The 72,089-nt window shown below is 25.4% G+C and overlaps 1 protein-coding gene across 1 annotated transcript; it reads left to right on the top strand.

Moving 5' to 3' along the window:
• Nucleotides 1-4,858: 4,858 nt before the first annotated feature.
• LOC129609692 (dopamine receptor 1) lies at nt 4,859-54,860 on the top strand. The gene is made up of 6 exons (XM_055521795.1): nt 4,859-5,156; nt 16,909-17,059; nt 35,187-35,366; nt 52,081-52,210; nt 52,350-52,598; nt 54,329-54,860. The coding sequence occupies exons 1-6, from the start codon at nt 5,079-5,081 to the stop codon at nt 54,858-54,860; spliced, it is 1,320 nt and encodes a 439-aa protein (XP_055377770.1). The 5' UTR covers nt 4,859-5,078.
• Nucleotides 54,861-72,089: the final 17,229 nt, after the last annotated feature.

The raw sequence follows: 72,089 nt of genomic DNA on the forward strand, positions 1-72,089 counted from the left end.
ACTTCAAAACTCTGGTCTAACCGGCTGACCGGCTGAAAAATTATAAGACACGAACTTAATTTATATTGCAGCTAAAACTTAAAATTTTAGAAATTTGTAATAATTGTTACATATTTTAAAAATACTACTTCTAGACTACAAGTAACTTACTCAATTTTTTCTCAAAAAAATCTCAATGTTTCTTATAAACTCTTACAATGCTGTCGTACAAGTTGGCAGTAGTTTTGACTCATTTCATATTTTTTAAAGTGCTTATTTTTGGCTTTTTAAGGTATTTTTCACATAGAGTTTGGCAAGTTTTGAGATAAGATAAGTCAGACGATAAAATCATATTATATGAAAATGACAAAATATACTACTTTGACAATTTAAATTTCAAATTCGTTCTTTAATGTAAACGTAGTACTCTACAAAATTTACGCCGCTGCATTTAAAGAAAAATGATAAATGTTACAGAGTCGGTTTAACGTCGATTTAAGAACTGATTGTTTTAACAATCTGGAGCTAAAGGATCTGAGTAAAGCTAATAGGTCTTTTGAAAGGTGATGATTCTTTAGCAAAAATCGTTTCTATAAAATATAACGCCATACTTTATTAAATGTTTTCAATTCCCTTCTATTTAATGATAATTATAATATATTTTTTGTATGTTCCATTCCAAATGTCTTCTTGTTAACTCCCCAAGGAATTGAATCAGAACTCATATCTGTTTTATTTGTTTCATAAACACTTTATATTTTTGCAAAACTGCGAAAGTGAGAGAGCTGTATCAAATTTGTATTTTTGCGATAATGTAAGGATAATAAATTATAATTTTGCTTGTCATAAATTACAGTTCTGACTTAATTTTACAAGATTTTATTAATTTTTCTATTAGTACTTCAGTCCATTTTGATGTTTTTGTATTTTTAACTGTAATTTTTATTTCAAAATCAAATATGAGTGTTTATTTATCTATTGTAATCGCATAAATACAGCGATAAAATATTCAATTTTCCAAAATTTTCCGACTACAGGTTTCATAATATGCTGTAGTAATATAAAACAACGCATTTAAATCAGAATACCTACAAGAAACATAAACAATATTTGGAAATTTCGTGCAATTGCCACTGTCGCAGTAATGTTAACTGCTCACTTAACTCACTTGAATACATAAATAAAATTTTTTTTTATACCAAGGTTGTTTAATTTTTCTTGTAACCTTCCACATTTGCAAAATTTGTAAAAATATCACCCCACAAAACAAATATTTCAAATGTAGTGAAATTCCAAAAAGCCAATTTGATTTTTTTGTTTCTCCTTCCTTTTTTTTTTTATTTGTAAATTATTGTATCAAGTATCTAAATAAAAAAAGCTATGCCATACCTATACATTTCTAAGACAACGACCTCAGCACTACAACACAAAGTCTTTTCAGCAAAACAATTTCCTACATGCATATACGAGTATAGGTAGTTTCATTTCCTCAAATACACCATCCTTAAATTAGCCATATTCTAAGGCAAATAAAAATAAGAAACAAACAAAAAGCGAATGAAAAATTACTTAATCCAACGATGAATACTTTTTTTTTAATCTTTGGCTTTGTACTACGTTGCATGTAATAAGGGAGGTATTGTAATGAAACCACTTTTACCAGGTTACCGAATTCATTTCTCTGTGATGGAGAAACGAAATGTAATTGGGTCGGTTTACCGCTCTATCCATTTGATAATATAATGGAACAGTATTTTTTCGAAGGTGCCCCCAAAGCAACTTTGTTTTTTCATAAGATTTATTCCTCACTGTTACTTGTTAGAACAGTAAACTGGGAAGCTTTTTGTAAAATCAGGATCTGGAAATTGAGCTGTGAATAGGAGAATAAGGGAATAGTTAAGGAAATTTCTTGAAGTTTTTGAATTTATTGATTTCTGTTTAATAACGGCAGCAGCTAACAAACTATATAAGGAAAATTGTGTTCTAGAAAGCTATCCTCTATAAGTTTACAATTCCTATGCTTTATAATTTCTAAATGATCAAGAATAAACTAAATTCATTTTTTAATCTGTTATGTGACAGGCCACAGCAGTTTTCTTTTCTATTATGCCTTTAAAAATACATTGAAAATGTTATAAATGTTGCCTGTAAAAGATATCGAGCCGCATATAATATATGTAACTTAATGAATTAATTTTATATTTATGAAATAATTATTTAATATTAAATAAAGCAATATGTAATTCATTACTTACAAATATATTGTGCGTATTCTTAGTATCACATAAAATAGAGAAGACTTAAATTTTACTTAAGAACTAAACCAATGTATATATTTCGCCTTATAATGTAATTACATTTATTCATGTTATGTTATATGAATACTTATATACTTTATGTCAGACATATGCTACCTTTAAATGATTCCAAAATGAATAAACGGATTTCAAGGATCTTAGTTCTTCAGAACATATTTAATTTTTTATATATCAAAAAATTGCATACATTTAGGATGAAAAAAAAAATAATTCAAGAAAATAATGGTGGAATTTAGAGATTTAAGCAAGTGAATTAAGATGAATATAAGAAATTTTTGATACCATAAAATTTATCATTAGATTTTTGCTTTTATAGAAATTTGGAAAAGCTTGCAGTTGCGGAAATGTAACTCAGCAAAAATTGATTGGTTTTGAGATTAATTTGAAATAAAATTAAAATTTTATTTCTAACTATATACCTACATCACCATTTAAACCACTGAAACAGATTTTATGAGGTTTTCAAAAATATTCATGGAACGTACAAAATAAATACGGGGACTGTAGGTTCCACACATTGTGCTTTATATCATAAATAGTTGCTCACATATTTAAACTTATAACGTAGCTATATTTAACATTAAAATAAATATTACAAATAAACACACAAATAATAGAATACTAAAATATTTTGGATTCATAAAAAAAAAAAAACCTCATCGTACAGTTGAAAACGAAAGTTCATATTTATGAAAGGAAAATACTGCGTAACCACATTTTTATACACAAATATATAATTTTGAGTAGGTTTATTCTTACATATGTAAAAGAGATATCTTCTAGTTTGTTAAATAATTTTCTGTTTTACTTTTTAAAAAATTAATTTCCTTCAATATAAGGCAAATAAAAAGAAGAATTTTATGAGCATGTAATGAAAGTTTTATGAACTTAATAAAAGCATTGAAATAAATTCTCTATATACTTTTACTAAATACCCGATTAAAGGATTTCTTTTTAAGGGAAATTTCTCTTTTTAAAAGAGGATACCAAAAAAAAAAGTTAAAATTTTGCGTAACATGTAAATCTTCTAGTTTTTTTTTAAGTACATTAAAAAAAAAACTATGTATTTGTAAAAGGGCTCACATTTCTTTTGAACTAGAATGGGTATTATATCAAGTAACTTATACTTTGAAAGTCATATATAAGATGAAAAGATGTATTTCTTGAAATTAAATAGAGCGTATGTGTATGAGGAGATTTAAGTAATAATCTAAATAAAATTGTATGTAAGATTTGCGGCTCTTCTTTTTGGTTTTAATATTGAGAAAATTTGATATTTGTATCAATATGTTGTTGAACTTGAAATAATTTAAACATTTTTATGTTAGTGGCTTTAATTTATTTTGTATTGGCTTTGTACTTGTAAGTCAAAATATACTCAAGAAAAGACAGCTGTTAAATTAAGATTGCAATTACATTACATTTTGAATTAGAATTCTTAGAAAATTATCAATGTGCGGCGATCTTGTCAATCATATGCAAATAAAGCAACTTTTGTCATCTGATATGTTATGATTTATAAACAAAACTCTGCTTTTTTTTACCTGTTTTCCATTTTTCTACTTGATTTAATAAGTCATTTTTAACAATTAAATTTTGTAAATGCAGTAAAACATAAATAAATGCAAAAAAATAATTTGCGTTAGCAACAAAAACTGGATTTCATGACGCTAGCATCAAAAAGTAATTGAATTTAAGATCTTTGCAAATTCTGTGTAAATTACGTTCTGGGAAAAGTGCTAAACTGTACATCTTAAACAGTATAATTTTTATTAAGAAAATTAATCTAGTAAGAGAACTTTGCTATTAAAATCTCTTTCTTGAAAAATCTCTTATAAAAGTAAGAAAAATCCTTGAATAGTAAGTAATAGTTCGAATTCATTATCAAATACTAGTATATTGTGTAATCGATTTTGAAATACAGTCCTGTAAATTTTATTTTGCTTATTAGGCAAAATATTTGCAATAAAAATAATAACTAAATTTTGTAGGACCTCACCTTTTTCATTGTCAAATGAGCATGGCTACAATAATAGACAATCAGACCAGGATTGCTTAATGGATGTAGTGTTGTGTTGCAATTTACGAGTTAATTAAGAGCAATATTTTAATTAATTTTTAAAAATTACTGTACCAAATAACACGACAACATAACTCCAATAAGAATTTGAGCATGCCTGCATAATATTCTGCTTTGAATAATACACAATAGCATTTTATCTTATTAATAAGTTTAAGTTGTGCCCTATTGATAAATATTTAAATTTTTGTAATACCCAGAATAATTGGAGAGGCTTACTTCTATTCTACCGGTTAAATAAATTGGCATTAACCATAAAACTATGCCAAACATTGTTTTTTTGTTTGTCATGCAAAAGTATTTAAAAAAAACCAATTGGAAAAATATGACAATTATATTGTGAATAGCAAAAGCCGCCTTTGTGGTAAAGTTTATTACAAAAAAAAAAAGATTAAAAACAAAATTAAAAATGATGACACAAGTGGATTATGTGACAACAATAAATAATTGATTTACAAAAAAAAAAATAAAGTTCAATATGAGTTAAAATCAAATTTAACTGTGATTTTAAAAAGGTATGAGAAAAAAATTCAAATTTATGCTTCAAATATGAACAAAAAATTTAAATAACAAAATAAAAAATTTTAATAAAAAAAAATAACAAGAGTCGAATTGGTAGAATGTAAAAAAAAAATTCAAATGTAAATAGTTTTTAATCATAGAAAATAGTATAATAGATTTTGAAATAAACAATTAGCAATATGACTAACAGTGCTCAAATAGATCCAGAAATAGATATTAGACTTTTAACGACGTGGTATGATACAACTGATGCCAGCGTAAGTATACTTTTTTAATTTTTAATTGTGATGTTCTTAAATAATTAAGTACTAAAATTCATTTGTAAAATTCTAACAGCTTCGCCTAAAAAATCATGAGCATATATATCGAACATTGCATTTTAATATGTTATAAGTACGCTCACCAAATGCTGGGAATTAAATCTATAACAAATGGAGATTGTGGAAGATTTGAAAATAGAGGCATCCCTTGTTAAAATTTTATAATTCTGCGATGCTTGCTTTACAATAGATGTTGTTGAAACATGAAAACATCCAATGTATTCTTAAATTCTTTAAAAATCTTCTATATTAAGTGAAACAAAATTCAAACATGACGGTTGCAATTATGATTAGAATTTTAAATTTGCTTAAAACATTTCTGAAAGTCTAGTCTACTGTACCCCATTCGTGGTACAGTATCCCCAAATTCCCCAAAATTTTGTGGATAACTTATTCTGAAAAGAAATTAATATTGATTCATTGAACAGCTTCTAATGAACTATAGCTTCCATAAAAACTTATGCTTTTAAAAATTTTAGGCCATTTGGTTTGTAGACTACCATTAAATAGAAGACCCAAGTAAAACTGGAAAAAAATTTCTTTCGTTTCAACAGTTGCAGAATATAGTTATGTCACCTATATAACATATACGAGTTGAGCTTTAAAATTTTTGTTTGCGAACCTTGAATCCATTTAATTTTAATTCAAGAAAAGTGGGTCTAAGAAAAATTAACATTGATACGATATAGTTCTATATATCAATGTTTCTTTTTTTACAAATTTAGAAAACACATCCTAAATTGAAACCTCTCAAGAAACAAGATGTTCTGCAACTCCTTGGCTGCGACAAAATTCTCATGAATTAGTTTTCAGTGAGGTCTTCTTTAATTTTTAACATATTTTTAAAAGATAGTATGTCTCAGTAATTTCAACTTATTTGTATATTGGAATTTGAACGGTAGTAAAAGAAACTAAAGTGTACTATATTGCAGTATAGCACCATACGAATTACATTATAGAACCATACGAATTGAAGTATAATGACGGATGTGTTGTTAGCAAGCACATAAAAATTCTGGCATGAAATTCCGATTTGTCTTAGGCTGCAATTAAAAATAAATTTAAAATTTAGTTTTGCTTTACAAAATTTTAATTTCATTTAGTTGCCAAAAAGCATTATAATTACTAAAGTTTCTTCCGGATTATAACTTGGTTAGTCCTTGATGATCCAATTATGTTAATGCAATGAATTTTTATTGAAAATTAAAATCTTTTAAAGAATATTCTGAAAATATACGAGTATAAGAGGATGCAATATGCATTTATGTATATTGAAATTTTTAATCGATTCACTCACAAGTACTTAATTTCGGTAGTCATAATACTAATCAGGTTTCATTATATTTTATATACATATACCTCATACATCATATACCTAAATTTTATATGTATATATCCATAACCACATACATTAAATTTATCTATGCCGAATTATGTACTTGTATATGGCAAAATTACAATAAATTTTAAAAATAATAATAAATATTTTATAATTATGACATTTAACAATTTTCAATTTACCAACAATCATATATATATATATATATAAATATGTGTACATGTATCTTTGTTTGTACACGTACAACATAAAATACAATTGTTTTAAAATTAATTGATCTTAGTTTAAATTTATTATTATACAGGGTGTTATTTTCGTAATGACACAATAAATGTGATTAAAGATAAGCTGTTCTGTTCTTAAAGAATATAAAAATATTTCTTATTTACATTCTCATTGTTATTGTAAGTTTTTGGAGTTATACTAGACCTGCATACTAAAAATTTCATAAATGAGCAAAGAGTAAAGTATTTTGATTTAATATCCTTAATTTAATAAATCTCAAATCGAAAATTATTTTACCCATAAAATTTCAACACCTCCAAACAATAAGACTGAAAACCTAATACAAAGACCACACTTGCATTTTGAAAATGATCTAATTATTACATTTTTGATCAGACACTTGGGAGTCTGGCAGAATAGAGTTGAACAAAGTTTGTTTTAAAATTGAATTGAAATTATTTTATTAATTTTTTACAAGGCAGTCTAATCGCACCTAGGCCGATGCTATTTTCTTACATTTAATTTTTCATATAAACAACCAATCCGTTGTCAAATATAGATGTCAGAGATGTTAATCAAATGTTTCTAGTCTATTTATCAAATTAAAACACTATTTTAGATTGTTTGTTCTTTTACATTTGGCTGTGTGAATAGATTATTTAAAAATTTAATTATCAGTTACAAAAAACAATGAAAATAAATTTCAATTTTTGACTGAATTTTTTTTATTTTATTTTCAATTGAATGCTTTTTGTTTGTATTTTTTTTTTTTGTATTTGATAAAACAATTTTAATTATTTATGTGTCTGCAATTGAATAATGCAATTGTGGTTTTTATAAAAACAAAATCTATGCAAATAAATTGTGAATATGTTTCCTTTAGGGGTGTATAATGTTCCAAATAACTTTTATGACAATAATTGAAATTCGTTGAAATAAGTTTGAAATTGGAATTGGGTTTGAGATTGGAATTTTGCTATACGGGACTGAGAATTAAAAACTAAACTATTGGACATTTATTTTCATTCTAATAGTACAAAGAGTCTACCGGAACAGACCCGTCTAATCAGGTCTCCTACTCGTTCTTTTATTAAGAAAGATTTAACTAGAATTGTAATATAGGCTTGTATTATGGTATGCCTGGCCTATTGTGCGTTTGAAGATTTCTATGCTTGGATTATAACATACTCTTGAAAAGAACACGCTCTATCTCTTTTTTTTCTAATTCACAATGTTTATTTATTCATTATGACATATTGTGTCTACAGTAAACCCTTTGTATGAACTGCAGACTACAGTAGACATAGTTACATGAAGATAAGAAGTGAAGAAAATCCAATAGATGACGTATTAAAGCTTGAAAGTTGAAAAAGTGTTAAAAAAAAATTCTTCTTTTCTAAAGTTTCTTCTAAAGATAGTCGTATAAAAAGATTCTGGTTCCGATATTTCGTGGTGTTAATTATTCAAGAATAATTTCTTCATGATTCTTTCTCCGTGAGCTCATGCATATATTAACTGTTTTTGACATGATAATTACTTTGCTATTACTTTCAGTCAAATTTATTTTATATCCGTTTCTTTTTGATGCATAGAAAAATCCAAAAATGATTATTGATATTTATTTGAAGGCTAACATATTTCAGGCCTAAGAGAGACTGACATAATTCAGGCCAAGGAGAGTTAAAGTTAGAGAGAGCCCTTTATAACTTTACGGTTATCTCCAATATATTAAATTTTTCCTAAATTTTTTAATAAAAAAACTTCAAATTCAGTCTTTATGAAATTTTTCAGGGCGAACACATTTTTAGTATTTTAACAATGTAGCTTTTATATTTGTTAGCATAAGTGCGGTTCTACTGTATATCGCGTGTGCGATAGATATATGTTTGGGAGGTGTTGTAAAGAGTTCAAATAAAAACCTAGCTTATTATGTCAACCACAAAAACCTAACTCTATTATTGATATTGTTTTTAATGACACTTTGTTAAATAATTTTTTAGTAGTAGTAGGTTTGGATTTTATTGTGTTGCAATAATTTGTTTAAAAAATTTTCGCTAAAAATACTGAGTTAATGCACATTTTCATTTGAAAATTGAATCCAATTATTTCGCATATGTGACTTCATTCTGACTATGAAACTAAAATATTATTTTTAATTTTTAAATTTTTATTAACATTTATAGTCCATATATATTTTGTGATTACCTAATTATTTTTGTTATTAAATATATTAAGCACTTCTATTGCATATGTAAACTTTTGATGTTATACACCTTTGGGTCCACGTTGTAAACGAAAAACATGTAATTTCCATTTGCTCGTAAAATACTTTGACTATACATGGAGCTTGTGTAATTAAATTTAAAATTTTATTTTACTAAAGCAGTGTGAAAATAATGCTGCCATATAAAAATATTAAAGAGGAGTTGATCCTTATTAACTTCATTATACTTAAAACTTCATCCGTAATATTAATTGAATAATTTTTTTCAATATTTTTTATTTTATCTTATATTTTATAAAAAGTTTATATCACTGTAAAAATTCGAAATTATAAAAATTTGTGTATGTATGTGTTTGTGTATTTTTATTAACTTTTTACTTTGAAGGTAATTTATTCAATTAACCTTGTCAAAAACAAAGATTTTATTATTATTTTTTTTTTTTGTTTTTTTTTTCGTTGAAAATAGAAAGGATAAACAAATACGAAATCAAAGTTTTTTCCATGATTTGAAAATTTTCCTTTTTTTTTTCCATGGTACGGGACATCAATGTAATCCTTTACTTTTTGTTTAAGTAAAAATTTTCTCTTTGGATCAACTCAATTAAATAATTTTTTAATATAGAAAACCTTAGTAAAATGGTTTTGAATATCAATTACATTATGATGTGAGCTTAAAGAACAAAGTAAGTTAGGGTTTTAATGGTTTTAACTTAAACTGCATCTAGACGTTTTTTTAGGAGTAATTTCTTTTGTATAATTTATCTGGTATAAAAAACCTCAAAGAAATAATCTTTTAGATATAGAAATTAAGTGTAATTGGTTCATTAAATATGGTGGCCTCATATTATACAAAAGAAAAAGAAAAGCATATAATATGGAAAAAGGATATGAGCTGAGATAAACCCACATAATAACAATTTTATGAAACTTGATATGTCAGAAAAATTAAGAAAGAAGTCAGCTCTATTCGATGAAAATTTGAATTTAGTGTTCTATAAGACTATTTTTATACCCTGCATTTTCATGAATGCTATATAAACTTTGGTATGGAGTTTGTAATCATCTAAAGGAGTAAAGGAGTGTTAAGCGCAAAATCCTGCGTTGATCGAACAGATAGATGGACGACATATCCGTCCATCCATCTGTTCGATTACGCTATAATTCAAAAACGAATAGAGTAAATACAACTAAACTTTCGCAAATTACTTCTTTTCTTTCAAAGACAGCTGCTATTGAAATTGAACTAGTTCGAGCAACGGGTTCGGGTTAGCTGCAATTCAACACAAAGAGGTATTTTCTTAAATATTTCAACAATTAATAGAGATAATATTATGACTAAATTTTGTGAGCGTGTGTCGAATTACATTTTACATATATTCTATAAGTTTTAATGGATTGGCTGCACGAATTCGGGTAGCTACTATATAATTATTCAGAAAAATTATAAAATGAGCTACATGAAATTTGTCAGTTGTGTGTTCAAGCATATAGTCCGAGCATATTCGCGAAGTTTTTATGGAATGGCTTGATATGTTTCGGTAGCTGCTATTCAAGCTTATATTAAATATTTCAAAAACAAGTTTTTATATACTAAGATTTTTAAGGTGAAGGGTGTGCATTTCAGTCGATTTATTTGTTATTACAGTAAAATGTGTTAATAGAATACTATTTTCTATTAGTTAGATTGACAATCAAACATTATTGAGCGACATCTATACTATATAATTCGATAGCTTACTTTGAAAAAATCACCTTTATCTATAATGCAAATGAAATATTGTTATACGTTTGTGATTAAGGTAATTAATAATCTGGGAAACTGGTTCTTTGGAGTATAAGGTCAAACTATTATTGGTTCATTGTAATCTTCTTAATTATCAAGAAATATGTGTGTGCAAAATCATATTTGCAGTTTAAATATTCGTAAGAGAAATATTCTATTTCAATCTGCAACAAATTTCTTTTATAATAACATATACTCAAACAATTACGCTGCTAAGGTGTTATAAGATTTAATTTTTGGTTTTCCCTATAATTTCAAATAGGTAAGTTCCCTATAGGAAACAATAAATATTTAATTATGGTATTCAACCAACTAATATTAAATCCAATAGAAAGACAGATAAAAAATAATGGTTTGTTATCTTCGAATAATTTCGTTAGTTACGAATTTTCCTATTTTGCCAATTCAAAATTCATCTTATTACATTTTCTTACAACAGTTTTTCTAATATTCTCGTTAATTATTGAATTGATAAAACTAATATCAAATTTCCATTCATAGCCTTACAAAATTTCAACATCTATACTATCTTACACATTAAACGATTTCTTAAGGCAAAATTTATCTCAAATACAATTTGAACTTTTCAAAACGGCTAATAATTTAATAAAAAATTATCTTTAATTGCTTTCACTTTATTTACATATGTTTTTTTTTTTTTTAAATAATTTCTTCAGAATTTAAAAGAATGAATTTTTATCTTTAAAAGCCATTAAAATATCAAAATTCTCTTCTCTACTTTTTCTTAGATTCCAAAACTTCTTTATTTCTTCTATATTCTTTTCTATACTAAGTCAAACAAATAAACAAGTACCAAAAAATATTTTAATTCTAATCTTGGGTAAAAAAATCACTTCTTGTAATTACTTAAAAGCTTTCTTATATTCCAAAAAAAACAATTTAATTACAAGCTATTACTTTAGACAGAAAAAAAAAAAATAAAAAAACTCCTATAAAAACCAAGTAGGGTGAAAGTTTTTAAATCAAAACAATTTAAAATATAACCGAGTTGTTGAAAATTTACTGCGGGGTCCGGCCAGTAACAAAAAATTAAATAAAAAAAAATAAAAATATCGCGTTAATATTTTGGAACCGTGAAAATCGTAACATAAAATTGAAAAGTTTTTTAAGATTCATTCTGATTATAATATCAAGTGACATTTCATCAAGTGACTGTCGTTCACCCCTTTCATTTTTCAATTTAAATTATTTTGTTTTTATGTTTTTGTTTGGGACTTTTGGCAAAAATAAAGAAAACAAAACCACAATCGCATAGTATTTTGTTGTAAAAGAAATTTTAAGTATCCTTTAAAATGGGCATAAGATAACAAAAACATTCAAATATCCTGAAGGAGAGAGATACAAGATATTAAAATATATTATTTAATATTGTAATGAAAGCCTTCCTTTTAAGCAATGACTGTGGCAAATTTAAAAAGGATTTTCTATAAAAAGGTTTTGGTTAATTTTCATCATAATTTATGCTTTTTGTTTTCCTTTTATATTTCTATTATCTTTTTTCCATTTCAAAAATAGAAAATTTTCACTTAAGTATTGAGAAAGTTTTGGAAAAAAAAAAAAAGTTTTCTTGATAGGAAAGATTTACCCTTAAGATATCATTATTTTAAAATAGAGAAAACAAAAACAAAAATCATATAGAAAAAATAAAATGAAAGTTTTTTAAAAATACAAATAAGTAGTAACGGTATATTTTATTATTAATAAACTCGTTTAAAAGTTATCGTTTTTCCTACACGCACTCCAAAAGAAAAATACAATAATAATAAAAGGGAAAGAATTCTTTTGGGGCAAAAACTTTTTCTAAACTATACTCTTAAATTTTCTGCACAATCTACTTTCGCTTTAAAATATTGATTTTTTTCATTCCTTTTTATACGGAATAAGTTTAAAGCTGTTGTGTACGTAGGTAGGTAGGTAGGTACGAAGTTTAAAAAAATTTTTTTGAGAATTTTAAATGAAAATAAAAAGAGAAAAATTTCAATTTCTTTCAGCCTGGAACCTATATGGATTCTGTGTGTTCTGATTATAATGAGTCCTTTTATAGGTTAAAACTTTTCAAAAGAAAAAAAAAAATCAAAAAGAATAAAATCATCAAAAAAAATAAACAATATCCTTTTAACTATAATGCTTTAAGGTATATATGTAAAGAATATGTGTGTATAAATGTGTTCTATATGATTCTTGTGTGCTATGGTAGAAAGGCAAAAGTTTTCTTTAAGATTTGAATCTTTTTCATATGTCTTGTTTTTTTTAAATTCCGTTTTTTTATAGCACTTTTCCAAAAAAATTAAAAAAAAAATGCTTATTAGTTTCACTTTGTTCGTCCGGACGTCCATCGACCCGTTTAGAAAACTTTTACAATCTTGAAGATAGAAAGCTGAAATTAAATATGTACATAGATTGCTACTAGAAACTTATTAATATGGTAGAAAATTTTTACCTATTTACCTCATTCTAAAAGTTATAGCCTGTCAAAGGCCTTAAAATACAAATTTTTGAATACTATTTTTAAAGGAACTATATTCATTTTTGAAATTTTGTTAACACAGAAAAGTAGAGTTGGGGTTTTTCTACCACGATACAATATTAAATAATTGAAAAAGCAAAATGGCTGCTAATAATTAACAGTTATCTAAAACACGTTTTTTTTTCGAATTTTTGATATCGTTATTCTTCCATACCGTAAATTGTAATAGTCTAAAATTTTAGCACAGCTTTTATATATTAGAAAATTGATTGTTTCATTATAAATTTTTTTCCACCTCCGGCCCTTCCCATATTTTCACCTCATGAAATTTAGAAAATTTGAATTTTTGGCGCCTTATATTACCAGGACAGCAAACTTTTTCCAAATTTCTATAAATGCAGAAAGTTTGCTGCTGCCATGCCATTAAAAAATATAATTATTTTTAATTGACGCAATAACCCTTAAAACTTCTTTCAATTTTTTTCTCAGAAATTGCATGCTCATCGCAAATGTATGCAATTTTTGATATATTTCAACATATGAATGAAATTAATTCTAATAGTGTAGCACATATAGCTAAATTGTTTTTAAAAGCAGTATCTTGTCTTGTTAAAAGGAAAAGTGCTTCTTTACAAACCATTGATTTGATACAACTTTTTTTTTTCTTTAAATTCCGTTTCCTTTTTTTTTTTTATTTGTCTCTTACCATTAAAACTAAAAATAAAAAGCGGCATGAACATATTTTTACATTAAGTACATTATATATTAAAAAGATCAGATTATATTCAAAAATACACCTAAAGGAAAACCAAAGAAGTCGTTTGAGATTAAAAACAATTCCATATTGTACTAAAATTGTTATCATTTCTCTCTTATGCAATTTAAATCATTAATCAGAATTTGTAAATGTATGTGATTGCAAAAACGCCACTACCCACATAGATAGTTAATCTTTAATATTTTGCCACGCTATATGATTCAAACTAGAAGGACAATTGGTTATTGATGTGTAGTGTACAATAAATAGGCATGATGTGAATTCGATGCAAAAGTAATTATATCATAAAACGTGTATTAAAATGTTGGGGTAAATTGTACAGATTTTCTATTATTCGTCGCCATTTAGACATGTTTTGTGACATTATTGTTGAAAATACAGAAATTTAAAATGTGCTTTGTTTGACTATTTTATGCAATATTAATTTGCATGACATCTGATGCTTGGCCTAAGCAGCTCATCTGACATAAAATGTTTATTAAATTTATCGTGCCAGTATGCCAACTTCAAATTTAAAATTAAAAAACACTTTCGTCATGATTCCCTTCAGAAACACTTAAAGAAGCATAACATTTAAAAATGAAGAAAAATATGGACTAAGAAAAACTTAGAGCACATTTCTTTTATAATTGCGACATACATAAACTATCAAAAGAGAAATAAAAAAAAAATTTAAAAAGAAAATAAATTAATCTAATTTTAGATTAAAAGAACCTTTTCCAGTTTTTCTTTTTCAGTTGTACCAGATTTAAATCACTTTTGAAATAAAAATATTTATTTGCAACATAATATGGGCATGTGTGCAAGATATGAATGTATGTATGTACAGAAATTCAATAATTTATATGTTTACATTTTACACTTACATTTACATATTACCTGTAAAATAATTACAGGTGGGATTGTGTGATATACACGCAGTAACAGTGAGGATTATTGCTGAAAACAGATTTTTTCGATTTAAGAATAAGAAAAATCAAAAAACTGAAATTTATAGGGATGTAGTTGTAACTATATTCTTAAAACGCTAATTCAATGAATACGCCAAGAAAAATGAACTTAATTTAAATGAAAGAACTTTGAAGTTAATTATATATATACATATAGGTGAGGCAAAGGTCTAAACATAAAATGTTTATTTTAAAATGGAAAGATACGCCAAAAAAAAATTTAATCATTAAATTTTTATATCAAAAGTACGCAAAGGTTAAATGTCATAAACTTTATAAGTAGTGTGACTTCATATTGCCATGTTAGGATAGGCTTTCATTTAAAAGGTCTTGAACGCGATAATAATTATCTTTATACAAATAGTAAATGTGTGCAAAATGTGGTTGGAGAAGAAAAATAGTTTACAAAAAAGCACATTTGCTTTGAACAATACAAGTGGTTATACACAAGATATGTGACCTAGGGTTTTTGACAAAAACAAATATTTTGCTTAATTCCAATTATACTTGTATCTTCTCATTGTATACCACAAGCAGGAAAATACAAAGTATATACTAGTCTATATAGTTTCTAAGATATATGATGGCAAAATTATTTTTCTAGTTACATAACATCTATTATGAGGACTTGTACAAATATAACAAAATTACGTAAAATTATAGGTTCAAATTATTAACAAACTTGCTTAAGCAAAATTGAGTAACTTTGTGCATTACAGTTCCTAAATTATTACTAAATTATTTTTGCTCCATGCAGAATACATAGGATTTTTGCCGTAACTACCATAAATAATTTGTGTGAATTCGCATTTTTGAGTGATCACCGAGACAGACAGACAAACTCAAATCGAATAATAAAACTTAATAATTATAAGCGCTATTTGAATATTTGATAAACTCAACTGAACAGTATGGGACCGTAAAATAAGTATTTGCAAAAATTGTAAATAATCTATAACCAATAAATTCTTCAAACAATTAATATTTCAGAAATTATTATACACAAAACTTATCATAAATCCTACATTTCGTTTCTTAAGTGTAAAAATAAAGAGGAAAGACAATAATTCTTCCTTGTCAGTTAATTTTCAGAAATACCTTAAAAAGTAAATTCATTTTCTTTCTGTTATCATTATTTCATTTATCATGATTTCAATAAAGAACAATAGTTAAAAAATAATGTAACAATTTCTATTGTTATAAAAATCGAAATATTATTTTTCAGTTCAGTGCAACAAAACAATTGTGTATAAAATAAAACAAAATCCTATGAATTCCTTTTGAAAATTTACAAATTTCTGCTATTGATTACTCAATTGATTCCATAGTACTGTAAATGAAATATAAAACAATATGAATTATTTGTAATATTGTTCATTTATAAAACCAATAAATACGCTAATTGATTTTTAATTCATAAAGATTAAGCTCATTGTATTTTCATCACCGAATATTTTCAAAAGGTGTAATAAATTTCTGATTCCATTTTTAACATATGCATACTTAAAATTCTTGGAAAATTTTTCTTAATTTGAAATTTTAATCTTAGAAGAAAAAAAATGGTTTTGCTATTGTATTAGAAATTAAAAATTTTCATTTAAGAATCGTTACCGATGCGTTGAGTAAAATAAATATTCTTTTATTTTATTTGTGCTTATCCTTGCATTTATTCCTATATATCGTAAAAGAATTCTTATTCTTCTAACTCTCTAAAATGTTTTATGAAAACGAAACGACAAAAAATCATTCTCTTGTGATAATTTAAGGATATCGTTAAAATTGCATTTTGCACCTAAAAATATGCAATTTTTTAAAATTATTGTTTATTTGAAATTTATTAATTTTAAATACAGAATATAAAAGAAATTAAAAAATTATTAATTAAATTTAATTAAATTTCAGGTTACATCATATTATAATGAGACATCTTGGCCAATTTTTAGAGATTCAAGTTTAGAGGATGATGGTGGCGGGGTAGATGACAGTAATAATATTGGTTTCGAATATGAGGATGAACCTATACCAGTATCGCTTTCATCGATCTTAATTGTCGGTATGAAATAATAATTTTTATTATAAAATATTACAAAAAAAAAAAAATTTTTAACCACATTATAAATTTTCGTGTTATACAATTTAAAATTCTTACATTTCATAATTAATTCATTTTATTAATAATTCGAAATAAAACATTACGGACGTAATATACTGTAGAATTGTGCAAAAAAAAAAAATAACAGGATTCATGAATAATTTCTCATTTAATTAATGAATATTATTCACTTAAAAAAAGGGAAAATTTTCAAAAAAAATATAAGCAAACAAAAAATATGAGTAAATAAAATATGAAAAAAAGAGTCCTTTATAAATTGTTAAGGTTTGCATTCAATGTAATTAACTTGAAGGTTATAATTTTTTGGTTTCGAATAAAATTTTTAATGAATATTAAATAAAATATTTAATTATATAATATTATTATTATTATATATGTATAAGAAATTGTATTTGTTTTATTAATTTTTAACAATATTTTCGTGGAAAATTTTAAAACAAGATCTTGTTATTTTCAATTTATTTAAAATTTTATTTTATAAATAAATTACACAAAATATTTGTATTTCTTTTATTTTATATCAATAATATTTATATTAATTTATTGTACATAATATAATTAATATTTGTACACATTATTATTCAAAATGAAAACAAATTGTTTGGAGTTTAATATTAAATGAATTTTTTGTTTTCCGAAAAGAAAAAAATTTATCACCTCAACATATATGCGTATATATATACATATATATATTTTCACACATTAATACTCATATTTTCCTATATTATGTTTATTTATTTTTTTATTCAATTTTTACCCAAAAGGATTAAAGCATATATCCATACTTAATAATGTTTGTTAAAGTAAACACCTTCAATTCAATTTAAAATTCGTAGAATTGTGTTTCAATGTATAACTGAATGATTTGATTCTTAAATTAACTGATGAAAATATTTATTCAGAATATGCAATATTTATTTTGTATTTAATTTTTATATTTTTATAAGAATTAATTGAATTGAAAATGTTCTGATTGTTTACAATCTTTAAGATAATTTTGAATTTTTTTCAATAGAAACCATACAGCATTTACAATATTGTATAACAAAATTCATAATAAATTTTAACCATACTAAAGATATAACAGTTATTTGCATAATATGTGTACAATAATATAACATGTAGGAATACAAAGAACATTTCTTAAATGGTTTGTTTTTTCTTAATCTGAAAATTTAATTTTAATATAAGCTTTTCATGAAACCAAAAATTGATTTGTACGAGTATACCAAAAAATTAAACAACAACGTGCAAAAATTAAGTTGCGCTTTGTAAATTTATTAACTATTGTTATCGATCTACCTAAATATTGAAACGAATTTACTACATTTTAAATATAATAAATGTGGGTGGCGTACCTTGATTTTAATAGATGTTATACAAATACTTTATTTTGATAGAAAATGTTCTTACTATATAGAAAAAAAAACAAGAATAGTTGGGGTTCGTGTCAATTTTGTTTTGTAAATATATAAAGTGCTTATAAAAAGTGACTTAGTTTCAACAATAGTTTGTGTTACACTTAAGCAGATTTGGATATTTTTTTAGAATCTCGTATGATTACATCATTTTCGCAATCGTCTCCACCTGTAATTTCTTCTTTTTAAAGCTGAATATAATGGCTGAATAATAAAATAATTATGGCAATTGTGAAAAAAATCACAAATATTATGAAAGTATTGAATTCCTGAATGCTTAATTTTAACAAGGAGTTTTCATGATTTGCCGAAAGAGCGACGTTCTAAGCTTCTTTTTTTACAAAATAACATATAAACTGTGTATAAGTGGCATTTTGTACAGTAAAAACAAAAAGTGCAGCTATTTATTCCAAAATATGTAACAGATTAAACCCATGATTTGTATAATAAAACCCTTTATAAAAGAATTAAATTCAGAGCAGAGACGTCTTACGAAATGCAGTGCCCGATGATTGTTATTTTTATTTAAATGAACGATTATACTTTGGCGTTTTATTTCTTATATCAAAAGAGGAAATATACTACAAAAAATGAGAATTTTGCGCCTCTGGGGATTTAATATCTGCTGAATTATGAAATCAAGTTACAAAATTCGATTCTGAACTATGTACTCAAAATTGAAAATTATTAATATTTTTTTAAAAATAAAACCTTTTTGGCCATTAAACATATTTAGAATTAGAACATAGATTCGAACAAATCCTCGCTCTTCTTAAATGGTATAGAAATTTTATAAAAAGACACATAAACTCACATACGGACGACTGTCAGGCATATAGTTATCTTTTCCCTTTCTGGTAGATTTGCAATATAATTTCAAAATTTGTTAGAAACAAAATATAACAACAACATATTTTTCTTATATCTAGTTTCTTGTATTCAAGATTTTGCATAATAAAGAGAGATAACTTAAAATTGATATTTTCACCTGGATCCCAGGCATATTCGTGCTATTTGTATAATTTTCCAATTAAATTTTTTTTTGTATATAACTTGTAATTTAAATATCTATACGTTTTTAATGAAAGAATTATCGTTGATCTGGCATACTTTTAGATATTCCGATTATTTAATTAAAATTATTTCTTAAAATTAAAAAAAAAAAATATTTAATATTCAATTGAAAAAAAAATAGTTTTAGAATATTACCGCAATAAAATTTAAATTTTTATTCTAAATCTTATGATAGTAGATTATCTTTTAACTCAAATTATTAGTGACAATTCTATATGAACACCAACGTGAACCATTTTTTTAATTTGACCATTGTGTTTGAGCATTACTCAATGTTCTGACTGAGAATGCCATTAAAGCAAACAGGAATATAATAAAAATTTAATAGAGAAATTGAAAAATGGGGGTGAAATATTAAAACATGGGCATGGTTAAATCTTCCAGAAATAGGGTAAAATTGATGTCAAAGGGCAGCCAGAAATTCTAAAATAATATTGACCTCTATGACGTTTGAATAGACCATCATAATATTCTTGTTATATATTTCCAAGAAGCTTCTTACAATTTACTGCTTTGACAGTACTTATAAAAACAATTTGCTTCATAAAATATTAACTGTAATACCAATATTATGTTCTTGAAAAATCTGTGTAAGAATCCCAATAAATTTCATCAGAAGTTTAGTAGCTCCCAATATACATTACATACATATTTACAATATTTGCATATACATATAGTAATAACATATTAGTATATTTATAAAAGTATCATACACAATTTCAATACCAGTAAGAATACGAAATTGTGTTTGTAATTTTAATATATGCCGAGATTTCAAACAAAGATCAAATTTTATCAGTCAACTCCATTTGAAGAATTTTCATCCATAAAGTTATTGATACATTTTCAGTTATAGTTTTCATTTTTCATTTGAACTTAATCCTCAAGCATAAAACCACAAGAGAGAATAATATCAAATTACGTATAACACATACAAATCTACTTTAATCGTAAAAGAAGCTGAAATTTTTTAATAAAAATACAAGACTGTTATATTTTGTACACTATGATTACGAGTATAATTTTATTATTATTTCAATTGTATATTAACAATTTTAAAAATAAAAGAAAAATATAATAAGGGCTTGATTTCCTGATATTTTTTTTTTCTCTCGATATTTTTCTAGAAAATTTTCTTTCTCTATTTTTTTTTTTCTGTATGTAAGTAGGTTATTATTATCGCAATTTCGATCTACTTTTCCTTTTGTAATATTCTATATTTTGTTTTGTTGTTTTCTCTCATTTTATGTCATTTATATATCCTGTGTGGGTAGTGGTATTAATCGGGACTTCTTTTGTTCATTTTAACAATGAAATCGCATCAAAAATCTGAAATCAATATTTTCTTATAAAAAATTTTTTTTTTTCAATAAGAATATTTTACGAGTTTCAAGTTTCAATTTACTTTTATTTTTGTTTCCACATACATATACATATGTCTGTATGTATAAATAATCTATATAATACAAAAGGAAAGAAAACGTTTAAAAGAAAGGGACAATTTCCGGTAAGAATCTTACAAATTGTTTCAGTTACCTTGAATTTGTTTGTTCCATGTGTACATTATCGCATTATTTTTATTAAAAATGAAGTAATAAAAATAATAAAAGATTTCTTATAATAACACAAAAAAAGAAAATATTTTTTTTATTTATATTTTATTATAAAATTATCATTTTGAACAATTCCTTAAAAATCATCCTTGATTATATGTACATATGTATGTATGGACGTGTTGGAATAAAATATAAACAACATTATAGATAATTATAAGGATATTTTTAACTTTTATTACATACATACATTCAGTATTCTGTTATAACAATAAAATTTATTGTTTTTCAATAATAAAATTTATTATTGGAAATGTTAAGAATTCTTTATAAGAACATTATAAAAATTGAAAATTAAAAATTCTATTGTTAAAATTATTGTATATTACCAGACATCGTTTAAGGCTTTTCTATAGATTTTCAATATTAAATTCAATGACATTACAATTATTATTTTTTAATTCATTATTTTGGGATTTTAACAAAATTTTCTATTCTATTTATAAAAAAAGTTTTAAAGTATCCAAAGGAAATCAATTAAATTATTGATAAAAAGCATTAGTTCGAATCGGATATTTCTAATTTTACTTCAACAATTTTGATTCAGTTTATTTCTGAAAATATAATTGGTTTAGTAGAAAATGAAGGCAAAAATTATGGTCAAGAATTTTTGATATACAAAAATATTAATATTTGTTTATCAAAATAGAGGAATTTAAACGGTTTTCAAGGAATCTGTAAAAACTTTTAGCATATTCCAAAATATTTAGCTTGTTTGAATTTGATAATCATAAGCACAAGTTTCATATAACGTACACTATATACATGAATGGATTCAGTGAGAAACTAATTTCTCTATTTAGAAATTGGAAACTATTTCATATCTTTCTCAAAGTGTTAGAGAGAGATAGAGACAGTAAAAGAGAGAAAGAGAGATAGAAACAGTAAAAGAGAGATAGAAACAGATTAAATGTTGTTTCATTCAGAATTTGTTGCTTCATAAACACACTACACTGTATTCTTCTTCACATACACGCGACACCTATTTAGATGAAACAAAAGTCATTCTCATATAAATGACAAATTAATTAGAAAAGAACAAAATAATAAAAAACAAATTTTACTTTTGAAAATTTTGCAAGGCAGCATTTTCATTTTTTCACACGAATTTTCCATTTAATTAAAACAATACATACAAACAAATATAAATTTTTTTTTTTAAATATAATCGTCGTTGTTCCAGACAACTACAATAGTGAAAACAAAAATACTTTTTTTAAACCACTGAGAAATCGAGGAAATTTTGCTTTCTTTTCTATTTTGAGATTAATCGGACAATGTAATGTGAAGAATCTTGTAGTAGCTCGAACATGGTTTCGGTTCATCTCAAACAACTTTGACGAAAATTTATTTGAGTGAGATGTAAGGAATAACGTCGAATAATGTTGTCCCTCCGTTGTTCCAAAGCAGAGTTTTGATTCTCCCTCAAGTAGAACGCAAATTTTGTCAATAATTGCGAGCATTGACTGTCCACAAAAAAGGCGGTCTGTACTAATGCGATCATTTCTGTGCCAACTCATCCAATCCAATCGTTAACGCTTATATGGGACCCAATGTATCCTGGCTCGTACATAAGCGTTATTTTGTTTGATGATACCAATTCTATCAGAACAAGTTCACAGCTCCAAACCAGGTACACTTCAAAAATCAAGACGTATAGCAGATAATGATTAAACTTGAAATTTAATTTATTTATAAATTAATTTTAATTTAACTTCAACTGCATAGAAATAGACTTTGTAGACTAGTATATTTCTTCAGTCTCAAATCGGAACTGAGTTTGTAAACAATTCTTGATACTGATTTGGTATTTATGATACTGAAAACTTTTTCCGTTATTTTGAATTAATATCTGAGGTTTTTAAGAAAAGCTTGCTCGAAAAATTTAACATATTCCAGGTAAATCTCAATTATTGTCTAACTATGTATTATGTTGCAACAACTCAAAGATATTACCAAACTATTTTAATTAATCAAAAATTGAAACATGTTCGAAGAACAATGTCATATGAGAAACCAAAACAGTTTTTCATTCAGAAAACTTTTACAAATTTGTTAAAAATTTCAAATAGATTCCAAAAATTTATATCAGTTTTTAATGCCATGTTAAATCGATTTGGGTGGATCAAGTTCAAGACAAAACAAACGCGATAATCAAATTTTAACGAAATCTAGTGTAAGCCGTAAACAATTTTATATTGCTATAGAGAAGCATCAAATCCAACTACCCGGTAGTTGTTTAACAAGACTGATCATAATCAAGGACATTTTTTTTTTTTGACGGCTTCTGCAATTTTTTGCATACATTTTATTACTTTAGCACGGCAAGCAAGTTTACGACTTCATATTTGTACTAAGAACAAATAAAGTGAAATGATTTTGTATTCTACCTCGCAATGTCTGTGTATCCATCCATATTTAAAATAAATTTTATTAAATTTTTTATGAAATTCCATTTTTGATTTCTTCGATTGAGAGTTACTCAACTTTTTGTTACGTATGTAACTTTTAAGGTTAAAATCTATACCAGATAAATATTCACAAATAAATTCTTGTTTTTTTTATTTTGTATTATGTTACTGTGATAGTAAGTAGCTAGCATACTCGTATATGAATGAAATATTCGTTTAAAAGAAAATCTTTTTCACTACATAAAATGAAATAGACTTTTAAACAAGTTTATAATATACGCCACACTGATTCTTTAGACAGCATAAAATTCTCAATGTATTATATTAGTGCTAAACTTTCAATCCTTATAAATTTACAAAAGCAATCTAAGTGTAAGTTCCCGAAATCCCAAAAAAAACATATAAGATATGTGTACAATGTGTAAAAGTATCAAATTTATTTAACATACATGTCATTTAAGAAAACTTCCTATACTCGTACTAGGTATTCCTGAAAGAGCTAAGAACAAAAAAAAAAAAACAAAAGTTTTATATTTTTTTTCATCGGAAGTTGTGTTTTTTGTTTTGCGATTTTGTATGCTTTTTGTTTTTATATATACGAAAAGAAAATGGGAAAAGAAAAAGGAATTTTTTTTTTTAACCCGACCTTATGTTTTTCTCTAATAAAAAACAAGATGACAACACGCCTTGAGCACTCTAAGTTTTACATCTAATCCTATTAATGCCGTTTGTTTTCTTTCATATTTTATATATGAATGTGTATGTAGTTTACATCCTTACGTGTGTCGATAAGACAAAAACAAAAAAAAAATATATATAGAGTAAGAAAAACAAATTGTGACATAAGCCAATAAACAGGGATTGTTTTCATTCCCAAAATTTCATCTTTTGATTTTTTTATTTGTTTCTTTCTGTTTCTGGATTTTACATGTGTTTTTGTCAGTCGTTTTATTTTTTGACACAATTATACCCATGATAATTTATAAACACATATATACGAGTACAAGAAGATTAAATTATTGATTAAAATTTAATATTAATATCGAAACGCTTTACATTGAAACCTTAAGTCACTTTGAATATACCATGTATATAAGACACAAAGAATTTTAAATATTAGTTTTCAAATACCAAAAAAACTAAATATAAAATAAAAACCCCTATGAAAGTGTTAATTGTATAGATATATCTCAGTTATCAAACATGAGATGATCTTAACAAATAGCACAGTTTGTTTAAATCTATAAACAGAATAATCTACTAGCCGGCCCTTGTGATTTAAATTTAGTTTTTCAGATGGAAGACAAGGTTTGAAAATTTAGAACAACTAGAGTAGTTTACTAAGCGTCTAAATGAACTTTCTAAGAGAAATACAAGGTATTAAAATTTTTAAAGATTTTCGAATTCCCTACATGATAAGCAAATGATTAGAAAAAAATAATTAGAAATCATAATGTTTTCTTAGACACCAAGTAATTACCAGATTACCCATTGGTAATTTTTGTTATTTTTTTTTTGTAAAACAGAGTGCCACGCATTTTTGTCATAAATCTTAAGACTTTTAGACGGAAAAGCAGTCCTCTACAGTGGAGAATCTTAAATAAACTATTTTTGAAAAAATGTCCCTTTGTCTATTTGTGTATATACTCTTGTATCTGAATTTCGATTGAAGTGATTTGGATGAAAAATTATATCTTTTAGTATACTTAAGAACAAATAAAATCAAATTACTAAAATATCTTGAAAGTAAGGTTTTAACAGTGTTCAATTGTGAGTATATATCCACGACTATTTGAGACAGTATACAAACTATATTAAAAATATCAAAAAATATGAGTAAAGTGTACATCAGTTCTTGAGTTCATTTCCATAAGTTCTATCTATACAAAAACAAAAACATATTATACTTCTATATTTCATTTTCGAATTTCGAACATGTGTCAAAATAAGTGATTTTTATTTACCAAATAATTTCAAATATTTAAAATTAATTAAATCATAATTCATATACATATGTATGTACCTAATAAGAACTAATTAAACAATTTAATAAACAGGTCTTTAGCATTCTGTGTTTGCTCCCACATTCACACAAAATGAAACTAATATTATTGCAAAAAATACCAAAACAAAGTCAATGACAAACATTTTTACATTACAAAAAAAAAAAAAAAATTTCTAATTTTTGTGTTAACATAACATGAAAGTCTTTGATAGAATCAAATCAAGAAAATATTAAAAATATAAGGATAATTAATTCTCTTATTAAATCCTTTTATGCATTCGAACATTCACTTACATATACAAATGATTTACATATGACACCATACAAACAATATTGCCTATTACAGCAGGTTTCAAAAAATCTTTTCTAAAAATTTATTTTCCTACAATCATTTAAAACTTTGGTTATGGTTATGAAAATGGAAATTTTTGTTTTTTTAGAAAATATTTTGTACTTTTCAAAAAATTTTTTGAATAAAAATTCTTATTAGTTTCACTCTGTTCGTCCATCTGTCTGGCCGGAACCATTAGTGAAATCAAAAGTAGTTTTAAAATTTAATAAACGCAGAAAAGTAGTGACTGCCTTCTTCTGCTGCGGCATATCATAGTTGACTTTAAAAAAAAAATAAATGGCTGTTAAAATTTACCGTTATCTAAAATCTGCTTTTTTCAAATTTTGGGTATAATTTTTCTTCATGACCTTCTAGATAACGTTCCAAGTTATCGCCTCTCGAAATTTGTAAAATTTCAATTGTTGGCCTCTTATATTTCCGAAAGTGCAAACTTTTCCGAGTTTCTATAAATGCAGAAAGCCAGCGGTAAATGCCACCTCACTAAAAAATATTATTATTTTTCTTAACTCATAGAATTAAATCTTGAATTTGAGCATTATGTGAACACCTTTTTAATTTTTTTTTTAATTTATGAATTGCATACATTGCTTATCCTAAGTGTATGCAATCTTTAAAATATATTTGTGTATGAATGAAAGTAATTTTAATATTGTATTAGCTTAATAGATTGTTTTTAAAGGTAGTATTTGTTGTATTGAAAAGTGCTATATTAAAAACCATTAGTTTGATTCAACTTTATGTATGATAACTTGAAATTTTCTTATTTTACGTACATACATACATACATTTTTATATATGAAAAGGAATATTGTAGAAATAATTACAAAACCAGATATGGAACCACAATATTTTTGCGGTTTTCTTTTATAAATATGTTTCCTATTCTTTTATAGAAAATACCACATAAGTACTTGTACAATAACACAATATGATGTCTCTATATACACTTACTTATTTTTCTCAAATTTCTATTTATTTACAAATGTATGTACGTAAAACCCAAATCTAATTTTATATTAAAAATCTATGAACAAATTTGTATAAAGAAGAAAAAATAGTTTTATTTTTTTTTTTTTAATTTGATAATAACAAAACGGTGTTGCCGTTAAACCACAATTACAAAAGATTTTTCATTATTAAAATTTTTATAAATTAAAATTATTAAATATAATTGGATTAAGTGTTCAACCACAATTTCTTCCTCTATATTATGATTAAAACGCTAACATTTTAGATTATACTAAAATTTCTTGAAAAATATAAAGGCCGGGAGCGTTTGCAAATTAACGAAACTATTCGTTGAACAATTCGTCTTTATTTTATTTTTCTATTTCATTTATAACAATATTTACAAAATTCTGTGACCACTTCTGTAACAAGTCCTATTATTTTGAAAATTAATAAAAATTTTCAATATTTTTGGACATAATATGAATTGTTTACGTGTCACACTTAATTCTTATAAGGTTACGTGAAAGAGGTAAAAAAAATAAAAATTAAAATAGTAAAATCTCGTCGGTTTCGTCTCATTAAAAATAAATAATATTTTTTGTCATTGAATGCGAATCTTCTAAATCATTTTTCTTTTGTATTCTTCCGACAATATTTAATGTAGTTTGTAGGTGTTCTGTACATTTCAGGTGCCGACGAATGGTTGTAAAAAATTTAATCCCAAAAATAATTTATTTATTTATTTCTCTGGAGAGCAAGGTCTGCTCGTATAGAGTACACACCTTTAGACATAAAGTAAATATCACAATTATAAAAAGCAATGTTACTAACGTGAAGTTTCGTGTCCTAGTAGCTTCTGTGAGACTGGTGAACACCATCTTACTTGGAATTTACTTCTTGCTGTCCCACTTGTTTTATAAATATTTCAGATGTTCTAAAAAGAATACTAACTAATGACATCAGATGATCAATCAGATTTTGTACGTCAATAAATGACATATCATCATAATAGGATGCACGATTTAGTCCTTGTGCAAAAGGAGAAATTAATCAAAGGTTAATTTTAAAATTTTATGTTAAAGGTACATTTTCACATTCAAAGGCAGTTTTTGAAATTTGAAGAATCTCACATGCTTTTTATAATATTAATATTGAAACTGTGTAATTTCTATTTTTACATTTTAAAAACTGTTCCCAAAGTTTATTTGTTACTTCTTTAAGGGCTTACACATTGTTAAAATTTCTTTACATGTTTTTATTTACCTTATACCTTCTATTTACATGACGTATACTTAGTAAATACAATGTATGACTCTTTTGTTAAGTAGTATACTTATACACTTGTATGGGAAAGAAATGACATGACTTTTTGATGAATTATTTGGGATCCTTATAAAAGGAGAATGTACTTGAATCAAATTCATGAAAATTAAAAATTTATATTTTTTAAGAAAAGTGTATTATGAGAATGCCAACTTTAATTTTTATTTTTCTATTTTGAGAGAAAACTCGACTCTTTGTAATATTTTTTTTTAATTTTACTTTAACAGTAAATAAAAATAAAAAAATGAATTTTTTAGTTTCGTCCTCAAGGGTCCATTTTTTAAATGAAAATATTTTTTAAAATTAAAATATAAAAAACTTTTTTTCTTAATTTTAATAACTTTGATTGATTTTAGTTTTGTATGTTACAGCATATGTGTGTAGGAACCTCATTGTGTTAAAGTTTTCTTTTACAATTCATTTATTATAAAGTTTGAATGCAATTCATTGTATGATTTAAGGGAATAGGTTGGAAACAAAAATTTTTAGTTGATTGTAGAAAGTGTATTTAAAATTTTTGTCTGAACCTACAACAAAATTATTATTATAGGAAAGAAAGATTTTGTATTTTTTGTATTAGAGAAATTTTGAATGAAAAAGTTTTTAATTTTTAATTTTCATTAAAAACACCATTAATCTAATCTGTTGAACATTGAATGTGTTGAATTGTTCCACAAATTTTTCAACACCTACATAATATCGGTTTATTGTATATATGAGCATACTAAAATTAGCAATAAAATCAGATAAATAATATTTTAAAATTTACTTTTTGTATTATGCTTCAACTAAAAATAGGTCCAGTTAATTCAGATTACATTAATAATGAAAATTTGTTTTAAGAAGTAAATTTTGCTCCTAACACACAACAAAAGAAGGGAAAAATAATATTTTTTTCTGGATTGGCAACATTGAAATCATTTTTGAGTATTTCTTATTTGTACAAATCATTTTTTAGTAATAACTACATTGTTTCCATACTAAATTTCACGAAAATAAATCAATAATTGAGAAAAATGAAAATTTAAAATATTTACAGATTTTTAATTTAATTTTCATAATGGTCTGTATCAAAAAAAAAGTATTCAATTTTCACAATTTTTTTTTCTGTAAGGAATCTCAAATATATTGCACCGAAATTATGTACAATGAATTGAATTTTTCTCAATATTCTATTATACGGATATGAAGTTTCATACAGGGTAACCTGTAACGTGGTATTATCTCTAAATTTACGGACAATTTTATGAAAAAAAACTCGTTCATGTGGGATGGGAATGAAAATATTTGGTTTTGATAAAATGGCTATAAATGGCTATAACTTTCATAATTATTAAACGATTTAAATATATATATATATACGATAAAAAGTCGAAAAACTGTTCTTTAATTACGAAATAGTGTGTCATTTGAGGCATTACTTAAAAAATTATTGAGGAAACAAGTCAAAAAAAATTAATTACCAAAAAATTTACCCTATTCAATTTTATCCTGTCACAATTTGAAAGATTTTCAGTTAGTCTTCAAATTACCTCTTAATAATTCTTTTTCGACAATGCTTCGTTTCCGAGATAATTCGATTGTAGACTGTGCTCTTTTCAGAAAACTCGGTTAAAAATTATGGAATATTTGTTTTCAAATCGGTTTCCCTCAGGAACAATTCTTTTTACAAAATTATCCCACCTTTCTGTCTCCGAGAAATTACACAGTGTTATAGGTTCACCCTGTATGTTTATAAATTCTTTTAAAATATAAAGATGCTCCTGATCTCTGTTATTATTTATACGTATTTCAATTTTAAAATTTTGTAATAAAATATTCTATAACGTATTTCTATTGCACAAAAATAGTAATTTCCTGCTATACAAACAGAGTAGTCATAATGAAACTCGATTCAATAATTTTTTTAAAATTATGTACTTTTTGTAAATTTCTAAAGAAAATCCTAAACATATTTTTAAAATTTAATTATATTTTCCAAAGTTCAATGTATATATGTAGATTGTTAGTTTTTGCTTATATCCTTGGATAGATTCCGTTTTTAGCACTTTTCCAAAAAATTTTTGAAAAAAAGTGCTTATTAGTTTCACTCTGTCCGTCCGTCCCTCCGTCCGTCCGTCTGTCCGTGTGTCTGTTTACAAAACTTCTACACCCTTGAAGATAGAAAGCTGAAATTTTGTATGTATATAGATCTTTACTAGAAACTTATTTCCGTAGAACAAAATTTTTACCTATCTCCTCCCCTCTAGAAGTTATACCCAAGTTATACCCCCAAAACCCTAAAAATGGCCTTTTTTTAACTATTTTTTGCAATGAAACCAAAAGCATTTTTGAAATTTTGCAAACGCATAAAGGCAGCGGCTTGCTTCCCCTAGCGCGCGGTATACTATAGTTAAACTTTAGAAAAACAAAATGGCCGTTCAAATAAAGTTCTATTTTTCTAAATTTTTAAATCTAATAATCAATCTAACCGTTATCTAAAGTTCTTTTTTTCTAAATTTTTGATGTCGTTTTTTTTCTAGACCCCAGCCTGTAGAAGCTTGAAATTGTAGGGGCTTTTAAACATTATCCAATAGTTCATTTCGTTAAAACAAAATTTTTTTCCATCTCCATCCCCTGTTGAAATTTGTAAAATTTGAATTTTTGGCGCCTTATATTTCCGAAACCGCAAACGTTTTCAAATTTCTATAAACATAAAAAGCTAGCGATAAATTCCATGACATTAAAAAATATAATTATTTTTCTTAACTCACACAATTAACCCTTAAAATCGAGCATTATGTTAACCCCTCTTTATATTAATTTTTGCTTTATTTCAAAGACTGCATGAATGCACCATCCTAAATATATGCAATCCTAGAAATAGTTAAATATGAATGAAAATAATTTCAATAGTGGGATAGGTATACATAGACTGTATTTAAAAGCAGAATTTTCACTTGTTGAATGGAAAAGTGCTACAATACAAACCATTGGTTTGACCCAACTTTATTAAATTACATTATCGTAACGTAGAATATAATTTTCAACAAATACATCAATTACAATTTACAAAATGAAATGTATAATGAAATAATTCAATAACGAGAAAATATCATTAAATTCTGTTGATAGTCAAAAACACTTTATGAATTTAAATTTCGAATTTTGAAAAATTTTAAATTTAGAGATGTCAAGTTGTTCTCTAATAAACCAAATTAATAGTCTTTAATAGTAATTTACATAACAAACTGGATTTTACTCAAATGGTTGTATATAAGCAATAAATTATAGATTTAAATACGAAACAAAGTTGGCTCCACTCAATGATTTGTAAAGTAGCAAGTGAAAATTCTGCTTTTAAAAACAATCTACCACATTATTTAAATTACTTTCATTAGTGACCAAATATTTCAAAGATTGCATACATTTAGGATAAAGCAAAGAAAAAAATATTTTAAGGAACCTTAACATAATACTTGAATTTAAAAGTTAAATACGTGAGTTAAGAAAAATAATTATATTTTTTGATGCCATGGGATTTACCCTTAGTTTTCTGCATTTATAGAAATTTGGAAAAACTCGTAGTTTCGGAAAAATATGCCTCTGGATAATAAAATTTTACAAATTTCGTGAGGTAATAACTTAAGAGAGATGAGGGTGGAAAAGATTTTTTTTCTAAATTATTTGCCAAAAGATTAGCAGCCAAAATCTAGAGCTTGTACATGTTTGTTTCTGAAAGAAAAAATTAAAGAAAAACGGATTTCAGATAATGATTTTAACGGCAATTTTGATTTCTAAAAGATTAGCTACTTTATATCCACCTAACTTCACGTAGAAGAAGTCCACCTTTACTTTTATGCGGTTGCACAATTTAAAAAATTTTTGTAGTTGGTTTTGTTTCAATAAATACTAAAAAAAATTGCATTGATTTTTGAAATATTATAGCTCTTTAAGCGCGGAGATAGGTAAAGTTTCTAATAAAGATCTTTTTATATGTAAAATTTCAGCTTTCTAAGGGCGTAGAAGTTTTGTAAACAGAAACATGGAAGGACGGATGGACGGACGGACAGAATAAAAGTAATAAACGTTTTCTTCAAATTTTTTTTAGAAAATTGTTAAAGACGGCATGTATTTCCAACACTTTTCCATTATCAAAGACCAATAACTTCGTTAACACTAAAAGTATTAAGAATTTATGAATTTAGTTTGAATACTTTATGCTACTGCACATGCATTTTTCATTATGACATTAAATTTGCATAATTATTTAAATTAATATAATGCTTTTATTTTTATACATTATTAAATCATCACATAATCATATACGTATAACAGAATAAAATAATTATTTAGAAAATTCTTTTAATTGTTTTACAAAAATGCACGTACAAAGCACATTATTAAAGTATTAAAATAATTCTGGAACAATGGCAACAATTGAATTCAATAAATGTCAATTGTGAAGATTTTTTGTGGATTTTTATGTGAAAATTTTCTCGTAATGAATTTCTTTTGAAACTTTCAATTAAATAATTATTTTAATTTGTACAAAATATTCACAAAATTGTACAATACATTATTTTGCTAATGTAAGGGATTAACTAGCAAATTAATATCATTTTGACTTGTTAATTAAAATTTTCCATTTAATGAACACCATCATTATGTAGAATTATAGGAATTTTTGACACGCTACAAAATAAATTATGAGCAAATTTTATTTACTATTTACTAATTAAATTAATTCGGCATTATTATTTGATAAAAAATATAATTTGATATTAAAATATTTTGTATTACTATATTAACAACAGTTGTGCTACAAATATATACAAATAAAGTTGGATCAAACTAATGGTTTGGAAAATAGCACTTTCCCGTTGAATATATTTCATTCATACGAGTATACTAAAATATTTCAAATGATTGCATACATTTAGGGTGACAAACAGAAAAAAAATTTAAAGAAGTGTTAACATAATGGTCGAATTCAAGATTTATGGCATGGCAGTTAGCTTTCTGCGTTTACACACTCTTGGAAAAGTTTGCAGTTTCAGAAATATATAGTAGCGAAAATATAAATTTCACAAATTTCGAGTGGTAGTAACTTGGAAGGCGTTCGAAGTGGAAAAAACAATTTCTTCTTAGGAAATAAACTATGTATTAAATTCTACCAATAAAATATCTTGTTCATTCGTAAATTTTTTTAAAAGCTGCTAAATTTTACGATTTCTACAATTACTTACGTTGGGAAGAAAAAACGATATCGATAAAATTTGAGAGAAAAAATTTGCTTTATGATGTACCGCCGTAGAAGAGAAAAGCTTTTGCAGAATTTTTAAACAGTTTCTGGTTTCAATAACATAAATAGTCAAAAAATGTTTTTTTTCGGAACTTCGAAGGCCTATAACATTTAGAGGATGTTCGCTAGATAAAACTCTTCTCTGCAGAAATAAGTTTCTTGTAAAGACATATATGAAAATTCAGTTTTCTATTGAGTGCAGAAGTTTTGTAAACATACTGTAAACAACGGTAAATTTTCTCTGAAAAAGTGCTTAAGAGGTTTTACTTGGAAAAATCTATCAATTTGAAATGAAGGAACTAATATCGATTAATAATATCTGATGAGACCAGCAGATAAAAAACCGTAAAGTGTATTTGATGGAAGTTTATAAAATAGTGAAATTATGAAAATGTTTTTTTGACATTCCTTTCTTTTTTGAAATTTTAGGAAAGCTACTAAATTTTTAGTAAACATACCTAAAAAATTTAAATTTGATTCTTAGTAGAACTTGACTTTATTTCATTCGAATTCCCTGATTCCTCAGAATTGTTCGTCAGTTAGTTTTGATTGCAAACACAATTTCAATGAACTTTAATCAATTAGTTTTTAAGATATCTGACAAAAAGGAAAATAGATTTCTTAAGATACTAAAATAGGTGTAAACACTACAGTCACATTGTTACTTAAATTTCAAATTTTTAAGCCACAGTATGTTAAAACAATTCGATTTTTTAAGTTTAAAGGTTGTTAAATAATATTTTGAATAGATTTCGAAAGAAATTATTTGAAGGGCTATAGACAAAAATAGGATTAAAATTGTTGAACAAAATAGTAAATTGTAAATAACTGTACAGGTGAAAATCGATATTTCCTTTAAACGGCAAACGTTTAATCATTAAGTTTTCAATAATATCAAACAAGCAATTCAAATAAAATTTTTGCAAAGCAAATTAAATAATAGTTCTTGTCCCAAAATCATACAGTTACTTTTTAAGAATCATTTAAGTTTCATATCGACAAAAAGGTTCAGTTGGAGTAATCTATTATTCTCCACAAATATTTTTAAAAAATCTATCGTCCAATAATTTATTATGCTATGTCATTTGACATAAAATTTCGGAAACAATTCCAATTTATCATTCGGACTGGAATTTTCGCAAACGTAAGTCACAAAGAAATTGATGAACTATACTCTTTATGTTGATTTTAATTAACGAATTTTCACAATCTTTATAAAATATAATTGACTTGAATATTACGTTTGACTTTCCTTTTGTCACTAATCAACAATTTTCTTTTCATTATTTCACATCTCATGTCTCACATCAACATAAAATATGAGCAATAATTGAATGTAGGTGTAATTATAAAACCATTTTGTATTCTTAATTATAAATAATTTATTGAATTTACAATTTGAATAATCGGTGTTAATTTAATGAACCTAAAAGATAAATTATAAGTAATATTAATTAAATTAGATTCTGTGATTAACATCAATATTATATCGTAAGATGTAAATTTTACTTTATATACGGATATAGCATGTATAACAGTTTTAATGAACTACGAATTAATTTTGTATATAATTAATTAACAAATTATTGCATAATGAATATTAATAATTGAAAATTTTCATTTTTTTTAATTTCAGGTGTCTTCCTGTCTTTATTAATTTTTTTATCTGTAGCTGGTAATATTTTAGTCTGCCTTGCTATTTATACAGAACGAAGTTTAAGGCGAATAGGAAATTTATTTTTGGCCTCATTAGCCATCGCGGATTTATTTGTTGCTTCATTAGTAATGACATTTGCTGGCGTAAATGATTTATTAGGTAAGTAAACATTTTTTTTTTTTTTGTTTTTTACTTTAAAATTCTTAGAAATTATCATCGTCCTGTTTTATGAGTGAATTAGCATTTCTATGTTTTTTTTAAAAATGATTTTTATTGTTTATTCATTTATGTTGGAATCCCTCCAATTTTAACTTATATTTAATTGCATATTGTTGAAAATTAAGTGTGAACGGGATAATTAGTTCAAGAAGAAGCAATTTTCTCTAAAATGGTTAGCAGCACAATGTTATATACTTTTTGTCATTCATAATAATTATTGCCATAACATTATCTTAAAACAGTTATGGATTTCGAATGGATTAGAATTTTTCTTTTGTAGTTTTGTAGGTCGCATGCTATTTCAATTTATATAAGCGTATAAATTTTTGAGTTTATGAATCAAAGTAGCTTACGGTAGAATATTTTGCATAATTTCAAGAATATTTTGCAGAATTTATGTAGGAATGCCCGTCAAAATTTTCAGAAAAGAAGAAAATGGATGACGAAAAGAGTAATTTCGAGTTTTCGACATTCTGCTTTAGCATTTACTTGTATCTCTTAAATTATTTGGAAAAATAAACTTTTACAATTAAAGCGATTACTGTTCCTTTTCTGTTAGCTGCTTCTCATATTTTAACGAAACGAAACAGAAAATTTCGAAGTTCTATTAAAATAAAATTAGATTTTGACTCGCGCTCCTAAAACAAAGTGACAAAAATACAATTATGTAGGAAACGCATATTATTTTTAGAATTTTGGTTTAAAAATATGCTATAAAGTAATTTTTCTTCTTTATTTTTGTAACATCTTTTAAATTTTTGCTATACACATATATATAAAAATTTATTTTGGGATAAAGCCCAAAAATTTCAATTAAATTAGCATTATTTATTATGGTCTCGTTTTATTTTTTTAATTTTGTTATCGCTGTGTTGATTTACTTGCCTTTTTTTTTTGTTTTTTCTCAATTTTTTATTCCGTTTATTCATTTATAATCCTCTTCACAAGAACGCGCAAAATTCAATGAATATTTCCTTATAAACGTAATACAAATATAGCAAATTTTTAAAGTGACGTCGAACTTATTGTGCTGGAATATAAACATCAAAGAGAAGGTTTATAAGTATAATAAAATATGAGATGAAAAGCATACGGATTATCTTATCGGACAATTATTATTATTATTATGAAGATTAAAACTTTTTTACGTGCCTGTACACAATGATAATAAAATAAATACACTAACATTGTAATATATGTATGTATATTATATAGTGTATGTACAAGATGTGAGTATACAATGAAAATTTTCTAACAGATGAATGAATTCATTATTGGCGTCTGGAGGGTTTTCTTGTTAAACTTTTTGAAATTTGTGTCCTCTTATCATTTTGAATGTTTATTATTCTGTGCCTTAACTTTAACTACTTCAAATAAGGATATCACGCAATATGAAAATTATATTGAGATTTATTTTATTATAATTTTTACTCTGTTCAAAATTAAGATATTAAATCTATCTCTTAATAAGTAAATATGGACAATATACAAAAATTTCGATGTTATATCAATCTATAACACTGTTATTGAAGTATAAGCTTTATACTGTTAATATATTTTCACTACTGAAAACTTTAACGATTTCTTAAGAAAATTTGTGAGTATTATGCAATATTTTTGGTTTTTGTTATGAATTCTTAGAAATATTCTTGATAAAATTACTAGAAAAAAGAGAGTTGGCAGTATCAAATAATATCCATGAGAGTATTTTCGGGATTTATATTCAAAAACCCTTATAAAGAATGTTTAATCTATTACCCTTTCGTGCAAAATTTAACAATTAATACTATATAACTTGTACAGCCTCGCAAATTTTTGCTTAAAATTTTTTAATGTCTCTATTTCTAAATTTATTTATGTAGAATTGTAGAACATTGTAATTTTCAATAGGAGTCGCAATAATACACAGTGGTATAATTTGATTTTATAAAAACTTATAAATACCATTTTGTATTAAATATTGCCGGGATAGTTATTATCCTATTAGAAATTAATAATATTATTGATTTTCGAGGAGCGACTTAATGTTTGTCAAAGTGTTTGCATGGCAACTAAACGAAACGTGGAGTTGAAGAACTGAAAAGAGTGGAGTTGAAGAACAAAAAATTCAGGAGAAACTGATGAAAAATAAAGACTAAAACGAGAAAAAATAGAGTTGACCGTGTCAACTCTGTGATACCCGTACGAATTTATTATCATATGTACGAGTTAAAATTATCTCATAGCTGATTATGAGACATACTAAGTTGCCATATTACCATATCAATAAATTTTTGCAAAATTGCAGTACTGTGCACTTTTTGTGTATAAAATTTCAGTAATCTTATTTACTTATGCGAAATTTCAATGTCACAGCTTTTACAGTTTCTAAGTTATAAGTTATAACCAAATAAATTCGGAAGTTTTATGGCAGGTATCCGAAACAGTACCATGATCATAACCAATTTAAATAATGGCTAATAAGGGTTCTGACATTTACTATAATAAATCATTTGTGAAAAATTGGTAAACTAAGCTCAATTAGTTTTTGAGTTATCGTTGGAACGGACGGACGACCGCACGGATGAACTGACGGACAGACAAACAAAGCTAAATCGACTCAGAATTCAACGCTGATCAAACACATATACTTGAGTTGACATCTCAGACCATTATTTCTTAGCGTTACAAACGGTAAGGCTAATTTAGTGTACACTTCGAACATACGTTCCTAAGGGTATAAATAGAGTAGTAAATTTTTACCTATTGTACGAGTATTATTCATGCGATTATAATATCAATCGCAAGAAAGTATCGTCTGTATACGAGTTCAATTTTCCTCCGTTTTACAGAACATGTTTTTTTCTAGACTCTACTTTACTGTTATTTCCAGAGTATAGGTGCCAATATATTTTTTTAATAATTTGATTACAGACCGATTATTAATTTATACTTAAGTAACAGGTACTACAGAATTTTCACAAATACTCGTTGTTTGTGCCATTATTCCCACAAAATGGCGTATAAATCACCGTCCGTAAAAAAATTATTTTAACAAAACTATATTACATTTAGAATTGGAACTTTGGCTATTGATAATTATTTGAAATGAGCATAAATCGAAAATCAAAGTTCATTAAATTAATTTTAACGTAACTTTTCATTTAGATTAAGTATTAACACAAAAAAAATATCTTTTGCAAAAGATTAACGATTAAATAAAAGTCTATAATGGGAATTGACATATCATAGATCAATTTCTCACAGCATAAACCAACAAAAACGACAAAGAACATATGAGGGAAAAGAAATCTATATTTTTTTTTTTTGGATCATTAACGGCCTACTGGGAGTCAATTAGATTCTACATTTCTTTCTTCTTATAAAAAGAAAATAACAGTATTGCGAAAATATCTATAATGTTAATAACCATTGAACTCAGAAGAATATTGTATTCCATTTTCAAAATCATTAACACAGAATATCCTTAATGATTCTACAGGAAAGAGCAACTATAATAAATTATAAGATTTTCACAAAAGAAAATTAAAATTGATTGAGTATTTTACAGTTTATATTTGTATACATGTGTATATAAGTTTTACGTTATAAATTAACTAGAATTTATTTGGAATCTTATGATAATTTGAGACTTCAATATTGTGTGATTGTATATACAAAATATATTAAAAGGGTTAATTTAGATTTTCATTTAAGAATTGAATTTTATGTATAAATTTAATAAATTTTCTTTAAAGATTTTGCCGTGAACTTCACCACGTATACAAAGCCCTTACTGTTCAAGTTTGAACCTTATTAATTTTTCAGCATATCAAAATTCAGCTGAAGCGAGTATCAATTTTTTTTCTCAATTTTTTAATGATCCTTTTTAATCATCATTATTTTGGATTTTGTCAAAAGTTTTTCGTTTTTTGAATTTCATAATTATCATGTAGCGATTTCTGTACATCACTAGATTAATAGTTTTTTTAAATTTTGTTTACCGCAACCCGATATGGGGTCTTATCACAAATCCTAATTTCAACACCTTTAACACATAGTAAATTCAGCCACAATGTATGTGAGGAATATAGCAAAAAAATATCTATGTAATTTATTTTTTAGAACGAAAAAAAATATTTCATCTTTTGATTTACCTTGAATGCTCTCTTGCCATATGACATTCAATATAAAACGATTTCCTCTATTAATAACTCAAGTTTGAGTTCCTTAAATTCTATCGGATAACATAGCAGTCTTAACTGTGGACTTGAAAGATTTTTTTGGCTTTTTTTCAAAATATTAGATTAAACATTGTAATTTCTTCTTAAAAAATTTATTTAGAACTGTTTCCGGGAAATTATAAAAATTTCAAGTGCAATTTAGTGTCTTATCAAGGACCAAAATTGGTTTTGACCCAATTTCTTTTTTTTTTTCTCTTAGAACAAAAACAATCTTATACAATGAACATGTACTCCACCTGTACTCCTATAGTGTAGTTAAGATCCTTTTTTTAATATTATTCACACATACATATATTTTGTATATACAAGAATTCTATTATTAATACTAAAAAGCAGACTGAAAAAAACAAATGTAAAAAATGGTAAAACTATTGTGCAACGTTAACACAAAAATAACGTGCTAACGTAAGAAATACCACGAAAAAAATTATGCACATTGGAATTTCTAATAATATTTATACTTGTATACATATTTTCATAGAATTACAGTTATAATCATATATTATATTTACATTAAGAACTTTAGAGTATAAAGCATACATTTATTTTAGTGCTTTTCCTCCAGAGAATCAACTTAAGTCCCTGCGAAAGCGCAAAATTATATCTATAGAAAAATTTTTTTTTTTTTAAATGTGCAGTATTAGAAAAAGTAGTTTATAACCCAGCGACCAATATATACAAACATAGGAATTAAATAGTTGCACAAAAACCTGTTGTAAAGGACAAAAAAAGAGAAAAATATAAACAGTTGATATGAACGAATGCTTATATATTGATATAGATGCTCTTTATGTGCAGCAATATTTTCACATGCATGCAAACATACTTTTGATGCCAGTATGAAGAATCACGTTTTTCATAAGTTTTTTAAAGAATCCAATTTATATTAGGAAAGCTTGCTTTTTGTTTGTTTTAAAATTCATGAAATTTTAAACCTAAGTACCGGAACAGAATGATTAAAGGAATAGGTAATGCAAATTTTGACCAACTATAAATTACACTATTATTACATTAGCGTCAGTGCTCTTACAGGTTTTGGTCAAGGAAAGTTTTCAAAAATATAAAAATTTTACTTCACAGTACTTAAGAATTTTTCATTTATTGTCATATAATCCTTAATTAAGTTGCAATTAATGGTAAATTTGTAAGAAAAATGGGTATTTCTTTGGCAGACAAGATACTATTTTGCACAGTTATAAAAAATGAATCAAATAAATGTTATTAATTTTTTGTTTTGTTGCAAACTATTACAGGAAAATTTCAATCTTCCTGTAATGAAAATATTATCAATATTTAAAATTGATAACCACATTCAAGTCGAAAACATTCAAGATCAAAACATTCTCTGACTATTAAACTTCGAAAGGAAATCTTTAACATAATCGGTTGGTCGCATAATCGTAACCAATTTTGAAAATAATTCCTTAATCAGTTTCCTTCATTTATTAAAATATTTGATGCGAGAAGAAAATCAATATTTTAAAATTTTTAAATTATCGATTTCAAATACTTCCGTGTAAATAATTCACTACGAAAATTAATTTGGTAACAATTGGAGGAAATCTATTAAAGCAAAATACAAAACACAAAAAATTGCATACCTTACGGGGAAGAAAGTCATAGAAAATTAAAATTCAGTAAACAAACAATAACAAAAGATTTTCCCTTCAAGTTCAAACAATTTCTAAAATTAACAAAAAAAATCTATTACAGAAATATTACAAAAAACACAGAATTTTTATCTCGGGAACGCCTTTTGCAATTCATATTAAAGTCAAAGAATAATGGGTGTATTTTGTATGAAAGTGAAAATTGAAACACGTATCCTTTATTCATACAAAATTCTCTTTATCGTTATTCTTATTACAAAGGGCTATTACAAACTATGTATATGACACAATTTATATGTTCTATATTACGCAACAATGTATCTGATATAAGGGAATATTAAAATTTCTAATTCAAAATTTATTTTTAAATCTTTTAAAGGATGAAAATTTAGAATAATGCTGTAGTTTACTTCAATTCCCATTAACTTGCAGTTGAAAAATCGTTTTCAATTTCAAAATATTTATTTAAAAACCTAATTTAACCTTTATTTATGAAGCATTATGCATGTGTATGTATTGCATATATACATACCTACGTACATTTTCACCACACATCTATAATGTGCTTTTGTTACAATATTCTTAAATTTCTTATATACTGCTGCTAATGCCACAGTTAGACGGTTATAAATTTTCTTTTTACTCAAAATGAAAAGGATACAGAATAAATACGTAGTATATTTTACATATTTTAGTATGTGTAGATGTAAAACGAATAATGTTGTCAATTTAAATATCTCCTTAATATTCTTTAGTAAAATTTCCTGAAATTTTTACTTTAACCATCTTCCAAAGACAATAAAAAAAAGAGAATTTTTTGTATTTTACCAACCGCCTGGCATACAATAAGGAAGGTGATGTGATCACAGCAAAATTCACATGTGGAGTTTTTGGTAGAAACAGATTTCTGGATGGTACGGAAGCGTAATTAAACTACTTTTAGAGAGATGTTGGTCTGTCAGTTTATCTGTGCATGCACACGTGTATCTCACGTTCGGTAGTTTTAATGAAATTTTAAATGTAAATTTATTTTGGCTATGTCACGAATTGATCAATTTTTGGGAGCCTTGGCTTGAAAACTGGACTTTTTTATGCCCAGCTTTTCCTTTTTGTACATTTTAAAATTTTATATATAAGCTTCGTTCGACAGTACAAGAAACCACCGAACTTTTGGAAGAAATCTGGTGTGTAATACTAGATGGTGTCAAACACTGGGCCAAATTTACATTTTTGCGTATATAAACAGATAAAATTAACCAATTTCTTTCAAATTTAATATATGAGTCCAAGGGTGACAAAACAATGAACTCATAAAATTTTTGGAAGTTTCAAGGCTCGGTAACCGAAATATGGGTCGATTTTATATTTTTCACCATACCTAAGGAACTAATTGACAAAATTTGTTGAAATTAAATAGTTGAGTTCAATTTGCTACCGCAAATTACTTTTTAGGGAATTCAGGTGGAAACTTTACTTAGAGTCATATTCATATTTTTCGACTGACATTAACCAAAAATTCGCCACTATATCTTGCGGTCGGTTATTTGCTGACCACATCAAATTGTTTTTTTAATTTCTTTGTTTTACACTGATGTAAATTTCAACAAAAAATTACAATTGAGTTTTTCTTTTCAACATACAGGAATAATGTATGCACTTAATCTTGAATATTGAAGAAAAAAAAAAACAATTTTGGAGCAGAGACCATGTTCTTAATTAAAATTCTTTGTAATTATAATGAGATAGAAAACTTTTTCAATTAATAGACTAAAATAAACTCTATAAAATTCTATAGAATAAAGACGTTTTTTTTAAAGGACTAGAACCTTATTTTGTAAATTTAATGAATAAAAAGCACTTCATGAATTTTGGAAAACTTTGAAGTTCTAATAGAAAATTCTTGTTTTATTCTCACAATATACTATAGTTTTTATGCAAAAAGCAAAAACTCTTAGATAAACTTTGTTCCTTTTGCAAGTGTTTTCGACAGGACATTATTTGGGAAAAAATGAAAACAATAACAAAAAATTTTTATTCAAATTCAATTTTGTTAAATTTTATGTTGAATTTTGTGCTAAATTTTATATTGATACTAAGAATTTGGTATTTGCTTTTAATCAATGAATTTTTTTGGAAATCTTAAGCAGTCTTTAATTTTTCCAATTTAGCAGGTTTTTTTTTTTTTTTTAAAAACTGAAATTTTTTATACTCACAAAAAAATTAGCTTCAATTATATTATGCAGTCAGACCCAATTCTAACTTGTTCGACGCCCTACGCCGTTTATACGGTGTACGCCTCCTCCCTCCGCTTTCAAAGCAATGACAATATGCGATAAACATTGTAAATATTAAATGCAAGATTAGTCATATAACCAAAGCCTGCAATTAAACTTCTAGGTTTGTGTTTTTCAATGTTTGTATATTGGTACATTTTACTCGTATCAAAATAATTTTGTTACAAGTAGAAACAAAATAAATATTTGGAGAACACATAAAATTAATTTTTTTTTAAATGTTAAATGATGCCATTGTTTCCCAGCGCTCGCTTCAAATACTTGTTATGCATATATGGTAAATCCAGCGTTTTATGCTCCAGCGTAAAGTAAAGTGACCGTGAGTAATTAGTGACCGTAGTAATTGAGTAAAAACTAGGATTAAATTGAAAAATAAAAATTCTATTTAAATTCTACGGAAATATTTGAGTAGAGTGTTTTAAATATTACCAAAAAAATTTTGAACTTGATTTCAATTTTTTTTTGTTTTGAATTACTTACATGCTTAGTATACCTAAATAGGGCAGCATATAGGTGCCATATATAATTGTCAGACTTTCTTCTTCACCTAAAATTATTTTCCGAAGTATTCTGAATTTAATAACATTTTTTCATTTAATAACCAATTATTGATAAAATTCTCATATAATTGAGCTTGCGTTCAGTTCTTTCGTTTTAAATTTTTAAATTGAAAATTTCCCATTGTAATTCAGTACTCTTCCATTTGGAAGTGTGCAAAGTCCCAATGTGTTCAAATTTGCAATTAATTTTTTTTTAAACCGATTTTCTAAAAATGTAAAAATATTAGTCAATATTTCCTTCACACAAATAATTTCTAACATCTCTTACGATTTTCATGCACATTTGGAAATTAGTTTTGTTTTATTCTCTGAGCCTCATGGCCGGATAGTAAATGTTTAAGGCATTGCTAATAATTTTGTCTTCACATATCATTTTATATATTTTTCTTTTATATAGTTAAATGAACACAATTCTATATTATTTATTCATAAAATATTTTAAAACTTCAGAAAACAATATTTTGTGTATATTCACAATTACTGAGTTTAGAACAATGCAATTGTAATATCCTGAAGCATCTAAATTATATGTACACTGTTCACTTAATGAAAATTTATGAAAAATTTATTTTGAGTGGTTGAAAATGTCATGAATCTTTCTTTTTATTCTAATTTGAAGCATTTTTCCTAAAAAATACTTAAAATTTTCTACCGACGTATTATCATGAGTTTTACAATAATATGGAAATTTAATTTTTTAAAATAATTACATAAGGAAAGAAAATTCTAAGTAACATACTTGGAAATCATAAAAATTCAAAAGGTACAATTAAATTATTATTAAAACAAGTAAATATTCTCACCTTACCTGGAATCCCTCTCGGAAATGTTTACGCATAATGTGTGCATTTGTTTTATATTTTGCTCTTAAAAAAATTTTTTTTTTAATAAAAGTTGTATGATGTGACAATGTCATAAAATTTTTTAACACATGCCGAGCGAGCAGTACTTTTATTTTTAAATGTTTTTTTTTCTCTTTATCTTTTGTGTGACTCATTTACATACAATACATTTTAAGCTCTTACATTTCTTTAAAGTGCCAAATAAATGTACATGAAAATTTTTTTGGTTAAAATTCAGAATAAATGCAAAATGTAAGTGTAAGAACCATTCAATGCAGGAATTTTATACACCTACTACAATTGTACTTGTGTTTTATGTAGCAAGTTACAGAAGTAGCTTTTATCTATGATCACAGTAAATATCTGATTATGCATTAATTAAGACTCTTTATTTATATAGCGTTATTTCACACTTATATTTTTTATCACTGTAACAGCACTGTTACAACATGAAAACTTGTCCAAAATTTTATAACGACAACACGTGCCCTATTAAAATTTTTCAATAAATTATTCCATTTTTTATCATGGAGGCTAATCATAAAATATAGCAGTACTCGAGTTTCATATAAAAGAACACATTCAAAATCATTTATTACCTTATAATAAATGTTAATAAAGTTTCAAGTACAGATAACAAATACTAACACTTTTACTTATTAAATGAAGATTTAAATGACATTTTAGTCAGAAGTTGTTAAATCTTATAACAAAATTTGTAACAACTTGTCAAATCTTCTAACAAAATTCCTTTTTCTGATACTTGAATCTTTGCACTCAAAATTATAAAAAGCTGCACGTTTATATTATGTAATTTAAAATATAGAAACCTGTTCTACTGAAAAAAAATTAAAGAGTCGCTAAACTTCTTCAATTATTTAATAAGATCCCTTATTCCCGTATTACAGCTTAATATCGTTTTTGTTCTTTGGCAAAATAAATTTAAATATGATTTTAATAAAAGTCGGATAAGATTTATGTAGCTTAAAATACAACATTTTTTCCGCATCACTCAGCTAACAAGCCATCTAATGACGTCCTTACATTTTTAATGTCTAGTATTACAAACATGGTAAAATACGTAAAATCGACTCTTAATGAAATTTCGTTTTCTGAGCTTTGAAATATCTTTGAAATATTCTGATTAATAATTGAACAATCCTTGACATAGCCAAGTTAAAATCAGATATAAATTTTCATTAAAATAGACTGAGCTGAAATTACGACTCACGATTTCAAACAGAGACCAATAGATCAAAAGATCAACAGTAATTTTTCGAAAAATAGTTGATTTCCGCTTTCTAACCATTTCCATCGAAGATCGACTTGCAAAATCGGTTGCCATCACATCATCTTCCTTATTGCAAACCACGCAGTGTAAAATACTGAAATATCATCACTGCCAAACATATTATGTGTAGTACATAATAACATTACATGAGGGTTAAATTCTTCATAAATAAACATAAAGCATTATAGAGGCAAAAAAACAGGTACGAAAGCTATCAATTAACATCAAATAACGTAAATCTTTATGTACATATGTATTTTTATGTAAGGTTGTAATAAAAGAATTATTACACACTTTTAGCGAACAATATAAAATATTGTTCATTTTACAAACATTAGAATATATCAATTTCGAATAAAATATGCTCTTGAAAATTTAATATTGCATATACTTATGAAATGATATAAAAAAAGTTTTGCCTGTCACATATATACATACAAAAAATTTATGAAAAGACGTTCTTCAAATAAAAAAACATTTAATGTGTGTGTGTGTATTGTTTGCAAAACAAATTTGATCAAAAAAGGTATGGGAGTGCATGTCGTAAAATAATATTAAGAAATAATCTTAAAAAACGTCACTTCGTATCTTTTCATTCCAAAAATATAGAGAGGGAAGGGATCGAGCTGGGAGGCGCTTTACCATTACATCTACGGGTACCATATTTAAATAAAAAGAAATCTTGTTAATTGTTAATTTATTGTCTGCAAGAGCAAATATAAAGTAATTAAGAATAAAATTTATCAATTTGAACACTGAGAACAAGAATAAAGTCAGAATAAATTAACGAGAACAAAAACAAAATATAAGGTCTTGAATTTTGAAAAGAAATATTAAAATCATTTTCATTTCGGAAAATAATGCCTTCGAGAGATGAATTCGTAATAAATTTTGGAGGAATTAATTGCAAAGCAAACTATAAATGGAATTTAAGCTTTAATTTTAAAAATCATAAAGACCTTACTAAATTTACTGATAAAACTTCTTTATCCAAATTGAAGGCCTAATTTTGAGACTAAAATCTTTGTATATGTGAAAATTTAGATATTCGGCGAGTCATGAATCAATGACAGGTATTCTTATACTTCCATTCATTAGGAAGATTTACTTTTAATGGGAACCTTTATCTCCCTTATTTTCATATAATTGAATCAAGTTTGAAAGTATTTCAGTTCTTGTGTAGCGTACTGTTCAGTGTGTTACGACTTACTTACGTACATGTACTATAATAATAAATGTACATACATATATATGAATATATACAAAGCATATTACATACAAAACAAAATTTTTTTTTAAATAAAGAAAAACTTTAAAGAAAAATTTATGGTGAAAAAAAATTTTCCTTTAAAATTGAAATTTTTTTTTTTTTTAACTTAGAAAAATTTTCTTAAGACCTTGATATTTAAATGACAGTTAAGAAAATAAATATCTGGAATTATTGTTTGTAAATGTCGCATTTAAATTTATTTTTTTTATTATTTTGAGTTAGTATGTATATGTAAATATAATTCGAATAATATATGTATCTGGTGATATCATACAGACATATGGTATGTAATGTATGATGAGATGAAAATGTTTGTTAAGAATTAACATATGTTTGCTTGTTTCTTGTAGTTCCATAGAGAGTATAAATCGATTTTAAGTAAAATAGGATTTTTTTTTTTGTAAAATTAAGAGGAAAAAAGTTTTATTAGGAAAATTATCAGACCTATCTTTATGAGTATGTGCAAAGGGGTATACTTTTATAAAATAAAAATGAAAACGTTGGTTCTTCACATTTGGGTAAGCACCGTATTAATATAAATAATTTTACTCACAGTTTCTGCATATCTACTTTCACTTCTGCATTCCTGAATGCGGAAATCTAGAATTTTGTAGATGCAAAAATCACTTTGATCCAACGTGTTTTTTAACTTTTCTCCTCTTGTTTTCAATTATAATAATTTTAAGTTTTACAACTTAAATGTGGTGATGGCGTAAAACTGATCTTTTGTCTCTTTTAGATTGTATAATATAGAAAAATATAGACTTTTAGATTCAAATAAAAGAAAATAATTTTTCACGGAGTTTACAATTTTTCTTACAAAATATGTGCATAATATGGCTGGGGTTCAATTTTTAAATAAATATTTTAATTTTTTATTATTTTAAAGGTTAAATATGAGAAGCAGTCAAATTTAAACTGAGAAATTTTTTCATACGAGCCTCGTTGATCAGTTGGTAGAACGTCTGCTTAGAAAGCAGTAATTCACTGGTTCGAGTTCAGTGCGAGAAGAATATTTTTTTTTCATTTTTCTACCTGTGATGCGTTTTTTTGGAACGGATACGTCATCTCTAATGTTTTGCAGTTGTATGGAGGAATTTACATTGTTTATTTCCATAAGAAAATTTTCCAAAAAGCATCTAAACAACTATAAGTTGTTATTGTTTATTTGTATATAGGTACGGTTATAATTTATAATAATAATAATGAGAAATTGAAATTTTAAACTCTTAAATTTGAAATTTGAATTGTGTAGTTTAAATATAAATTTTGAATCTTAAAGTTTTTGAAGTAAATTTGAATAGTTTAAGCTAGGAATTTTTTGATCCGGTAAATTTTAAACCCATCAAGAGTTTTATTTTAAAATAATATTTTTTATTAAGTAAATAAGTAAATCATTTCCAAACTTAATCAAGTTTTGGATTTTAAACTTTTGAGGCTTTAAAAATTCTAGGACTTAGATTTTTGTTGTTAATTATTTAATCTAAATAAAGAAGATCATCTTAAAGCAAAAAATGTAAAATTTAAACTAAGTTTAGAGTTGAAAATTAAACTTTACATTTCTTGCACTGTGCGACATATATAAACATATAATATAAAACAAATTATTTTCTAAACTGCAATATGGGTTTTCGATAACTAACTCAACAGTGCAAAATATTTATGGTTACAAACAAGGTTAACATTATTGTAGCAAAATTTTTTCATTTATTTTAATTAGGGATGTGCAATCCAATTACTTTATGGTATTCATGAATACTCGTTACTGTTACTTTGTAGTAGGTACTCCTAAAAATTTGTTAAGATTCTGTATAATGAAGCTTTGTATCTTGGGAACTAGAAGTCGGACAAAAATTATTTTAAAATAATCCTGGATTTTGATCAAGAACATCAAATCGCGAAAAAAAAAAAAAATTAAAAGTAAAGCCATCGTATTTTGCCCAAAAAAAATAGGGTCCAAAACACATTTATCCACTTTTTGGGACTTTTTAAACTTTTTATTGTTTTTTTAACTTCTATTACAGAATCGAAGAGTACGTTTTTTGAATTAAGTTGATAGGTTCCCAAGATATCAGAAATTGTTTAATAAGAGAACATTGAAGCTCTTTTTATTGTTTACGCTCTTCCAGCTAAAATTTAAATATACACTTGTGTACATCAATAACATCACAATGTAATAACCGGACCTATACAACAACAGCAACACATGAATCACTTCTAATACCAATCTGCTACATTTTGATTATCCCATTAACTATATAGCAAAAATAATATGTACATAATGTGACAACATGAAAGATTATTTGCGAGTATTGAGTAACGAATATTCCTGATCTAATAAGGAAGCAGTTACTTCGAAAACTCGTAGCTTTATTGTAGTCTCAGTTCGCCTTAAATTTTGACTCATGACAGAATTCTAATTTAATTCAATGAAAAATTAATTACTAAAGAATTCCAAAATTTTTTAAAATTTTTTCTGCCTTAAAATTCTGTTCCACTCAAATTTCGAAGCACACTACAATGGCACTTATAATTCTTTGAATTAAATTTTAAATTTATGCATGTTAAAAATAAATAAATCGTCAAAAAAAAAATTTATATTTAGAGCATAAAAAATTTTGACAGATAATTTGCAGCAGTTCAACTTTTGGAAAAAAAAAATAAACTTATAAAATTTTCTAATCCTGCTTCTCAAATAAAAGATTCAACAAAAAAAAAAAATAAAAATGAACGGTTCAGCTTCATTTCCCTTCCTCCTCATTTTATTTTTCCTTTTATTCTGCTTTTTTTATTTTCGAACCTAAAGCTGTCAATCAATTTATGGAAATTTCATAAAAATTTATATTGTTTTATCTTTCCAAACCATGATGTCAAATAATTTTAACATTTTCATAAAAAAATATACTGAGAATATTGTAAGAAGTATTAACGGTAATTTAAGCCCTTACATTTTTATGATTTATACTCGAAAAACAACACCAACTTTAAAGACATCAAATGGTACAAAATGGAAAATATGACATTGAATAACATAATTAGCTATCGCGTTCACTAATAATAAAAGATTTTTGTAACAGACTCTAATAACCCAACGTCAAAGTAACATTCTGATTTAAAATGTCAACATAAAAAGAAAAAAAATTACGTAGAATTCGATTAGAATTGAGTTACACTGAAAAAAAAAATAAATTTTATTACCAAATTTTTTCTTTTTGTATGAATTTTTGAAAAGGCTGTTTCTGGGACAAAAAATTTTAAAATTTTTGAAGCGTTCCTCACTAAGTCTGTAGCTTATGGAAAACTGCCAAAATCAATTTTTAATATGACATTTAATATAATGAAGAAAATATTGTTACCGAAAATTTCAGCGTAAAATGTGTTTTTGAAAAATATTGAATTTTGTACATGAAACTTTGAAACAATTATCATCTTAATTATACCTGTAAAAAAGAATAGTTTAGCCGTGTCTGTTGCCTGACCGCTCGTCCATCCATTCACCGCAGCAGTAACTCAAAAGCTAATTAAATTGAATTTACTTTATTTCGAAAAATTTTTTATTATATACTAAAAGCTCGAAACCCATTTGGAAACTTATTTGTGGTGATGGGAACAGTGATTTGGGTAGTAACGTCGAAAGTCATTTTATGGAAACTGTTAAAATTGTAGTGGTAAAATTTTGCTTGGTCGAAGATGGTAATATGGTTGTTATTTTCGGTGACATCTTTGAAATGGTATGTGTAAAATAGCACTATAACACGTTTAAAACAAATGAGATCCTGTGAAAAGGTGTGACAATTATCATTAATTTATGAAATTGACAAGATCAGCTCTTTACATATTCCCATTTTATTTGGCATTAAAAAATTCTATTTAAATTTTATATGTAAAATTTGATGAATTTTGTAATTTGCAATTTCTAAATCAATTTTTTTGTTTCTGTAATTTCTGTCTTAAAACCATAGAAGCAACTTAACCATATAAAAACAACTCTGAAGCCATTTGTAAGCAACTGTGTTATGTCTGCATTGATTTTGTTAAAATTTTATGTTGTAATTGATTGCACGCAATGAATATTATCCAGATTATTAAAGTGTTGCTTATGAAAGAAATTCTAAAGGTTCTTATATCAAAAACTTTTTGTAATTAAAAGGGACATGGAAGAGTTTTCTCTTTTAAACTATACTAAATTTATTAATAAAATTACAAGTTTAGGTTTCGACCTTTTCTTATAATTTCAAATTAGTATGAGAAAATTTCAATTCTGTTATTATTAATCTGTTCATCTTACTTTGATTGATGAAAAAATTTCAACGAGGCTCCCATATATTTCATTTTACTTAGATTGGAAACTTGTTGAAGTGAAAAAAGAATTTCTTCTCAGATTAACATAAACATCGTTTTATTATTTTAAGAATATCCGCCAACGTAATTCATAAAATACGAAAATAAGGAAAAGGTTTTTTTTTTAAATAATTAACAAAATTAGATTCCAATTTTAAGCAGGGGAAAATTTAATAAAAACCTTTTCTTCCTATTTATTTACCTTTTACCTTTTTCCTTTCAGGTTATTGGGTATTCGGTGCTCAGTTTTGTGATACATGGGTAGCATTTGATGTGATGTGTTCAACTGCCTCTATTTTAAATTTGTGTGCAATATCAATGGATCGATATATTCACATAAAAGATCCTTTAAGGTAAATATGAAAAAATTCATTAAAATAATGAAAGAATTATAATTTTCTCTTTTGTTTTTTAAGGATAGAAAATGTACACATATGTGTAGCTCTTATATTTTTATAACATAATATTTTTAATAAATTTTTAATGTTATAGATATGGAAGGTGGGTGACTCGGCGTATAGCAATTGGAACAATAGTAGCAATTTGGCTATTAGCAGCATTAGTATCATTTGTGCCAATATCATTAGGACTTCATCGGCCCCAACAACCGCTTATTATTGAGGATTATACAGGGAAAACTCATCAAACATGTGCACTAGATTTAACGCCAACATATGCTGTAGTTTCAAGTTGTATTAGTTTTTATGTTCCTTGTATAGTCATGGTGGGGATTTATTGTAGGTAAATTAAATGTTATATTATTTTATTTTTAGCGCTTTTTTTTATTGTTTCAATACTTTTAACAAAAAAATTCTTATACTCGTAATTACATTACAAGAACAACTTGATACCTTATAGGCCATTTGTTAATTAAACGTTTGTAATATTCTAATATAAATCAATAATGTGTCAATTATGTAATTGCTTAATTTTAAGGTTAAAAGTCAAAATATTTCATTTGGTTTAAAAATAATGTACTGACCTTTGCCTATTTTGTTATTAGTTATTAGTATTAAAGAGTTGAAATTTACAATAAAAAGTTATACAGTTGAATCCAATCAGGAAATACTTGTATAAGAGAAAACCGGCTATTAGTGAAATTAATTTTGATGTAATTTTATTCCTCTAACAACAATCTTTCTTTAAATTTAAAAACATCGATAAACTCTTAGACCGTTACTTGTACATTACAAACTAGCGTATATGGCAAACAAACATATAAACTGGAACACATCCTATGTGCATATTATTCTGATGAGTCGGAGTTGCAGTCGGAGTAACTCTTAAGGCTCAGCGGATTGACGCTTCGACGAATTAAATATTTAGAAAGCATTTTTCATATTTTGTAGATTAGAGATACGCACTCTTGCTGAGAGACTTAAGTTTTTTTTTATCTTACACTTAGATTTTCTTCATTTTTACACAAAATGTACAAGTACCATTGTTTACGAGTTATTTAGCACAGTAACAACTACGATTAAAGTACATTCCCACTCTCATGGTACTTTCACATTTTAATAATTTCCTTGAATTTGGAGATGCTGCAATTGTACCATTAAACAGTTTCTATGAATATTGCAATAAATGCAAGAAACCTTCTCTTATCTGGGTTTGTAATTGTATATTAAGTACAAAAACGTTATACAGAATTTAAATTATAAATCAAAAGCCTAATTGTCCTTTCTGTCATCTAAATGTAATTCCCCACTGATATTTTGATTTACCGATTAAAATTCATTTTTTACTCTGGCATACAACAAAAACAATTATTTATTTTACAACATCATAACACTCTTTTCATATTTTCAATTATAAATTAAATTTACCTATTCTGTACTATAATAGGATAATAAATGTCTAAATTTATAAAATGAAAACAAAAAGATCAAACAAAGTATGTAAATCGAATTCGAAATTAATTTTCATTTTATTCAGTTGAATCAATTAAGTGTATGTTGGGAATAGTGTAAATTCAGGTTCTACATACACTCTGCTCTATAAATGATTTTTGTGAAAATAAATTGTCGCGTATTGTTACTTATTATTGAAGAATATTCATTCAACTAAAAATTTATACATTTACATATAGACAATATATGGATGTAGATTTATCTGTGCGTATACGTACGCTATTTATTGTCGCTTAAATCCCCAACGAAATCCAAATAAAATTCGAATAAATAAAGGAATAATAAAATCACTGAATTTTTGTTGTTGGAAGGATAATAGAAAAATTTAAAAATAAAATATTTAAAAATACAAAAATGAAACTTGAGTTTTTTTTTATAAGGACTTCGTTGTTGGATTTAGTGGGGGTTGAAATAAAATGAAGGATAAAGAAAAAATATTTGTGTAACATTGTATTTTTTTTTCTGTCCTTCTTTTATAAGCATTTTTTTTAAACATTTAATATATATATATTTATTTACTTAATTTTTATTTTTTCTTTTTATCCAAAATTTAAATTTCAGACTCTATTGTTATGCTCAAAAGCATGTCAAATCAATTCGAGCAATTACAAAGACTGCTGATATAACTGTAAAACCACGTTATAAAAGCATACGTCGAACAAAAAGTAAAAAGAAAACAAAAATGCGACAATTACAACATTCATCACCCTATCATGTGTCCGATCATAAGGCAGCAATAACAGTAGGCGTTATTATGGGTGTATTTCTTATATGTTGGGTACCATTCTTTTGTGTTAATATTGTTGCAGCATTTTGTAAAACATGTATAGGTGGTCAAACTTTTAAAATTTTATCATGGTTGGGATATTCAAATTCAGCATTTAATCCAATTATTTATTCAATATTTAATAAAGAATTTCGTGATGCATTTAAAAGAATTTTAACAACAAAAAATACATTATGCTGTACACAAGAACTTGGTAATATTCATCCAAGAAATAGTGATAGATTTGTAACAGATTATGCTGCAAAAAATGTTGTTATAAATTCTGGAAGATCATCAGCTGATTTAGAACAAGTATCTGCAATTTGACCACAAAATTGTGAATTATATTTAAATGACGAATTAAATCATCATCAATTTTTATGTAGCCTTTCTAGTTGTAGAACATGTACAATGTCATATGAATCTTCAAATGAGGAATAGAAAATTTTATAGAAAAAAAAAACCAAAAATTATAGAAAGGATAAAATTTATAATTATAATATTATAAAAATCAAGTGAATGCAATCTTTTTTTACGTATGTATATATAAAATAGGACAAAATAGGACAAAAATTATTTTAAACAAAAAAAGAAAAAAGTGTAACAAAACCTATAAAAAATCTTCTATATGGAAAAAAGAAAAGTTAATTATTTTTTAAGTAAATCCGGTATGTATAATAAATTTAATAACTGAAATTTTGTATATTTAAATAACTATAAATTTTAAAATTTAAGTTTTATTCAAGTAAATTTTTATTATAATGACGACTCAAGCTTTAAGTAACTATAAAATTGCGTTAAAAAAAATCTTTTAGAACTATAATCATGATTCGATTAAAGACTGATGGTATTATTTTATCTAATAGAACCAAACATAAAAATGTTGCAGTAACTTAAAACATTAACTATGATAACTTTGTTGCAAAATTCAAATTTTTTTGAAAACTGCTACAATTTAAATCCAAGTGGCAGTAACAAGTTGATGCACACATAGTATTATAAGCTTTCTTTTTTTTTATTTTTGCTATTTAATGAAAATTTTACAAAATATTTATTTTAAAATACTTAAAAAATGAAACAAGTGAAGAATTTTATAACTTGAACAAAGAGAACGAATTAAAATAAAAATTGCATACTTTTAGGGGCACTAATCGAAAATCATCCTCTAGTAATTTTAATAAAACAAATTGTTATTAATATTTATCGTAATTGAATTGCCTTTTACTTCAACTACAGCAACTCAAACGAGTTTTCATGCTGCCAGCCAATTTGGAAGTCTGTTCTGGTGTTATTTCTCCCCATTCTTTCAAAAGCATTTCTTTAAGTGATGCTACTGACGTAATTTTATGCTTTCTAATACGGCGTTCCAATAAATTCCACAAATGTTCAATTGGGTTTAAGTTAGGTAATTGTGGGGGCAAATATAATTGGTTTAGCACATTAAAAACCATTGTTTGACAATTTTTGCACTTTCTTTGGGGTCATTATCTTGTTGGAACATGAACGACCCAATTTTTGAATACTTCGTTTTAAATTATTTTTTAAAATGTTCAAGTAACCACCTTTATCCATGATACTGTCAATAAAATCAAAATTACCCAACCCAGCAGCACTCATACAAAGCCCCATACCATCACATTACCGCCTCCGTGTGTCATTGTTGGCAAAATTTTTTCTCTATTGAAAGCGGTATTTGGCTTTTTGCCACACTTTCGAATTGCCATCACTACCTAATATGTTAAATTTACTTTTATCGCTAGAAATGATGCTGCAATTTAATTCTTTTTGTTTTGTTAACATGCGATACAAAAGGTTTTTGCCTGGGTGAAAGGCCATTAAAACCGGCATCATGTAAGATATTTTAGACCGTTTGAGGATTGCAATTGTTCTTGCAAGTTACGCATGTCGGGTGAGAACTCTTTGCCTCTGTCCATATTTTATGGATAACGTAATTTCGCGTACTTCCTATAGCAATAATTCACTAGCCTATAACAATAAAGTTTTATATTTTAAATGAAAAACGTTCGTTTTTAAAATGTCTAGATATTGTTGCTTTTGCATATTATGACAATCTATAAAAGCTAGGTCTATCATCCCGTAACAACATATAAAACTCCGTTAACTTCATTTTTAAACCGTTAGAGACGTTAAAAATGAAGTTAATTAATAACTTTAAAAAAAAAATTTAATTTAAGTTTATTATAAAATAAATTTTTTAATATATGTACATTTAGCAATGCTTAATTGCACTCCACATGTAATTGGATTGAGAATAATCCGGAATAGCAAAGGTACTTCGGAACGAACAATAAATCTTTCATTAACGTTCTTAAATTAATCTTTATACTGAATCACGTGCTGAATATGTTAATCCTTTATTGAGCAACACACCCATGCCATCATTTCTTATAAAGTTCACATCATACGTGTTTTATTCTTCCATTTTCCACAGTAAAGTGAGATTAAAACCATTTTATTTTTATTTTTATATAACTTAACAGAATTGATAGTATTAAATATCCATTCATTTCGATTCTCCTGCAATATTAATGGAAATGTTTAATCTGTTTTAATACTTTTTCAAAAATTTATCACAACAACATTTTAAATGTTTCCTTTTAAAAATTTAATTGAATCATTTCTGTAGAAATGAAAATTATATATCGATGGTGCAGTACACAAATATGCTAAGTAGCAAATTTTTTAAAATGCCTTCTTGCTACACCAATGCGAATTTCGAATGGCACTCTTTTTGTTACATACGTTTCAGTGATGTATGTGTATTAATTTCCGAGGTCGGCGTTGTACGATTAAATTAAGTGCAAGATAGCACGTGCTGTCTTAGAATGTTTCTATTATAAAAACTGATAGCTATAGTGATGAAACACAAATATGCCAAGTACTATCAGTTAATATTAGAAATTTTTAGCTATTTTATGCTGTCTTTTGTACAAAAACTCAAATTTTATTAAAAACTCTTATTTGAAATCAAGAAGAATAATTTAAGAAGTTAAGAATAAGAACGCTCTCTTCCAGAATCTCAAATTTGTTACTTAGCTTACCTGTTCGCTTCACCATCGATATGCAACTTACTATACTATTTCGTATATAAATTTTATGATCTTACAAAAAAAAAAAGGAAAAACCCTCCATTAGAGCATTAAACTTGTATTTTATACTTTTTACTTTATTCAACAAACATCTGTTGAGTAAATTTAAAAGTATAATTTCAGCAAAAATACACAACTCATTGCATCTTAAATTTCGGTGCATATTATTGTAGCTGCATATAGATATTTTACGTTCTAAAGATTTCTATTTAATATATTTTAATTTCCGTTTCAGAAAAATGGAAAAAATTAAATTTTTATTGACTTTTGTTTCATTACTTAGTATTAAAAAAGAAGTAAAATGTAGTTGAAATATAATTTGAAATTTTTTTCAGTGTTCTTGTTGTAATTTTAATGTTTAATGTTGTAAAATTGTGCATAAGCACAAGAATAACGAACTTGAAATAAATTTAAAAAAAATATATATATACGTTCTTCAAAATAAATGTCTTTATCCTTGATGCTTTCTATTTTAATATTAATTTTACATCTAGATCAGCAAATTTCTTAATTTCAATCAATTAGGATGTTTTTAAAAAACAAATTTCTCACTCATTTTCCCTAATTTGTCTGTCTGGTGTGATAGAGTTTTGATCGATTTCTAAGTACAAGCAAAATCAGCTCACAACCCCTTTTTTTTTTTTTAAGTTTTTGAAGTCATACTCTCTTTCATGTATCGGATAAGCACACATGATCCAAATACCAGTTGAAAAGTTCGGAACACAAGCATTTTCATCCAAATTATTTATTTTAGTTAGAGAAATCACAAAGCTTTAAAATCCGAAAAATTTTAATATTAATTATGATTTTCGTTACTAACATTGTCGACGAAGTGTTTATTTTACAAAAAGAAGCCCCCTTCTTTTGCTTTCCCGTTATAAAGAAAATCTTCTCCCATTTTGAAACAGAATCAGTAAAATATGAAATAATGATTATGGCTTTAATGGCACAATTATCACAAATTTTACATTATACAAAAACCTAGCGAATTTGTGATTGTATTGGAAACTTGCAAGAGGTTTGTTGTGCTCTTAATAAACTTGTTTTCTTATCCGATTTAATATTCATTTTCAAATTTCAATTATCCCTTTAATATTAATTTAATTTAGTAGTCTTTCGACCAATTGGAGAATAAAATAATAAAGCTAAATTGCTATAAGTTGTTTTAGAGTGAATATTTTTCTTTAACAATTTTATGAAAATTGCAATAAATAGTCAAAGAGGTTTCTCTCTGCTCTTATCCGAATACTTAACCTACATTAGAAATTTTCTTTATAGTATTTGAAAAAGTTGAAAGATTTTACTGGGACGAACCGAAACAAGAATAATTTTTCAATCAATTTTTGATCCTATTTTTAACAAACAAAATTTTTCTATTAGCCCCAACGTATTTTAAGGATTTTCTATATAGCACGAATCTAAAATTTGTTCTGCACATGCCTAGGAAATTTGAAATTTTGAAAAATACGGTGAAATCATGTTTATATAAAGTAAGGTTAAATAGACTCAATCAATAATTTTCTTTTTGCAATAAACTAAATGCGCTCCTTACAGAACATAATTTTTAAAACTAACTTGTTTTTTTTTTCATATATAAATGTAGATCTATAATCTACCAAAGCAGATGTTGACTTGACTATTATAGAAGTTGAAGCAAATATTAAAATTATAATATTTTTTAAATTTGTAATGTGCATAAGAAAATTGACTTTTTATTAAAAATTAAATTTTGCAATTTCAATTTAAAAATGAATTTTTACAGTGTAGACGAGTACTAGTTAAAAATTCATTATTGTAATGATTTCGATTCTTAACAATTTATATTGCCGAAAATAAATGTGCAGTTTAATTATTAAAATAGACTTTGTTATGTCTCAGTTTTTTTCAAACAAAAATATGGTAAGACACGATTAAAGCACTTAAGTACTCGTATTAATAGTAAAACTTACAAAATATAAGCAGAGATCTAGATTACCTTAGGAGTATTCACCAGAAATAAAGTGATTAAATGTTTTCACTTGTATTTCAACATTAAAACAATCTTGTGTTCTTAGAAATCACCTCGCTACTCGTATTTATGATGAATTTTAAAAAATTTCACTTAAATTTCAAAAAATTTCCTATAGTTGATGAATGATATTAAAATATCTTTAGATCAAGGATTGCAATACAAAAATGTTCGTGCATCTAACAATATTTAAGTTACTTTTATGTACAATATACTTTCTTATATATATATAAATGTATGTATGTAGAACCTAGAAATAATATAGAAATAAAAATGGTTATAAAGTAATAATTTAGTAAAGCAGATATTGCGGTAACGTTGTAAAACCATAAACTTATTTTATTATTTAATTTTTCTTTTCTTTCCTTCATCCTTTTTTTTTTTTGTTTCAGATACAATTTACATAAATTTCATAGAACACTTCTTGTAAATTGCAATATGCAATGAAGAAATTTATTTTAGTTAAACTATGGCTTTTTTATATATGTAAAAGTTTACGTGTTCCAAGGGTTTAATTGTATATTTAAGGTTTGCATGTCAACCAGCAGGATTCAATTCAATTTTTATTTTTTAAGGAATATTTGCAGTCTTATGTTTTTTATGTTGATTTATTTATATTTTTTTTTAATAAACTGGAAACGATTTTGCTCTAATATATTGAGTAGCTTTATAAGTTACTTATGCAAAAAGAGCAATGAGAACTTGAATAGGGTTAAAAGTAAAATTTTTTGGAAATCCAATTGAAATACGGAATAATTTTGCAATATTTTTGAGTTAGAATACGTAAGAATGTTCAAGTGAAATTTGTAATATTTAAGAGATTTCTCTAATTTAACGCTTGTACAATTTTCGTGATATTTTTCATGAATAATTGTAATTGTTAAATTAAAACGCGCAGATAGTTTCTTTACACAAGGCTGCATACATTAGTCTAAATAGTTATTAAACGTAAATCTTGAGTAATAAAATTAAATAATAAATTTTGAATAGACTAAGTTCCATTAAAGCTTTTGGGTAAAAAAAATATTAAGCAGCCTTTAGTAAGAGCAATTATAATAGCACAGTTTAATTATCATTTCGGTATTTCGGCCAGGAATATTAATGCGACCAAGTAGAGAATTCAGAATTTTTAAGAAATTTAGTTTATTTTTTGGAATTCAGTTGAAAAACATCATACTTTCACTTATTTGAGGCCCAAAACGACATAAACAACCGAGCTAAAAATATTAAAAATTTATTGAGGTAGAGTATTTTACGCAGATCACATCATATTCGGCACATAAAATATAATCTTCTGTAAAATTATAAAAATTATTAATACACAAAAGTAATAAATTGTTTTTGAAACTTCATCTTTTATTGACAATACATTATAAATTTTATAATAAAAAATTTATGAACTATGCATTTAAAACTGAAGCTTAAGAAAATAATTGATTCCTTTTGATTACCCTAAAAATCGTAAAAGTATACGTTTCAGAAAATTTATTTTATACATTCGCATAAAATAATATTCAAGGGAAAACTAAAAATCGGTCACTCAGGCAATATTATTTTTTATGTACATATAAACATCTTGTTACTACACACAAACGTGCATACATATAATAATATTATTTAGGTACAATATAAATTTTCTATACCCATAATGAAAAGCAAAAATAAGAACAAAAAAAAAAAAAAATTCAGAAATCTTGTAGAAAAAGAGAAAAGTACCATCAAATCCTGTTCCTGTTTATGCAGGCGTTCTAGATTAATTTTCATTTTTCTTCTGTTTCGTTATTTTTTTTTATGTATAGATTTCTTATATTTCTGATATATATGTAGCTAAGGAATTCTTTCGGAACTTTAACATAATAATTTAAAATATATATGTATATATATATTGTGCATATATATGTTGCGTTAGTATATTCATTAATCGGCTACATTTAGGTTAAATGAAAAAGGAAAATGCCTTTAATTAACTTTTAAAAACGAAAAGTTGTTATCGAAATTTACATCTAACCATTTTATTATATAATAATATGTACATAAATTTTCAATATACATATGTATATATACAAAAGGATTATGTTTTGATAACGGTATACGTGTTAAATATATTGAATCGAAAAAATTATAATGTTATATATAATAATCCGTTTGTTCAACAAGCAAGAAATATGAATTAAAAAATATGTTCGTATATTACACATTATACAGAGGGAACCGTGTCGTGTGGTATAATCTCTTGGAGTTGAAGATAGGTGAGAAAATTTCATGGAGAAAAACGTTCGCGTGTAGGGAGGCCGCAAATGAATATTTAACCCCCGAAGTTCCAAAGAATGTTAAATGTTATTCTAATTCAAATTGTCTTAATTTCTTTTAAAAATTAAAAATTATCATTATTATAAGAGATGTAAATTATTCTTTTATAAAATCGTATTTAAAAATATCGATCCAACAAAAATCGATTGATTACACGTTATTCAAATCTTCCATTGGCTCAAGTCCAAAGACTTTAAAAATAATAACTTTGTAAATGTCTGGTAAGAGTCTACTTCTACGATTTTCCATTATTGAGCCTGCTCTTAATAATTTTCCAAATGGCACGGATGTAGCAATTATCACCAAATATGTTTTAGTAAATTGGCAAAATATTTTTTTAATTAAATTGGGAAATATTAATTTGATTTTTATATCTACATAATTCAGATTTATTTCTGAAATGGGGCATAACATAAAAAAAAATTCTTAAGAGATAATTTGAAAACCAACTCGAAATTTTTTAAATTAAGAAAAATAAAATTTGAATAGGGTAAATTTTTTAGTAATTGGCCACTTCGTGTAAAATTTGACATGTCTTTTTTTCATTTTTTTTTTTTTGGATTATTTTCACAATAACTTTTTAAATAATGCCTTAAATGACACACTGTTTCTTAAATTAAGAGCTGCTTTTCAGGTTTACATTAGATATAGGAACCATTTTTTTCATAATATTGTGGTATCTTTCTGTCCTCGAGAGGTTATACTAAATTACAAGTTCACCCTGTATAATATCTACATAACAGTATCCTATAGGTGCACACAATAAAATGCTTTTCATTTTATTTGAATTTTTATGGTAAATTTTTATATAAAATTCTATACCCATATATCCCTTAAGTTAAAAACTACATATACCAAAAAAGTATACCAAGAGGAAGTAAGGCAAACAAAGAAAATAATTTTTACTATATGTGTACGATAAAATTGCAAGCTAGAATTTTCAAATTAATTTAATCATTTGTAAAAATTTAAATTTAAATTTTAAATTTCTTTTATAGCATAAAACATGAATAGTATTATAATATTATATAAATGATTTATGAAAAGGATAATAAATGCTGAGGATAGTAGAATGTTAATTTTAAAGTTTAAATTTGAAACATGATAATTTTTGAAGTAACGTTTATAACTGTTTATTTATATTATAAATATTTAATTAAAAGCATAAGTAAAATAGTGTGCTGACCAGTTAACAAAATGTCCACAATGTTATATAGTCACTATATACAGAAACAATAGAATTATGTGCGTTGAATTCCTTAAATTTCATGAAGCAGAAATATGAAATTTAAATTCCATTTAAAAACTAAGTTATAAGATGAATTGAATTTAAATCTCATATATCACTGTAATGTAGTAGATCTTTACAATAACTAAATGAAAACACAATATTTCAGAAAAATAAACATAAAATCTAGTTGTTTCATGATAAATACAGAGGAACACTCTATAGTAACAAATAATTTTATTTCGAAGAATAATCCAAATGATGTTAGTATTCGTCAGCGTAACGGTTTCGCATGACTTTCTACATAATATCAGAGTACTAGACTATAAAAGTTGTCAATCGGGAAACCATTAAATCGAGTACTTCTTTCCCAACCAAAAAATTGTACAGGATAACTTAAGTATATCATTTTTCCTCATAAATATCCTCTCTCTTTTAAATCTCAATTGAAATAGTAATGAAAAATCCTGAAAATAATCAAAATTTTGATTACTTTTAAGACTAATAATATTTTTTCTTATCGGCTAACAATTTATAATTTCTGGAATTTTATAGAAAATATGAAGAGTTTATACCATATACATTTGTTTTAATTTCCATTTAATCTCATGTACATAATATACACAGATAAATTTAATAAAATAATAGTATCTATATGTATTTATGTGTGTATGTAGCTATAATAATAGCATATTGCTGATTATATATAAATTTTGTACCTAACGGGTGGTAATAAAAACAAAATTTCATCGGCTTTAAATTAAAATTGTCTAAAATAATTTTAATTTTAGAATTTGATATAAATTGAACATTATTATCTGTATGTATATATGTATGTATATATATATATATATAAATAAGAATGAAACATGAAAAAGATTTTATCGTGCGTCATAAGAAATTGAGAAAAAAGGATCATTCATACAAATAGATAAACTCGTGCTCATAATTATACAAACACTTATGTATACATATATATATAATATTCAATGGTGTTATATACAAACACACATATTTATAATAATTGAAATCTATTAGAGGGAAAATAATGAAGAAAAGCCATTAACTGGAAAATTCTTTCAACAATAACCAAAAAAACCAAAAAAACAATAATAGAAAGCAACTGGTTTGGCCTTTTTTTTATCAGTTTTTTGTTTTTATTTTGTTCTTGTTAGAAATTCATGGAATCTTCCTAGTTTTTTGTTTTTGTTCTTGTATTTTTGTGGTTTAAAATTCCAAAATTTTTATTTAAAAATATCCAACACGTCAGAAAATTTTCTTCTACTATACAAGGTTTTTAGGTGTTAATAGAATTTTGTTTTTATTATTTTTGCTTTTCTTGCTTTTATTTTATTTTTGTTTTTTGATATAAAATTGGATTCTTTGTGGAATTCATTTTTGCTCCATTAATTTCTTCGATAATATGAGTTATGAAAACATGGTTTAAATATAAACTCAATAAATTTTCTATTATTTTATTATACCACTTCAAATATACATACACGTATAATGAAAAAAAAATCTCTTAAAATAAAAACCATCATATCTAAAAATAAAATGAAAATTTTTTGTTTGAAGTTTCCACTTAGTGAGCATTGAACTTATTACAAATATCTATACATATTTTATATATAAAATCTATATATGTGTTTGAGTATATATGTAAAGAATATTATATTAAAAAAAATTTGATGTGGTCAGCACATAATCATGTACAATGTTGTATAAAATTATGAAAACGCTTTTTGAACACTTTCTTCCAATTTTATGGAAATTACTTAGCTTTTAGTTAACATACCTAGAAAAATATAAATTTGGCTCTTAGTAGTGTTTCACTTTGTGCTATCGGAATTCTTCGAAATATTAGCCAGTTGCTAAATTTCAAGAAATTCCGTTAATTAGTTTTTTTTTGATATGGTAAATAATTTAAGATCTAAAATATTAAAAATTCAGTTTCCGATCCTTGATATCCCAAAAAAAAAAAAATTTATAACTTCATTATTTTCTCGCCCTGAATTTAAATATTAAATTTTATTAATCAAGGAAATCGGTTGATTATTTTTCTTTATATTCTCAAAAATGTATATTTGGACCGTAGTAAACGTCCAGTTGCTAACTCATGGTTTTTTCCAAAAAAATTTTAGCTTCTTGTACTGTCAAATGATTTTAATATATAAAATTTCGAGTTAATCTGTTGAATATCTTCTTATAAATAAATAATTAAAAAATGTAAAGTTGGCCCGTAGTAATGATTTAGTTTCTGATGTCTGACATATCATAAAAGTTGATCAAGCCATCCCACACCCAAAGTAAACTCATAAAATTCTCTGATTTTGATGAAATTTTATTAAAATCATTTCAGTCAAACTTGAGAGACCTGATCTGCACAAATAGACTAACAGACAAATAGACTGCCAGGCATCTCTTTAAAATTGTTTTATTTACGCTTTTTATAGCATGTAGAAACGAATTTCCACCAATAACTCCAAAATGTTAAATTTGATGCCATCACATAATCTCCCATTATTGTATGCAATGTGGCCAGTAAAAAGGAACAGAAAAAAAAAGGTTATTAAAACAAAATCTCCATTATTTTTTTTCCCACAATAAAGGAGCTTAATTTAAATACATTATTGAAATTGTTATTGTATTTTATAGGTATATGTGTATATGTATATATGGTGTATGTATAGGATTAATATATCAGATAATATCAATACATTTACATGGATAGATGAGAAATGTCTTTGTGAATAATATAAAGGAACTTTTTAGATTTATTCATTCATTTTTATTTCGATAACAAATTATTAAATCTTTTGTATTAGGTGCACGTTTTATGTTAAGGTCAGATTAAACTCAATCCGATTAATTTTTTTTTTTCTGCTTCCTTTTTTCTGATGTTTCGATTTTTTTTTTCTCTCGGTTTTATGTTCTAGGTGGTGTACACAAAAAATAAAATGTAAGTATGTACTATTATTTTATATTTGTATATGCGTTTGTACATACATACATGCATAAATAAATAACCTAATTTCATTATTAGTACTTTGAATACCTTTTTTTTTTTCGTATCATTTGTACTCATATATATATATATACACTTATATGCACTCATACGAACAGCAAATATTGAAATTAAAATTGTGGTTTTTTTTTGTTGTTATTTTTACTTTGTATATTGCTTTGGTTGGACAACATACAGAGAGGAGAGAGAGAAAAAAGAAAAGAGATTCCTAAAAATATGGTTGTTTTATTTTAACTATTAGGGAAGGTACAAAACATAAATATGAAAAAAAAACAAAATCCCACTGAAAAATTAATATTTATGTTTCTTGAAACTTATAAAAAGCTGGAAAAAAAACTTTCTTGGAATTTAGAAAATTAATTTTTTTTTTTCGTCTTTCATTTTAATTTCTTAATAAAAACTTAATTTTTATTTTGTTGTCTTATCCCAAAATGGAATATAAAAACTTTCATGCCTACCCTAAAAATATTTCTATGGAAAATTTGTTAGCTGCCTTTATTATTAATTTTTTAAAATAATTGTTTAGTTTGAAGTAATGAAAACAAAATGGAAAATTTTGTAAATTTTTTTTTTTATTGAGTCTAACTTACCAAATGTTTATAAAAATTTAAATGCTGAAAAGTAGCACCTTTCTCCTGAACAAAAACAATCGACTTACCAGTTAAATTATTCTCATTCATGTGCAAAATTATTTTGTTTAATAAAAAAAAATTGCATACTTTTTGGGGAAGATGTAACAAATTAGAAAAAGTCTTAAAATATTAATAAAATTCGACGGTTCTAATTAATTGATTTAAAATAAGCAATTAAATTTTTTGAAAGTAAAATATTTAACATTAGTTTCTTGCTAAAAAATTTGGAAAAGTTTAATATATACCGAAAATTTTAATTTCACCAATTTTGTGCGCAAACAATAATTTGAAGTGGGAGAAAATTTTAGAAAGTTAGAAAATTACTTTTCTCACAAAATAAACTGTTTATCAAAATTGTTTGTTAGAAGCTACTAAATTTTAAATTCCTACAATAGACCGTTTAAAAGTATGTTGATTATAAATGAGTTTATTGGTTGATTTAAGATTCATTTAATATAACTGTTACTTTCAACTTCTACTTTAAATAATAAATTGTTAAAAAATTATATTTTTAAGATTTTAAGAGGCTATGAGTTTTATATTGTGGGAATATAAGAAACAATTTTCAACTAGATGTCTTTCTAATACTTACCAATAAAAACATTGTTGAATTTTCATAATATTGAGATTGTAACCTAATAATTTCATTTTCCCCCAAAATGTATGCAATATTTAATAAAGTAAAATTATACTGTAGTAGATAAATCTTGTTCTTACAGTTTGAATTGCTTACAATAAATATCATGAAAATTTTTAGAAATTCTCGAATGTATCTCGGAAACTGTTGAAATTTAACATACTAGTGCATACAATTATTTCAGTAATCTTTTATGCCTTCTTAAAAATGATATATGTACATAATATTATACTGCAATCAAAACTATTTGTAATCCACTTTTTTAATTTATTATATATTGATAACTGTAACGCGACGCCACAACATTACTACATTACTTAGAATGTAGATTAATGAGAATAAATTTTCTATAAAATTTCTTCATACAACTATAAAAAATTTGTGTTTAAATTGAATTCAAACTAGTGACTTAATGTTTATATCAACTAATGTTACAGAAATATGAAAAAAAAATTATTGCAAAATTGTTCCTCATATTGCTTTCTACTTTTTAATAGAGTTATGCATATAATACGCGAGATTTACTTATAATATTTTAATGTAATCCATTTCATTCAACTAATTTAATTATTTTCATAATTTTTCAAAAATTATAATGTGATTCTCATTCTTCTTGAAAAATTTCAAATCAAAGTTAAAATTACCCTGCGTTTTGCATATTTAAAAAATTTTTTTTAAAAAAATTTCAAACAGAAACAACGAAGAGCATTTAAAAATTACATTTATGTGTAAAATTGTGTAAAATTTATGATCAAACGACAATTTTAACAATATTAATTTGTAAAACATTTTCTGTTAATTAATTAATTTAAAAACGTTTTAAAATAATTTTATTAACAAAAAAATTTTTTTGAAATTCTTTGCCGCTTGCTGCATAAACCATCAAAAATACTCTCTGACAAAAAATTTAATAAATGGTTAATATCAAATTCCACCCATTTTTATCTCCCCAAAAAAATTTTTTTTTAAATATTCCAACACAATTGTATGCACATTTTACTTATAAATAGCAAAAATAAAAAAAAAATAAATTTCTTTTACCAAAATTTTAGTTCATGTAAATCTACAGGCTTTTATGAATTTATCAAATGTACATATTAAGCTTTTTAACATATAAATAAAAAATTTGCGTCACAATAACTTCCAAAAAAAAAAATTAAATAAAAAATAAAAAATTTTCAAATTGTAAGGAAGTTAATAAAAAAAAAATGAAAAAAGAAATAAAGAAAACAACACCATGGCATAATACTAAAGGGAATAGAATAATTTCAACAATCTCCCGACAAAATTAAATTATGAAAGAATTTTTATTTATTATATAAGAGAAGCTCGTCGTATTCCAAAGTGGCCAATAGCATTAATTTTAATGAGTTCCCTTATGATATTACAAAAATATTGCTTAAAAAGAATAACAAAATAACGAAAGTTATTTTAAATCGAAAAATTTATATTTTCAAAAATATACTTTCTCTTGATGTGTGTGTGCGTGTACATGTATGTTAGTATACATATATATTTGCCGCGGCAAAAAAAAATTTATTTATGAATTTGTTATATACTTTTGAAACTTAAAATAATTTATTATTATGACGATGAAAATATTACATGAAATTATGGCATATTCACTGATTTGACACATTCTGTCAGAATTCACTGATTATATACAAAACAGTCTATATAAGAATAGCTTGTTGCTTTTTATTGCCAGCTCCTATACATATATACAAACACTTTCTGCTCGTGTTGTTCTTTCTTTTTTTTCTCTCTTCTTTTCATCTTTTGTTTCAATTTTTTCCGTCATTTTTTTTTTTGCCGTTTTTATTATTATTATTTTTTTAAGATGGAAACTTAATTTAATAACATCACTTCCATTCACTGATATTAATAAAAAATAACAATTTTCATTTTTATAAATGGTGTAGTTATTAGATTTCCTCACATGGGTAATTGACGAAAATTTTTTTTTATTTCAATATTGGAAAATAGAAAATTTATTAAAAATGGGTGATTTAAAATGAAAATAATAGTTGCAATATATTAAAAATACGTTGGAGCCCTCCAAAGGGGGGGAGAATAGAGTTGATTTCGTTGAGTAATCCAGACTTGAGGCTGGTGGTTAGAATCTTCTCTGAATATTGTCTCATCATAGTGCATTTGAAAAGGATGCGCAAAGTGGTGAATGGGCGGTGTCATCTTTATTTGGATACGGTGGAGCATCTGCCATGAGAGTGTGATGTTGTGGTCCGGTTAAGGCTCAAATTGTGACCCCTTCGGAGATCTACAGCTGAACGTAATACTAGGATTCGTCTGTATTCTAAGAATAGTACTCATGTAACTGGATCGCGGATCACAGAAGATCCTATGGGTCGAAGTGAAAAGGGTTCCGGCGGCCCCTGTCCCTCCTTAAAAAAAAATAAACAAAAATGTTGCATTATTTTCAAAATTTACACTTTCCAATTTTTTCAAAATATCATGGAATTTGTATATTTTGTGGGTATGGTGCCTATGGATGAAAATAAATTTCGATTTGTAGGGCTGAAATGTGAAGACATCAATAATATTAAAAATAATACTATTAATTCCAAGAAATGTTCCGATATTCGAGAATAAATTTTCTCTAATAATTAAAACAAGGGCTGTGCTAATATCGTGGTAACGAGAGGTGCTTTCTAAAGCAATATGAAAATATTCTTTTGGACAGCTTTCATTTTAATGAATTTCCAATAATTTTTTCCATTTATATTTTATATCACAAGAAATTGGGATATCACACTGATATTCTCAGTGTATTTTGTTATATAAAAATTTACAGAAACATAATTTTAAACTTGAAGTGATTTTGAACGAAAGATGCCATCAAACACACTGTAGGATTGTGATTTTAATTAAAACCGAATAAAGAATGTCTTTTAAATTTTATTTTTTTTTAAATAAAATTCTTGAAAATTTTTAATTTGTCTATATAAATAATTGAAGAAACTGTAGCGTCCCGTTGGAACAAATTGTGATAAAAAATGGAATTAAATAGCCTAAGTGTACATAAAATTGGATAGCTTAGCACACCTCATTTTGCATTCTAAAAATTTAATTTAATATTTTGATTTAGTAAGTTGATGAAAGCAATTATTTAAGGTAATTTTTTTGCTGTTATAATATTCGCTCTGCAAAAAAATTTCAATCCTAAATTCATTATTAATAAGATCGTGGGATTCATAACCGTGATTTTATCATACATATATGCAGAACCATTACTGATAATACAATGTTTCTTATTAAATTTTGGCATAAATATTAAAGATGTCCCTATATGTTGCATATGTGCTGTAAATTAAAAATTTAAAGCAGCCGTATACTCTAGAATATAAAAATAAGTTAAAAAAAAAAAAATAAATAAATATGAGAAATGAGAAAAGAAGAACGCAATTTCAAAAATCAATTTGGGAATTGTTAAATCATAAATTTTTTTATGAATAGAAAAAAAAAAATGTTTTTTATTTTTTATGTTGCCTTTTTCTTTTTTACTTATTTATTCATAATAATATATATTTGAAGAAACATTCACACATTATTCTTTCTTAATATATAAAGTATTAAATAAAATTTCCCACAAATCCTTAGTTTTATGATATTTTAAGTACGTGGAACAGGGAAGATTATATAGATTTATATACAGGGTTCTTGTTTTTTTTTTTCAATTTGGGAATAGCATCTTTTTAGCTGGTATATACTCGTATATACATATTGCTGGTATATATGTATATACGAGTATATTATGTGTGTAAATTTACATTCGTCTCCGTAAAGTAACATTTGGGTGGAATATTATTTAAATATGAAAATAAAACATCATTGATTTTCGTGTCCCAATTTTTTGTTTTCTTCACTTTCAATACAATATGTACGTCCTATTAGAAATCATATAACAGTATACAGTGAGTCTCAGATAAATGTGTCGCCTAATTTTTTTTTAAAATGTTAATTATTTTCTAACCAATTGTAAAAAAACGTTTGCAAGAGAATATAAACCAAAAATTTTCTGTCATTATTCTGACAAAATTTGATAATTTAATGAAAACGTTAAATTAAGAGAAACTAAAGTAATTCGGTTGAAATATAAAAAAAACTATTCGTAATTCAAGAAATATTGCCAATTAACCGAAACCGACAAAATTGACATTTATATTTGATTTGAGTACTAAAATAATTAGGCAATAAAGTGAAGAACGCAATTGCTAAGCTTTTCGCAGCCCTAACGCGGAAAACTCATTTAAACACATATAGTGCATATAGAAAGCGATGACTGTATATTGTACTCGTATATAAAATGCTTATATATTACGATATATGTATACATACATATGTTTTATGTTTGATATGTAAAAAGAAGCACGTTTCTTCAACAACCTTATCCGAGTATTTATTTTGTTGTTTTCGTGTTCTGTTTTTCTCATTTTTAAAAATTTTTAATTTCAATCACTTAAAAAATTTATTCAAATTTATAAAAATGAACTTTGAATTTTATAATAAAAATTTTTTGAATATTTAATAAGGTTCAGTTATATTATGCAAAACTATGAATTTGCAAATTAATTTATTTATTTAT

This window comes from Condylostylus longicornis, unplaced genomic scaffold, assembly GCF_029603195.1.
Source record: "Condylostylus longicornis isolate FDR11 unplaced genomic scaffold, ASM2960319v2 ptg000040l, whole genome shotgun sequence".
Lineage (NCBI taxonomy): Eukaryota > Metazoa > Arthropoda > Insecta > Diptera > Dolichopodidae > Condylostylus > Condylostylus longicornis.

Coding starts and splice junctions, on each gene's coding strand:
- LOC129609692 (XM_055521795.1), top strand. CDS start 5,079: ATGACTAACAGTGCTCAAATAGATCCAGAAATAGATATTAGACTTTTA. Junction 35,367..52,080: donor TGGCGTAAATGATTTATTAG/GTAAGTAAACAT, acceptor TTTTCCTTTCAG/GTTATTGGGTATTCGGTGCT. Junction 52,599..54,328: donor ATGGTGGGGATTTATTGTAG/GTAAATTAAATG, acceptor TTTAAATTTCAG/ACTCTATTGTTATGCTCAAA.